This window comes from Ovis aries, chromosome 20, assembly GCF_016772045.2.
Source record: "Ovis aries strain OAR_USU_Benz2616 breed Rambouillet chromosome 20, ARS-UI_Ramb_v3.0, whole genome shotgun sequence".
NCBI classification, from domain to species: domain Eukaryota; kingdom Metazoa; phylum Chordata; class Mammalia; order Artiodactyla; family Bovidae; genus Ovis; species Ovis aries.
The window spans coordinates 34,988,641-35,060,729 of NC_056073.1; positions in this window are offsets into that span (position 1 = coordinate 34,988,641).

The following is a 72,089-nucleotide window of genomic DNA, read 5'->3' on the forward strand; positions in this document are numbered from 1 at the left end:
TCATTTTATTGCTTTACTACTTAAATATCTCTCCTTGTACAAGGCAGTTAAGGCTTTTTATAATCAAAATCATACAGTGCTTGTTCATTTATGTGTGGTTTCTTCGGTTCAACTTTATGTTTTCTTTTGTTCAGCTTTATGTATTCCATTGATGGTGTTGTTTATAACTGAAGTTCAATCATTTTTGTTCATTCATATATGGCCCATCCTCCCATTGGTGATATTAGCATTATTTTTGCCTTGGGATTGTTTTGAATGAAATTTCTACAAACTTTGTTTTTCTTATCCTCTGTCGCATATATACATGCATTTCTTTAGGACCTATACTTAAAATTGGAACTATTGAATTATATGACCATGCCTATACATACCTTCACTAGAGAATTGAAAACTGCTTTTTAAAGTGGTTTCAACATTTTGAAATTCCACCAGAAATTGATAAGAGTTACTATACTATAGGCAGGCTTTCTAATATTAGCCATTCTCTGGACTGCATTATGGTATTACATTAGATACTACCTTAATTTTCCCTGATGGTCACAGGCCATCTGAACATCTTCATTTGGGACGTTCCTATGCAAATTATCTGCTCATTTTTCTACAGAATTGCCCATTTTTTCTTACTAATTGGTAGTTTAAACAATTTTTATCAAAATCATGTATATAGTAAGTAGCAAAACTACATCTGAAATTCTGATATGAGTTAAATGTTCTTAATTGTCATTCCCTTCATCCCCCTGCCCTCAGATAACTACAGAATAACTTATGGAAAAAGCCAAGTAATTGCATTTATTAATAAGTATATTAAATAATTCTGTTTTTAAATATTTTAAGTTTTCAAGTAAGACACATTAGGAGATATACATACATACATATATATATATGTGTATATATATATATATATATATATACACACACACACACATAGTAAGTAAGTAAGTATTAGTCACTCAGTCATGTCCAACTCTTTTCAGTCCCATGGAATGTATCTTGCCAGGCTCCTCTGGTTTATGGAATTCTCCAGGCAAGAATATTAGAGTTGGTAGCCATTACCTTCTCTGGGGGATCTTTCCAACTCAGGGATCTAACCCAGGTCTCCTACATTGACAGACAGATTCTTTACCATCTGAGCCTCAGTGGTAATGCTTCCTTACTGAAGCATCCCCTTCAGTAAGGGGATGAAGGGAATGACAATTAAGAATATTTGACTCAGATCAGCGTTTCAGATGTATTCTTGTTACTTACTTTATATGTGATTCTTTAACACCATGGCTCAGACAGTAAAGAATAGGTCTGCAGTGCAGGAGACGCAGGAGACAAGGGTTTGATCCCTGGATCAGGAAGATCCCCTCGGGTAGGAAATGGCAACCCACTTCAGTATTTTTGCCTGGAAAATTTCATGGACAGAGAAGCCTGGCGGGCTGCAGTCCTTAAGTCGCAAAGAGTCAGACATGACTAAGAGACTGAGCATTCACATATATATTAAACTAAGGAAACAAATTTTCATTCATGGATTGTGGAAATAACCTCACTTATTAAACAGAGCAAATGAGCAGTTATTGAATGTCCACAGCACACCAAGTATGGCTAGTTGTGTAAATGTGTATTATATGTAACAGCACTAAGTACATGTAAGTTTGTACTTACAAGGAATGGTAGGTAAGAAACATAGTCAGTTGACCCTTTTTGATCTCATTTGAAAATCATAATAGATAACTCAGACTCATTGGTATGAGTAAGTCTTTGATTCCTACAGTTGTACTTATAGACATGATGTTAACACAAAGCTATTGCTTCTAAGGCTTCTAAACTAATAAAACTGAAAGGAAGAAGTATTTGAGCAGAAAAAAGCTCTGAAAACATAGTATAAAAATCGTGAGGAGGTTCTTGAAAGATGGCGGAGGAATAGGACGGGAAGATCACGTTCTCCCTCACAAATTCCTCAAAAGAACATTTCAACACCGAGCAAACTCCACAAAACAACTTCTGTAGGCTGGCAGAGGACATCAGGCAACCAGAAAAGCAGACCATTGTCTTCAAAACAGCATCCCCCCTCCCCACAGCGCGACTGAACTAGTGAGCCTAAAAACCAGCAAACAGAAGAAGTTCAACAGAGGAAACCACCTTGGAAGTGAGCCCACACGGCCCATAACATCAGAGAAGAGCCAGATATATTTTTAATTTTTTAATATTTTTAAAATCATTCTTTTTTTTTTTTTGCCTTTTGCTTTTTTTTTCTTTTTTTCCGAGCTTTTTTTTAATTGTTAAGTCTTCTATTTCTCCTCTAATTTTTTTTTCTATAACCTAGTATTACTTTTTTTTTTTAAAAAAAAAAAAAGACTTTTTTTTTTTTTAAGGCAAACACCATATATACTCTTTGGATGGTTGTTGGTGTTTTGTTTTGTTTTTTTTTTTGTTTGTTTGTTTTTTAATAATTCTTTTTTTTCTTTCTTCCTTTTTCCTTCTGCTTTTCTTTAATATTGTATCTTTGAAAATCCAACCTCTACTCCAGATTTTTAATCTTTGTTGTCAATTTTGTACATTTAAAAACCCAAACTTCACTATCCAAGTTTACCTGAGAGCGAGATTACTGGCTTGTCCACTCTCTCCTCCTCTGGCCTCTCCTTTTTCTCCACCAGGTGGCCTCTGTCTCTTTTCTCCCCATCTCTTCTCTATCCAACTCTGTGAATCTCTGTGTGTTCCAGACGGTAGAGAACACCTAAGGAACTGGTTACTGGCAGGATTTGTCTCTCTCCTACTCATTCCTCTCTCTTATCCTCCTGGTCACCTCTGTCTACTTCCTCCCTCTCCTCTTCCCCGTATAACTCTGTAAATACCTCTGAGCAGTCCAGACTATAGAGCGCACATAAGGAAGTGACTACTGGCTAGCTTGCTCTCTCCTCTCTTGATCTCACCGCATCTCATTCCAGTTACCTCTAACTACCCCCTCCATCTTCTCTTCTCCTTGTAACTCAGTGAACCTCTCTGAGTGTCCCTCAAGGTGGAGAAACTTTTCATCTTTAACCTAGATGTTTTATCATCGGTGCTGTATAGATAGAGAAGTCTAGAGGCTACTGTAAAAATAAAACTGAAAACCAGAAGCAGGAAGCTTAAACCCAAAGCCTGAAAACATTAGAGAACTCTTGAATTCAGGGAACATTAAGCAATAGGAGCGCATCAAATGCCTTCATACCTACACTGAAACCAAGCTCCACCCAAGGGCCAACAAGTTCCAAAACAAGACATACCACGCAAATTCTCCAGCAACACAGGAACACTCCACTGAGCCTCAATATACAGGCAGCTCAAAATTATCCCAAAACCTTTGATGTCTCATAACCCATTACGGGTCACTCCACTGCACTCCAGAGAGAAGAAACCCAGCCCCACCCACCAAAACTCCAACACAAGCCTCCCTAACCAGGAAACCTTGACAAGCCACTGATAGAACCCCACCCAAAGTGAGGAAGCTCCATAATAAAGAGAACTCCACAAATTATCAGAATATAAAAAGGCCACCCCAAACGCAGCAATATAACCAAGATGAAGAGACAGAGGAATACTCAGCAGGTAAAGGAACAGGAGAGTTGCCCACCAAACCAAACAAAAGAGGAAGAAGTAGGGAATCTACCAGAGAAGGAATTCCGAATATTGATAGTGAAAATGATCCAAAATCTTGAAATCAAAATGGAAACACAGATAAATAGCCTAGAGACAAGGATTGAGAAGATGCAAGAAAGGTTTAACAAGGACCTAGAAGAAATAAAAAGAGTCAAAATATAATGAATAACACAATAAATGAGATCAGAAACACTCTGGAGGCAACAAATAGTAGAATAACGGAGGCAGAAGATAGGATTAGTGAAATAGAAGATAGAATGGTAGAAATAAATGAATCAGAGAGGAAACAAGAAAAACGAATTAAAAGAAACGAGGACAATCTCAGAGACCTCCAGGACAATATGAAACGCTCCAACATTCGAATTATAGGAGTCCCAGAAGAAGAAGACAGAAAGAAAGATCATGAGAAAATCCTTGAGGAGATAATAGTTGAAAACTTCCCTAAAATGGGGAAGGAAATAATCACCCAAGTCCAAGAAACACAGAGAGTCCCAAATAGGATAAACCCAAGGCGAAACACCCCAAGACACATATTAATCAAATTAACAAAGATCAAACACAAAGAACAAATATTAAAAGCAGCAAGGGAAAAACAACAAATAACACACAAGGGGATTCCCATAAGGATAACAGCTGATCTTTCAATAGAAACTCTTCAGGCCAGGAGGGAATGGCAAGACATACTTAAAGTGATGAAAGACAATAACCTACAGCCCAGATTACTGTACCCAGCAAGGATCTCATTCAAATACGAAGGAGAAATCAAAAGCTTTACAGACAAGCAAAAGCTGAGAGAATTCAGCACCACCAAACCAGCTCTCCAACAAATTCTAAAGGATATCCTCTAGACAGGAAACACGAAAGGGTGTATAAACCCGAACCCAAAACAATAAAGTAAATGGCAACGGGATCATACTTATCAATAATTACCTTAAACGTAAATGGGTTGAACGCCCCAACCAAAAAGACAAAGACTGGCCGAATGGATACAAAAACAAGACCCCTCTATATGCTGCTTACAAGAGACCCACCTCAAAACAAGGGACACATACAGACTGAAAGTGAAGGGCTGGAAAAAGATATACCACGCGAATAGAGACCAAAAGAAAGCAGGAGTGGCAATACTCATATCCGATAAAATAGACTTTAAAACAAAGGCTGTGAAAAGAGACAAAGAAGGCCACTACATAATGATCAAAGGAACAATCCAAGAAGAAGATATAACAATTATAAATATATATGCACCCAATATAGGAGCACCACAATATGTAAGACAAATGCTAACAAGTATGAAAGGGGAAATCAACAATAACACAATAATAGTGGGAGACTTTAATACCCCACTCACACCTATGGACAGATCAACTAAACAGAAAATTAACAAAGAAACGCAAACTTTAAATGATACATTAGATCAGTTAGACCTAATTGATATCTATAGGACATTTCACCCCAAAACAACGAATTTCACCTTTTTTCAAGTGCTCATGGAACCTTCTCCAGGATAGATCACATCCTGGGCCATAAATCTAAACTTGATAAATTCAAAAAATCGAAATCATTCCAAGCATCTTTTCTGACCATAATGCATTAAGATTAGATCTCAATTACAGGAGAAAATCTATTAAAAATTCCAACATATGGAGGTTGAACAACACACTTCTGAATAACCAACAAATCACAGAAGAAATCAAAAAAGAAATCAAAATATGCATAGAAACGAATGAAAATGAAAACACAACAACCCGAAACCTGTGGGACACTATAAAAGCAGTGCTAAGAGGAAAGTTCATAGCAATACAGGCATACCTCAAGAAGCAAGAAAAAAGTCAAATAAACAACCTAACTCTACAACTGAAGCAACTAGAAAAAGAAGAGTTGGAGAACCCCAGAGTTAGTAGAAGGAAAGAAATCTTAAAAATTAGGGCAGAAATAAATGCAAAAGAAACAAAAGAGACCATAGCAAAAATCAACAAAGCCAAAAGCTGGTTCTTTGAAAGGATAAATAAAATTGACAAACCATTAGCCAGACTCATCAAGAAGCAAAGAGAGAAAAATCAAATCAATAAAATTAGAAATGAAAATGGAGAGATCACAACAGACAACACAGAAATACAAAGGATCATAAGAGACTACTATCAGCAGTTGTATGCCAATAAAATGGACAACATGGAAGAAATGGACAAATTCTTAGAAAAGTACAATTTTCCAAAACTGAACCAGGAAGAAATAGAAAATCTTAACAGACCCATCACAAGCACGGAAATTGATACTGTAATCAGAAATCTTCCAGCAAACAAAAGCCCAGGTCCAGATGGCTTCACAGCTGAATTCTACCAAAATTTCGAGAAGAGCTAACACCTATCCTACTCAAACTCTTCCAGAAATTGCAGAGGAAGGTAAACTTCCAAACTCATTCTATGAGGCCACCATCACCCTAATACCAAAACCTGACAAAGATGTCACAAAAAAAGAAAACTACAGGCCAATATCTCTGATGAACATAGATGCAAAAATCCTCAACAAAATTCTAGCAATCAGAATCCAACAACACATTAAAAAGATCATACACCATGACCAAGTGGGCTTTATCCCAGGGATGCAAGGATTCTTCAATATCTGCAAATCAATCAATGTAATTCACCACATTAACAAATTGAAAAATAAAACCATATGATTATCTCAATAGATGCAGAGAAGGCCTTTGACAAAATTCAACATCCATTTATGATAAAAACTCTCCAGAAAGCAGGAATAGAAGGAACATACCTCAACATAATAAAAGCTATCTATGACAAACCCACAGCAAACATTATCCTCAATGGTGAAAAATTGAAAGCATTTCCCCTAAAGTCAGGAACAAGACAAGGGTGTCCACTTTCACCGCTACTATTCAACATAGTTCTGGAAGTTTTGGCCACAGCAATCAGAGCAGAAAAAGAAATAAAAGGAATCCAAATTGGAAAAGAAGAAGTAAAACTCTCACTGTTTGCAGATGACATGATCCTCTACATGGAAAACACTAAAGACTCCACCAGAAAATTACTAGAGCTCATCAATGAATATAGTAAAGTTGCAGGATATAAAATCAACACACAGAAATCCCTTGCATTCCTATACACGAATAATGAGAAAGTAGAAAAGAAATTAAGGAAACAATTCCATTCACCATTGCAACAAAAAGAATAAAATACTTAGGAATATATCTACCTAAAGAAACTAAAGACCTATATATAGAAAACTATAAAACACTGATGAAAGAAATCAAAGAGGACACTAATAGATGGAGAAATATACCATGTTCATGGATTGGAAGAATCAATATAGTGAAAATGAGTATACTACCCAAAGCAATTTACAAATTCAATGCAATCCCTATCAAGCTACCAGCCACATTTTTCACAGAACTAGAACAAATCATTTCAAGATTTGTATGGAAATACAAAAACCTCGAATAGCCAAAGCAATCTTGAGAAAGAAGAATGGAACTGGAGGAATCAACTTGCCTGACTTCAGGCTCTACTACAAAGCCACAGTCATCAAGACAGTATGGTACTGGCACAAAGACAGACATATAGATCAATGGAACAAAATAGAAAGCCCAGAGATAAATCCACACACATATGGACACCTTATCTTTGACAAAGGAGGCAAGAATATACAATGGAGTAAAGACAATCTCTTTAACAAGTGGTGCTGGGAAAACTGGTCAACCACTTGTAAAAGAATGAAACTAGATCACTTTCTAACACCGCACACAAAAATAAACTCAAAATGGATTAAAGATCTAAATGTAAGATCAGAAACTATAAAACTCCTAGAGGAGAACATAGGCAAAACACTCTCAGACATAAATCACAGCAGGATCCTCTATGATCCACCTCCCAGAATGCTGGAAATAAAAGCAAAAATAAACAAATGGGATCTAATTAAAATTAAAAGCTTCTGCACAACAAAGGAAAATATAAGCAAGGTGAAAAGACAGCCTTCTGAATGGGAGAAAATAATAGCAAATGAAGCAACTGACAAACAACTAATCTCAAAAATATACAAGCAACTTCTGCAGCTCAACTCCAGAAAAATAAACGACCCTATCCAAAAATGGGCCAAAGAACTAAATAGACATTTCTCCAAAGAAGACATACGGATGGCTAACAAACACATGAAAAGATGCTCAACATCACTCATTATTAGAGAAATGCAAATCAAAACCACAATGAGGTACCACTTCACACCAGTCAGAATGGCTGTGATCCAAAAATCTGCAAGCAATAAATGCTGGAGAGGGTGTGGAGAAAAGGGAACCCTCCTACACTGTTGGTGGGAATGCAAACTAGTACAGCCACTATGGAGAACAGTGTGGAGATTCCTTAAAAATTGCAAATAGAACTACCTTATGACCCAGCAATCCCACTTCTGGGCATACACACCGAGGAAACCAGAATTGAAAGAGACACATGTACCCCAATGTTCATCGCAGCACTGTTTATAATAGCCAGGACATGGAAACAACCTAGATGTCCATCATCAGATGAATGGATAAGAAAGCTGTGGTACATATACACAATGGAGTATTACTCAGCTGTTAAAAAGAATTCATTTGAATCAGTTCTGATGAGATGGATGAAACTGGAGCCGATTATACAGAGTGAAGTAAGCCAGAAAGAAAAACACCAATACAGTATACTAACACATATATATGGAATTTAGGAAGATGGCAATGACGACCCTGTATGCAAGACAGGGAAGGAGACACAGATGTGTATAACGGACTTTTGGACTCAGAGGGAGAGGGAGGGGGTGGGATGATTTGGGAGAATGACATTCTAACATGTGTACTATCATGTGGATTGAATCGCCAGTCTATGTCTGACGCAGGATGCAGCATGCTTGGGGCTGGTGCATGGGGATGACCCAGAAAGATGTTATGGGGAGGGAGGTGGGAGGGGGTTCATGTTTGGGAATGCATGTAAGAATTAAAGATTTTAAAATTTAAAAAAAAAAACTAAAAAAAAATAAAAGCAAAAAAAAATAAAATAAAAATCATGAGATTTCATTTAAATGAGTTCTAATATTTGTTCTCTTTTCCTTTCTCCCATCATACTTCTTCCTTTTCTCTCATTATTTTTCTTCCTCCTATCCTCACTCACTCTTTTCTCTTCTCTTTACATTCTGTAGGACTTAGAATTTCAATGTATTAGAGGTAAGGAGATACAAGAGAGTGGCCAAAGGGAAACAGGAATAGAGAAAGAAGAAGAGATTTTTCTTTGGATGCTGACTGGCAGGTCCGTTGCCCTCCTCCAACTGCACATTCTGCGGAGATGGTGACTGCCTCTCAGGACATCGGACACGGGGAATGAGGCCCCATGCTCCTGCTGGTAGAGAAGCAGTACTTTCCAGCTGCAGGTGCAGGCCCTCAATTAGGATGTGTCATTCATCTCTGTCAACACTAATGAAATTCAGAACCCTAAAGTGACAGGTACAGCAACTGGTTTGGGAATTTTAAGTTCATAACTTCATATTTAATTTTCTCATTCCTCCAAGCCTCAGCATCTTCCATTGGGAAGGTGAGCAGAAGGAGCCCCATCTAGCCCACATGTCCATGCCCCGGAGCTGGGGCCAAAATCCAAGTGGCATTGTGGAATCATTTTGAAAAGCAAGGAAGGGGAGGGGACCCGGGGATAAAACTTGAGTGCCCTTTGGAACTCCAACAAAACAAATGAACCCTCTGTCATGCTGTTTCAGACCAGAACTGACAACTTCAGGAGGCACAAATCTGATTGCAAGTGCAGCCTATCTGTAGGAAGGCTATAGAAGTAACAAAAGGAGTAGCAAAAAGAGTAGGAAGAAAGAGTAACCACCAAGAAGAGTAACAAAAGAAAGCTGAGATGTCACCACAGCCCTGTGCAGCATGCTTCTAGACAAAGCAGATGGAGAACTTGTTGTTGTTTAGTCATTAAGTTGTGTTCAGCTCTTTTGTGACCCCATGAAGCCCACTAGGCTCCTCTGTTCATGGGATTTCCCGGGCAAGAATACTGGAGTGGGTAGCCATTTCCTTCTGTGGGGGATATTCCCGAGTCAGGGGTTGAACCCGTGTCTCCTGTATTGACAGGCAGATTCTTCACTGCTGAGTGGGGCTACATAATTTTTTTTTTTTACAAGTGAAACAAACCACTGCATATAAATGACACTGCAAATGAGAGGAACTGAAGACCTCTTTAGGAATGTAATAGTACATGGGCTGATTTTACATATATATATACACACATACATATATATATGTATATATATATGAGAGAGAGGAGATTTTTAAATGATTCTTTTTCCTTTTAAGATTTGAAAACATGCTTTGTCAACTCCTTGTATATGTATGTTCTCTGAGTTAATCTGAAAGTTTCCTATAAATGATGTGAAAAGTTGCCATGAATCAGAACTGAAACACTCAACAGCAAATCCCTTGCTGAAATCTGAGAGCCTACATTGAGCATATTTCTGTAGGATAACTGAAACATCGCCAAAAATTTTTTTAAGAGCTATGATGTCTCGGAGGAAACATACAGTTTCTTGATTCCTTTAACCCATATAGCCGAACTTTGGCTGATGATAGGGCCAGCATACCATTTATGCTCCTTGCTTCTCTTCCCCTTACAGGTTCCCAGCTTCATCCATCTTCGATCTCTGATCCTTGGTTTGTAGCATCTATGCCCCAGTTTGAACTCAGTCTAATTTAGAAACTGCTTCCTTTCCACAGTGAGCAGTAGCTCAGGTCAAGTGCAGGCTAGTTGGTCCCATGCTCTCTTCTTTGAAAGCTGTTTCTCTGGTTTTCCTTAGTCACATACAACTTCCTGCCTTTAGCCCAGTGTGGTGCCTATTATAAATTCATCAACTTCAGCTCATCCTCACGCTTCACTGAACATCATCTAAGGTGGGACCTGCAAACATTGTGAGGCCATCTCAGAGCAAACACATTTCCATCCAAATCACAAAATTCAGCCCGTTAATAAAAGTGCCTGTGGGCTTTTATCATAGGGGAATCTTCAACAACGCATGGTTGAAATATTACAGAGTGTTTCCTTTTAGTTTCTATTTTAAAAAATTCATTTCGACAGGAGGCAGTATAGGTGAAGTAACCATATAATTTATCATCAAAACCAGGACACTTTTGAGACTGAAAGGGAGTAACTCCTCATCATTAATCCAGGACAAAAGGCATAAAATGGAACTGTCTCAGGCAAAACTGGTTGTGTGTCATCTTAAGCGAGGTCAGTTGGCCCACAAAGTGGCTCTAACTAGTAAAAAACAAACAAACAAATAAACAAAAACAGGTAGCTGGCTGGAGGAAAGTCAGCCATTTTACCTCAGTGGTATTTAATCAACACCTTTTCACCTAGGAATTTAAGAAGCTTGTATTTGTTTTCCAGTCACTAAGAACCACACTTAACTTTTTTTTTTTTTTTAACTCAGATGAGAGTGAAAAATTGAGATTAGGAGAAGAAATTTACCGAAGAAGGCATAATTGGATGAGCAAGTTCCAATCTGTAAAATCAGTTAAAATATTCTTAGTAATCACCCAGTATGGTATAGAGCGCTCTCCTAGGCACTGAAGGGTATAAAAAAATAACAAGTATGTAGCAGGCTATAGTCCATAAGGTTGCAAAGAATCAGAAATGACTGAAGCAACTAAGCATTAACATACGTAGATTAAAGTCAAAGTTAAATCTGGATCTTTAGAAGTGATTATATTTAAAGTGATGATCAAAATTGGAAAAAGTAAATGTGATCTCTGTGATTAAGTAGATATTAAACAAGAAAAGTGTGTTTGGAAGGAGAGGCAAGGTGGAATGAGGAAATAACCTTCGAAAGAGGCAAGGAGAGATAAGGTGGTTAGGTGAAGAACTAGAATTTTGTTCTTTTATAAAACCTAGATGAAGAGATCTTAAGAAGAAGAGAGGCAATTTTATTATTAAAAGGCAAAGATAAAACAAAAACGACTTTACAAAAACCTTCAGATTTTGTGGTTAAATTATTGTTGTTAGTGGAGAATTCCATTTAATTGGAATAGCTGAATTTACAAGTGACCAGATACCAAGAAAATAAAAGCATCAGATAGACTAAGCTCATTGAAACATTTTATAGTGTAAACAAAGCAAAACATAGTACAGATGGCAGCAACTGGGGGCATCAATAGATATCAAAATAGAGTTTAAGAAGACACTGGAGATGCTTTAAAAAAAAAGGAAACATTTTTGGAATAATTAATAAGTAGAAGGAGTATGACATGATTGAAAGAAGAAGCCAATTAGAATTTCCTGAAATGGAGACAGGACACATGCCCTCTGCATCTAGAAAGGATGGTAGTAGGTACCATCCGTTAAGTAAGAAAAGATATTTAAATAAGAAAGTGTAGTATAGCACAGTGAGGCTTAACATCACATTAAAGAAGGCTATATCCAGGGGTGTCTCTGCTTCCTTTTTTATAAAGGTTAAAAAGTTCTCTATTTCATATTTTTGAGATAAATTTTAAATCTTCCATACTTCCTTATCCATCATGTTTATTTACTTGCTTATTTGATTCTGCATCTTCTTTGGTGTCCCCATTTGACTAGTGATACATAATATTAAAATACACAGATATACTTTGTATTTATAGTATCACATATATTTTGTGTTTTCTGTTCATGGTTCATAATTTTTCTCTCATGGCTTTCAATTAAAAATAAATTTTTAAACATCTCTCTTCTAGCAAATGTACACATCATATAAGTCATGAAGCTATTTTAGTAAAAGGATTTTAAATATAAAGATCTTTAATTTTTCCATATTTAAAAAGTGACTGATTTAAACTATTCATAATTTTATATTGCAGATTCTTAAAACATAGAAAATAGCATAAAGATTGAACTTCAGATAAAGCTCTATTTTCTCAATAGTGAACTGAGTTACAGTTTAGTTAAACTCATAGCGAATTCAAGGAAAAGTGCATGTGCCAATTATAAAGGGACCTGAGGCTGATTTGTGCACTGAGTACAATTTGAAAATGGTGAAACACTAAATAAATACTTAGATTTTAAATTTTAGATGCATCATATTTATTCTTATATCTTAAAACGTCTTAGTTGGGGTCAAAACAGGAATTATATAACTGCTAGGTAGGCTGTGGGCTATTGACATGGCTCCAAATGTGTGAATAAAAACTAAAAAAAACAGTAAGTTAATTATCTAGACATTTATGAATGCCTAGATTTTTGAAACTATGTAAAAAACATATCTGGATTCAATTTTTATTCAAATATTGGGTTCCTCAGTTCAGTTGCTCAGTCATGTCCGACTCTTTGCGACCCCATGAATCGCAGCACCCCAGGCCTCCCTGTCCATCACCAACTCCTGGAGTTCACTCAGACTCACGTCCATTGAGTCCGTGATGCCATCCAGCCATCTCATCCTCTGTCGTCCCCTTCTCCTCCTGCCCCCAATCCCTCCCAGCATCAGAGTCTTTTCCAATGAGTCAGCTCTTCACATGAGATGGCCAAAGTACTGGAGTTTCAGCTTTAGCATCATTCCTTCCAAAGAAATCCCAGGGCTGATCTCCTTCAGAATGGACTGGTTGGATCTCCTTGCAGTCCAAGGGACTCTCAAGAGTCTTCTCCAACACCACAGTTCAAAAGCAGCAATTCTTCGGTGCTCAGCCTTCTTCACAGTCCAACTCTCACATCCATACATGACCACAGGAAATACCATAGCCTTGACTAGATGGACCTTAGTCGGCAAAGTAATGTCTCTGCTTTTGAATATACTATCTAGGTTTTTCATAACTTTTCTTCCAAGCAGTAAGCGTCTTTTAATTTCATGGCTGCAATCACCATCTGCAGTGATTTTGGAGCCCAGAAAAATAAAGTCTGACACTGTTTCCACTGTTTCCCCATCTATTTCCCATGAAGTGATGGGACCGGATGCCATGACCTTCATTTTCTGAATATTGAGCTTTAAGCCAACTTTTTCAGTCTCCTCTTGCACTTTCATCAAGAGGCTTTTTAGTTCCTCTTCACTCCTACAGTTCCTGAAATACAATCTTCTGTACTTCAAAAGTAGAGTCAATTATCAAGTAATCTTCATTCTATTTTTCACATAGAAGCATCATATACCCCTAACTTTCACTCCCCATGCCCACCAGTCTAACATTTGGTCAGCAATAATTATGTACCAGGAACTGCAAAGGTGTTTCCATATACTATCTGCAGTCCTCCCAACAACCCTGCAAAGTAGACTCACAAAAGTATAATAAGTTATCACTGAAGCTCCTAGTCAGCATAGGTTTGTGTGATTCAAAGTCTATAGTCTTTTCCGCTACACTAAGCTGCCTTTTCCCCTTCACATCAAGTATAAATCCCTCTTTACCTGTAATTGAATTAATTCAATAGTTCTCTAAATATGTCTTTCTGCTTCAGATCTTACCATTGGTCAATCCAGTATCATACTGTTAATCTCCTTTAGTTACATACCTTACAATAACTTTCAATTATCCGTCTTCCACAAGAAACAAGAGCCTCACAAGATAGCTTATTCAGTAAAGGATAGAAAGATAAAGAAAAAATTCTACTGTGAAATGTACACCATTAGACTGCATGTTACCTGTTCATTGAAACTTGTCAAGATATTCTTTGTGATTCATTATGGGATCAATATTTGCAAATGTTCCATGTGTACTATAAAAGTATAACCAAGACATGGAAGCAACCTAAATGTCCATCAGTGGATGAATGGATAAAAAATATGTGGTGTATATATATGTATATATATGTATGTATGTATATACTGAGTAATAATTACTCAGCCATAAAAAAAAATGAAATAATGCCATCTGGAGCAACATCGATACACACAGAGATAATCATACTCAGTGAACTAAGTCAGACAGAGAAAGACAAATATCATATGATATCACTTATATGTGAAATATAAAAAAATGATAGAAGTGAACTTATTTACAAAACAGAAATAGACTCATAGACATAGAACATAAAGATGGTTACCAAAGGGGAAAAGTGGATGAGGGATAAATTTAGAAGTTTGGGATTAAAATATACACACTACCACACATAACCAGCAAGCAGTCACTGTGTTACCCAGGGAACTATATTCAATATCTTGTAACTATAATGGAAGATAATGTTAAAAAAAAAAGAGCATATATATGAGTATATCACTTTGCAGTACACCTGAAGCTAACACAACATTGTAAATCGACTATGTTTCAATAAAAAGTTAGAAAAAAAACCAAAAAATTATTTTATATTCTTAAATGGAAGTGACTGTGTATCATATATCTATCAGATCAAGCTTATAAGATTAAGACTTCCAGTTCTTTAGTCCCATTCTTTTATACCCTTATTTTATTTTTATTTCTCTTCTTGCTGAATTCTTGGTTTTATTGATGTTGCTATTTTTAAATTATCTCTGTTCAGCCACATCTCTTTGCCCTCATTCCAGAAGCAGGTTTTAGAACCGTGGATTAAAGTCTTTGCTTTGCAGTGAGACTGAGGACATTTCAGGACCCACTGTTGAACCACTGTTGACCTGTTTTAGTTCCTGGTCACATAGATCAGCTATGTTATCTAGAACCAAAAACAGTGATTTGGCAGCAGTTTCCTTGCTTGCTTGCTCAGTCATGTCTGACTCTTTGTGACCCCATGGACTATACCCTGCCAGGCTCTTCTATCCATGGGATTTCCTAGGCAAAAATACTGGAGTGGGTTGCCATGTCCTCCTCCATGAGGGGATCGAACCTGCATCTCCCACATCTCCTGCCCTGCAGGAGAATTCTTATCTGCTGAGCCATCTGGGAAGCCCTTGGTGGCAGTTTACGTGGTAGCCTTTTGTATATCTTTAGGGAGGGGATAAGGTGCTCTTTGAGGACCAGAGTCTCTGTTAGGTCCTAACTTCTACCTGTGGAACTCTTTCTTCTGAGCGCTTTCAGGCCCCTTGTGAACAGAACTTCTCAAGTCTACCACCTACCTTGGAACTCAGATTCCAGCAAACTCTTCTCTTCACTCCTCTCTCTTTACATTTCTATTTCACTTCTGGGCCTTTTAGTTACTATCACATCTTCTCAGCCTTGACTTTAACTGCTTAATTTTCTCCTTTCATATTTTATCTACTCTTGGTACCAGTTTGGAGAAAAAGAGCAGCATGAATACGCATACAACCTTGACCAAAAGTTGGAAAATCACATTTACAACCCTGTGCAATTTCTGATACATATGAATCTCAATATGTATTATAATTTACCTGCATAAGGGTGCCAATAACTGGCAGAGCCTCCTTTCATGGTGAACGGAGAGGAGCTTCATTCCTATGGAAGAAGAAAGAAACCCACCTTTAAGCCCAGGGAACAGATGTGAACCACAGAAATCCAGCCAGGTTTTCTCTGAACACCTTTCTGTGACTTCCAGACAGAAAGCCCCTCTTCAGCTGGGTAGAGTTACATTGGAATTCACATTGAAAAGAGTCCTTTCTCTTTTCAGACCAGAGTGAGGTAAGGACTAAGGGTAAGTCTCAGAGAGCTCCCAGCACATTGCAGACTCTAAGACTTCCTCCAGCTCTATGATTTTATGGGTCTGTCATTAAGGAACAAGATCCAGGTGGTGAGCTTGGTGTATCCATTCCTCACAGGACTAGATATGATAGTGTAGGGAAAATGATGTGCTCTTAAAGATGTTAAAACTGAAAATACTGTCAGAAATAAGAACAGTATGTTAAGATCACACTCAAACTTATGAAATCTCGAACTGCTGCCAGGGCACGGAGAATGGCTCAAACTATGTCCAAGTTGGTAAAAATGAATACATCAAATAAATAAATTGAAATATAGATGGTGTCCTTACAAATTTTAAGTCTACATTTCAATTCCACAATGCCACAATTTTCAAATTAACCTACGTTTTCAAAAGTGAAATGAAGGTCAATAATCTTGGAAATGCTAAGATACGTTTTCTAAAAGCATACCTTCAATTTAATTAAGCACAGTTTGAAGAAGAATTCTGTAATTAAACAACACATATTTCCCCAATATTTAATGAACATAATGAACAGATAAAGTCTCAAGTAAGAAATGTTTAAGATATTCTGTAAAATTAACTTTTTAATGTGGACTGAAAAAAACCTCATAAATAGAATTATGGAAAGAAACAATAAAGGAAAATGTATGTAAGGAAAAAAGCCAAAGGAAATGAAGTTGTAATGAAATTTTTATGTGTGTGTATATCTTTCTATTTTCTGGCACCATAAAAATACTGATAGGAAAAATCTTCCCATTCCTAACATGTACATCTTAGGAAAGAACTGTATATGCTTGACCATCCTTAGAAAAATTGGCCACAGAGCTGTCAAATTATTTTAAAGTTTTTATTTTAATAATATACATATTAATTATTAATAGATTTTAGCTAATTCAATATAGAGGACACATAGGAGATTTTCATCTTGATCTTCTGGCTAGACATTCAATTTCTGTTTTACTCAAAGAAAGCCTCCAACTGCCCTTTTCTTGGGAGGGTAAATTCATTTAATTTAAAAAAAAAAAACAACAACAATTGTCATTGTCTGCCTTGAATATCTCTTGTATAAAGTTAGTCTTTCTGAGCTGAGTGTTTCCTTTCAGTCTTTCAGTGAATTTTCTTTTCCATTTTTTTTTCCTTTGAGGACATAAGGATCAAGGCCTGGCAGAGCCAATCAACACAAAACTGTTCTGTAATTTGTACAGGATCATAAATTGCTGTTGTTCAGTTGCTAAGTCATTCTGCCTCTCTGTGACCCCCATGGACTGTAGCATGCAGGGCTTCCCTGTCCTTCACCATCTCCCAGAGTTTGTTCAAACTCATGTCCATTAAGTCAGTAATACCATCCAACTATCTCATCTTCTGTCACCCTCTTCTCCTCCTGCTCTCAATCTTTCCCAGCATCAGGGTCTTTTCCAATGAGTCAGCTCTTCACATCAGGTGGTCAGAGTATTGGACCTTAACGCCTATTTATGTCAGTCACATATTCTTTTTACGAAATTATTTTTATCAATTCACACTGACAATTGAAAAAGTAAGCTTTTTAGAAACACCGAAGCTATTAACAATTCTCAAATGTTTAACAATGTTACATCTCAGATATACTTTCAGAATTAACTTGGACCCTATGCAGGACAAAAATGGACTTCTACTTCATTTAAAAACAGAGCATTTTTCAACTGTCCAGGTCTTTTTCTCTAAAGATGAGTCATGTAAATTTAGTCCAAGAATATATCAACTGCCTCCAGTGTGAAATGTTTCATTCATTGAACTTTTATTAAAGACTCTGTCTTTGTCAGTAAGATACTTTAAAAGTGCAAAACTATCTATATCTGTATTTTTAACACAAGGCCCAGAAATTTAATAAATGAATAAGAAAGGTTTAAATTTGTCTCTTTAACTTTCAAATCAATTGAGGCTTTCTATCACAGGATGTTCAGCTGGATTTAGTATTCTCAAGTTACTTCTTTTCAGATTATTGTCCAATGCCTTGATCTTTCTATTTGATGCCAAGTGTGCTCCAGTGAATTCTATTGACTTAGATTCTGTGCTTTCTTCAGGGCATTTGTGAGAAGTTCACTCCTTCATACAATTTGAAGGATTTCAAAACAAGGAGTTTTCTTTCTTTCTTTCCTTCTGTGTTTCCTTCTTTCTGTTGGTGTAAATTCAACAGCTGTTTCTAAATCTTAAATTCTGTGAAAATGTTTATTAAGGCTAAAAGCAGTGCTGAAGAGCTAATGAAAATCAAATGTATTTTGTCTTCTAACTCCTTCTTTGGAGGAAATGAAGGATGAAACTGAGCTTCTTTAGAAAATTAACAGAATAAGTAAGTTTAAACGGGCCTTCAAAGTCATCTTTTTTGGAGATTCTCTTCTTTGGTTTCAGAGTTGAAACCAAATCGGTAAAATGAGGACTCATTCAATCCATATTGGGATTTACCCAGTCATCAGAGGATCACTGCCTAATCCATGAAGAGATAAAAGGGAACTCCATGCCTTGTTACACAAACAGATTAAATTTTTGTCCTTATCTGCCTTCTTAGAACAGAAAGTAACACAAGAATTCCACAGTTAGTGTTGCTTAGACTGAGTTGAAAGGAAAGCGTTCTGTGACCAAAGAAAGAAAAATTTAGGCCAAAACTTTATAGACAGAAAAACTCAGATTTCTGAATTCATGGTGATTACCCTAGAGTTCAGAAGGCACTGTGATAAAAATCTTGACCAGGAAACCATAAATAAGGTGAATATGATAAGTTTTCAGTTCAGAGAATTCAAGCTATGGATTCCTAAAGGAATTGGCTAGAGAAAACCCAAGAAAGAAGTTACTAATTTAATTACTCAAATTAAGACAACCAAGTTATTCACTGCCCAAGAGACAAAAGTCAAATATTGAATGACGATGTGGGCTTAATTCTGTCTCTGATGTACTGGTGCCATTTAGATATTATCTTTGAGTTCAGTTCAGTCGCTCAGTCGTGTCCGACTCTTTGCAACCCCATGGACTGCAGCACGCCAGGCTTCCCTGTCCTTCACCAACTTCTGGAGCTTGCTCAAACTCATGCCCCTTGAGTTGTGATGCCATCCAAGCCTTCTACATAGCAAGTACCTAGCAACCACTGGGTTTGACAAAGCTATGTGTTCTTAATTCAGTGATGGCATTTAGACATTTAAAATAAAAATGAATGGGAATAAAATATCAAACAAGAAATTTGAGGTGATGTAGAGTTGCAGACTTTCCTGAAAACTGCCAGGTACTATTAAAAAAGTAACTCAGGCTGTCACACAACTTTCATATTAGTGGTAACCGAACACCATTTACGTGGCTATCTAATAAATCATTAATGCTATAGGGAATTCTCAGGGTGATGAGGAAGATGTGTCAGTGGCTCAGTAATTTTAACACGCAAAACCTAAAAAATGCCTTTGTTATTATTTCAGCATAAACTATGTAAATAATTCATTTAAAGGAAATTTTTCATCATAAATTCAGTAATAATTTTATCAATTGGGCACTGAGAATAATGAATCAATCAACAAAACAGTTTGCTTTTGCTAATCTCTGACAGAATGACATATTGGGCTGTTTTTAAAGCACAGCATACCATTTATAAAATAGGATTTATGTATAATTTGTTATGTTCTGACAAAACAAATGCCAGTAGAATACATAAGAAAATAATTCCTGCCCCACTCCGGGATCAGTTATCTCAAAAAAAAAAAAAAATACTATTCATGCTGGCATGCATGCAGCCATCTTACTGTGATTATGTCTTTCAAATGTCACTGAATCAGAGATGTGTCCAACTGCTTTGACCTACAAGCTAGTTACACTGCATTTGCCACTACCAAACCCTGTTTTTAAAAAGTCCTTCATTTTGCTAGCATAGTGCCTCCTTATTCTTCTTATACCAATTGAAAGCTGTGTTGTCCATTATTGTTGCTCAGTTGTGTTTGACTCTTTGCAACCCCATGGACTGCAACATGCCAGGCTTCCCTGTCCTTCATTATTTCCCAGAGTTTGCTCAAACTCATGTCTATTGACTCAGTGATGCCATCCAACTATCTCATCCTCTACTGCCCCCTTCTCCTCCTGCCCTCAATCTTTCCCAGCATCAGGGTCTTTTCCAATGAGTTGGCTTTTCACATAAGGTAACCAAAGTATTTGAGCTTCAGTTTCAGCATCCATTCTTGCAGTGAATATTCAGGACTGATTTCCTTTAAGATTGCTTTAAGTCTCCTCGCTGCCCAAGGGACTTTCAAGAGTCTTCTCCAGCAACACAGTTTGAACACATCAATTCTTTGGTGTTCAAGTCTTATTTATGGTCCAACATATCCATACATCCATACATGACTACAGGAGAAACCATAGCTTTGACTATACGAACCTTTGTCAGCAAAGTGAGGTCTCTGCTTCTTATAGCTGCATTAAAAAAAAACATGAAAGTAATTAAAAAATGAAAATATCAATCCATCATTTGTGAGGTAGGGGTTGTAAGAGGGCAGTTGGACTTCTCATGACAACAGGAGAAACTAAGGAGTGAGAAGGAGAAAAGATCAGGCACAAAACCCATCCTAAAATAGAAGTCTGTCTATTTTGTCTACACCAAAGACAAATGACAAGGTCAAAGTTTCAAAACGTTAACAGATGTAGCACAACAAATATGACCACTAACCAAGAAGAATGGACACCAGTTATAGAGGAAATAGTATGCCATATGTTTCCTGGTATGCCAGGGTCCCACCCTTCAGCTGCTGAATAATAAACTCCAGTCTGGGAGTCCTGCAAGAGAGGCTGTAATAGCTGAGGGAACTGAGGAACACTTGGGGGTGAGAGGAGGTCCTGGCATCTAGAGCTCATTACCAACTGCTGGGAAGCATCTCATTCCTTGAGCAACTGATACGTCCTCACTGCTTCATACTCTCTGAATAGCAATCATAAGACAAACCCTGGTCTTACAGTCAGACCAGGAGTTCCAGACCAGAAAACAGCAGGTTCTAAGGAGCTAGAAGAATGTTTTGGTAACATATCTCTGGAGAGTGGTATGTGAGTAACATGTTAGTAAGAAGTTATCATCACTGGGTCTGAATACAGGACAGAACCTTATCCCTGGGCTGAAATTTATAAGCACAGTCCCCGTCCCAATCAAGATCTCCAGGGTAAGAAGGTCTCTAACAGGGAAGCAGGAAACACTGAGTTAGACAACATTACAGGATGCCAGAAGGTTTGCATTGGGATCCCCAAATTCCAGAGAGCAGAGCATGACTAATGTGAAGTCTCAATAGACAACTGGTCTAGAATGAATTAAATATGCCTTGTCCAGGTGGTTCAGGCATCCCAGGTAAGGCTGAAGCCTCAGATATGGAGGTCAGTGTACACAGCCAGAACAGATATGGTTTGATCAATTTTTCCTCAGCCTGTGGAAGTTATCAGCAAGTTTTTGTAAAAGCATATATGTCTGCCTTACCCCAGCAGGTTTACAAATATTTATTTCATAACAGAAATTACCCAAAAGAATAAATATAGCAATACAAACATGAAAGGATTATTCTGAGCCTCAAATGATACTGTTATATAATTTCAATGCTGACAGGTATCATATATCTTGTAATTGTTATATAATATACATAATTGATATATAATATGTAATATACTTGACATATATGTATGTCTAGACATATAATAATTAGATTGCAAGTGTATGTGTATGTATTTCTCAGAATGCTCATTTTTACCATACGAAAGTTCTAAACATGTAGTTGGTTGACCTAAATTTTAAAACATTGCTTTGATGATAACATACTTGATGAACTTGCACATATTAGTAACACAATAATCCCTAAGTAAGTAATTCCTAGGTTCCATGCCTTTGCATCATGCTGCCTACATACTTCAAACATGGCAAAACTGTCAGTATCACTAATTCTGGAGATAATGTGTGCAGTGTTGCATGTCATTCAACTGACAAACAATTGGCAGGTACCTTTTTAACAGCAAGATGGATTCTTGTATGGGCTGTGTTGATTGCTTATGTCAGTCCCTTTGAAATTTAACAGCAGTTGTAATTAGAGCTGTAAATCTCCTCTAACTATAATTAGATTAATATTTACACCCATTGTCATTTTTTAAAACAGTCTGAGATGCTACTAGGGAGTAAGAAAGGTAAAGGTATTTCTTTGAGGGGGACGGGAAGGAGCACTGTGGTGTCTGGTGGGCAATATGGTTTCTTTAAAACAATAACCATTATTAAGAATTATCTGCATGCAGCTTTGTGAGTTTAAATACTGGGTCCCAAGGACAATCTTTCAGAGAAATGGCTCCATGAATCCTCAGTCTCTACAAAGCAAGTGTAGTCCCCAAAGAAACAGATCTAGTCTTTTCATGGGTTTCTTGAAAATGGACCATATTAATCGATGAGACTAGAGAATGTCTGTCTCATAGAAAACTGAGTTCTGCAATCCCCATCTCACTAAATCTCAGTCCCCTCTGCAAGCATCCTTTGGCTGACTTGGTGGTCCAGAAAGACTACAGAATGACACAGGGAACAACATTCTGCTGATTTAGGATACTGTGATATTGCTGAAGGCAGTTAATGGATTCTCAGCTCTTTACTCAGAGAAGGCAATGGCAACCAACCCCAGTAATCTTGCCTGGAAAATCCCATGGATGGAGGAGCCTGGTAGGCTGCAGTCCATGGGGTCACTAAGCGTTGGACACGACTGAGTGACTTCACTTTGACTTTTCACTTTCATGCGTTGGAGAAGGAAATGGCAACCCACTCCAGTGTTCTTGCCTGGAGAATCCCAGGGATGGGGGAGCCTGGTGGGCTGCCATCTATGGGGTCGCACAGAGTCGGACATGACTGAAGCAACTTCGCAGCAGCAGCAACTCTTCACTCTCCTCTTCTCAACCTTCTTACAAGTGCTAAATAAAATCAGATTTGTTTCACATAGACTTCATAATAACCAGTGACAATATTCTAAATCTGAACAAGAAGTAAAATATGTGCAATTTGACACTTGAGATGTACTAGGTTCCCAAGCCTCTCCTCCAAAAAGCTTACCTGGAGTACATTTTATCCTCTTAAACTGAACAAACTGATCAATAAATGTGGCCAACTAAAATCATGTGATGCCCAGATCATGATTTGCTCATTAAATGCTGGCAAAGTGGAGGAATGAATGCAATAAGAAGCCACCTCGTGAGCATGGAAAGAGATCTTCCTTTTGGCACCTGACACTGCAGGCCCCTAAGTAAGCTATTTTACTCTGCTGGCATTCTTTACATTCATTTCCCTTTCCCCACCTTGAAAAGGAGAACATCTGACTAGATGATCTTCACAGCCTATTCTTCCTCTAAAACCTAATTATTATCTCTGTAGTCTGCAAATTCTTGTTTCCAGATTTAATATATGGTAAAATTCCTCAAGCTATTTTCAGCAAATTAGCTAGCTGTGATAGGATTTCTCCACAGCTCAACTGGGGCACAAGTGCCAAGTACTGACATTAAAAAAAAGTAAACCATGAAAGTACTAGAAGAAAACATGCATTATTTCTAAAAATAGAATCCTGGAAAAGCAAAAACATTTCTATGTGTGGCATACAACTCAAAAGACATAAAAGGAAAGTGGTCAAAATTTATAACACGAACAAATCTGCTTCCTAAGATTGGACTGTGGAAAGCTCAGGCTTAGTGTTGGTTTAATTCTGAAGAGGGATGTCACACTTAGATCATTAAAGGGTTTAGATTTGCCATACTTAGAATCTCAGAACCGCTCATCAGTACATCCATTAGCTCTCAGATGTGCTCAATACAATTATTAATAACTGAATCAGAATGTGGATGATTACAGGTTTGAATACAAATTAGTGCAATGATGAGAGTATCTGTATATTTTTATTATCATAAACTTGCATTCTTATATGCATAACTTTTTTGAACAGGAAAAATGTGGGAGAGTTTCAGCTACAACACTGGGAACTTCACATCAATAAGTGTTACCTAATGAATACCATTCAATTTGTGTATCATGATGGGGAAAAAAAAAAAGAGTGCTGTTGTTTCGATACATTATCCTGCATTAACTTCTTTAACAGGAGAAAGGTTTTATATATAACAAGATATGCTCAGGCTCATTCTATGAGGCAGATGCTTACCAGGTGTGCTTACTTTGGATTTGGTATTCACTCAATTCGGAATATACACATACAAATCAGCACCTCGTTTTGCATGAGGCATATGTTTCTGGAAATGGCATCACTAACTGGCCCAGCTCTATGTGGTGACATGATAGTATATTCCCTAAAAGAACACACTTTGTCCAGGCATAGATATTCCCAGATATAGTTCATATAACTCCAGGCAAATTTTTCTATGCTGCAGTGATATGAATGAAGCACATTGGAATGTCAGTGAAGTTCTAGCAGTCCCTTATTGGCTACTGATTGTTCCCTCTGCATAATGGGCCATTTCTTAAAGGTATATCAAGGTACTAAGTAAATTGCATATTAGCAACTACAATGCTAATAATCTCTTTGTTGTAGGTTCAGCACTGTTGCTTTTATCCAGTTAATGGATCAAAACTGCCAGAGCACAAATCATTGGCAGAAAGAGAGATCACAGCAGGAAAACTTTTTTTTCTACAAAATATACTTAATTCAGAAAATCCTGTTAAGTATTGACTGGCTGAGAATATACAAACAAAACTTAGAGATTTTTTTTTTTGGCGAGGAGCAATAGCTATGATGTAATACATACATATCTAAACATAAATGTGTTTATACATGTATATTTATGCTATATATAAAATTTATATTTTACATATAAATGTACATGTAAGGGTTTTAGAACAAATACCATTGTAATAAATCCATCTGGTGTGTGGTAATGTTAAAGAGAGACTTATCTTCAGTAACACCCAGAGAACTTTCTATAACAAAAGGATTAACTGAATATGGGATTTTAGAATGAGTTAATGCAAACAGCAAATGGTTAATCTAAGTGAAAGAAAGTGAATGTGAAATCACTCAGTCGTATCTGACACTTTGCAACCCCATGGATTATAGCCTACCACGCTCCTCCATCCATGGCATTTTCCATGTAAGAGTACTGAAGTGGGTTGCCATTTCCTTCCCCAGAGGATCTTCCCGACCCAGGGTTTGAACCTGGGTCTCCCACATTGTAGGCAGACACTTTACTGTCTGAGCCACCAGGGAAGTCACCAGGTTAATTTAAGTATAAAATAATTAACAGTACTCCATAAATAATATACACCAGGTAGATGATTTTAATTCTTCTCCTAGGTTTAGGAAAATACTTAAGTAGATGTATTTTAAAGAAATGTTCAAATAGGATTACCCATGTTGACCACTTTGACATCCTGCTTTTCATTAAAACAATCTGAAAAGTCCATGTAGAGAGTACAGGTAGGAATACTTTTATCTAAGAACCTTTTGACAGCAATCATATTTAGTGAGAATACCTAGTATACATTATCACTACCTACACTTTGCCTGGCATTTTAATAGGCCACATAGTAACCTAGTTCAGTTCAGTTCAGTCACTCAGCCGTGTCCGGCTCTTTGCAACCCCATGATTTGCAGCACACCAGGCCTCCCTGTTCATCACCAACTCCCGGAGTTTACCCAAACTCATGTCCATCGAGTCAGTGATGCCATCCAGCCATCTCATCCTCTGTCGTCCCCTTCTCCTCCTGCCCCCAACCCCTCCCAGCATCAGAGTATTTTCCGATGAGTCAACTCTTCACATGAGGTGGCCAAAGTATTGGAGTTTCAGCTTTAGCATCAGTCCTTCCAATGAACACCCAGGACTGGTCTCCTTCAGAATGGACTGGTTGGATCTCCTTGCAGTCCAAGGGATGCTCAGGATTCTTCACCACAGTTCAAAAGTATCAATTCTTCAGCACTCAGCTTTCTTTACAGTCCAATCTCACATCCATACATGACCACTGGAAAACCATAGCCTTGACGAGATGGACCTTTGTTGGCAAAGTAATGTCTCTGCTTTTTAATAAGCAAAACCAAAACAAATGACCCCTGTGAGCACACCCGTTTCTCCAGAATATGACACCACCATATTCCAAGTTGCTAAAGGCAGACAAGGAGTCACCTGGCTGTATTGTTTCTCCACCATGAAGTCTGTCACCAGGTCCAGTGGGTTCTGTCTTCAGAACACAATAAGAATCTGTTCATTTTTCTTTTCCTTAACTTAGCTCCTAGCACCATTGGCCAAATCACCACCATCTCTTTCTAAACTTCTCCAGGAACCACCTAACTGGTCTTACTTTTTATGCCATTGCTTTTCTGTGATCCATTCTCCATAGAGAAACCCAAGTGATCTTGGAAGCATCAATTGAGTGCTTCACTCCTCTGCCTAAAATCCATAAGTAGTTTCCCATCACAGTTAAACCAAATCTAAACTTCTTCTCACAGCCTAAAGTGGACAGCATGGACTGATTCCTGCCTACCTTCTTGATTTCATGGTAGATATTCCCTTTCCCTTTTGCTTAATAACATGTTCCCCCCACTCCTTTTGAGTAACAACAGTAAAATCTGAATTTTGCTATCATAAAAGTTTCCATCTCTGCAGAAAAGGCAAAATTCTTCCACCTATCTATAATTTTCCAACCTCATAAAAATAAAAATCCTAAAAATGGAGAATTTACTTGTGAACCAGAAAGCTACACAGATATCTTTTTTCTCTGAGTCAAGTACTTTAAAAGCACTTGTTTTTCCCTAGAGAATGCTCTTGGCCGACACTATATTTTACATATTCCTTGAGTTTTTATCACTCTAAGTAGAGTAATAATGTCTGTTGCTTTATCAAGCCTCCTTTTTAAAAAAGTCTGTTTCTTGTTCCCTATTTTTCTTTTCTTGTCCAGTTTTATTAAAAATAAGTAACAGATAACACTATATAAGTTTAAAGTGTATGAGGTGATGATATACATATATTGTGGAATGATTAACACAGTAAGTTTAATTAACACATGGACCACCTCACAAAATATTTTGTTTGTTTGGTTTTTGATGAGAACAATTCAAATCTACACTCTTGGAAAATTTCAAGTATACAACATAGTATTATTAACTATAGTCGCCATACTGAACTACTTCTTTTATGTCACCATACTAGACTATTTTTAAAACATTTTTGTTAAAAGCAAAGGAAATATTACTTTTAATGATCAAGTCTCACTACTATGTTCTTTAATCACTGCCACTCAACACATGAAGTATTAGTCATTCTGTAGTAACCTAATTGTTTTAACACTAAAAGTTCACTTCTTAGAAGTTGATTTCTTTTATCATGCCCATCTTAAAAGAGTAATTGCTTAATACGAGAGATCAGGTATCTTACGGCTTTAAATCTACTGTATCTTTTATATTTTCAAGTTTAGCTACCAGCCACATTTTTCACAGAACTAGAACAAATAATTTCAAGATTTGTATGGAAATACAAAAAACCTCGAATAGCCAAAGCAATCTTGAGAAAGAAGAATGGAACTGGAGGAATCAACTTGCCTGACTTCAGGCTCTACTACAAAGCCACAGTCATCAAGACAGTATGGTACTGGCACAAAGACAGACATATAGATCAATGGAACAAAATAGAAAGCCCAGAGATAAATCCACACACATATGGACACCTTATCTTTGACAAAGGAGGCAAGAATATACAATGGAGTAAAGACAATCTCTTTAACAAGTGGTGCTGGGAAAACTGGTCAACCACTTGTAAAAGAATGAAACTAGATCACTTTCTAACACCGCACACAAAAATAAACTCAAAATGGATTAAAGATCTAAATGTAAGATCAGAAACTATAAAACTCCTAGAGGAGAACATAGGCAAAACACTCTCAGACATAAATCACAGCAGGATCCTCTATGATCCACCTCCCAGAATTCTGGAAATAAAAGCAAAAATAAACAAATGGGATCTAATTAAAATTAAAAGCTTCTGCACAACAAAGGAAACTATAAGCAAGGTGAAAAGACAGCCTTCTGAATGGGAGAAAATAATAGCAAATGAAGCAACTGACAAACAACTAATCTCAAAAATATACAAGCAACTTATGCAGCTCAATTCCAGAAAAATAAACGACCCAATCAAAAAATGGGCCAAAGAACTAAATAGACATTTCTCCAAAGAAGACATACGGATGGCTAACAAACACATGAAAAGATGCTCAACATCACTCATTATTAGAGAAATGCAAATCAAAACCACAATGAGGTACCACTTCACACCAGTCAGAATGGCTGCGATCCAAAAATCTGCAAGCAATAAATGCTGGAGAGGGTGTGGAGAAAAGGGAACCCTCCTACACTGTTGGTGGGAATGCAAACTAGTACAGCCACTATGGAGAACGGTGTGGAGATTCCTTAAAAATTGCAAATAGAACTACCTTATGACCCAGCAATCCCACTTCTGGGCATACACACCGAGGAAACCAGAATTGAAAGAGACACATGTACCCCAATGTTCATCACAGCACTGTTTATAATAGCCAGGACATGGAAACAACCTAGATGTCCATCAGCAGATGAATGGATAAGAAAGCTGTGGTACATATACACAATGGAGTATTACTCAGCCGTTAAAAAGAATTCATTTGAATCAGTTCTGATGAGATGGATGAAACTGGAGCCGATTATACAGAGTGAAGTAAGCCAGAAAGAAAAACACCAATACAGTATACTAACACATATATATGGAATTTAGGAAGATGGCAATGACGACCCTGTATGCAAGACAGGGAAAGAGACACAGATGTGTATAACGGACTTTTGGACTCAGAGGGAGAGGGAGAGGGTGGGATGATTTGGGAGAATGACATTCTAACATGTATACTATCATGTGAATTGAATCGCCAGTCTATGTCTGACGCAGGATGCAGCATGCTTGGGGCTGGTGCATGGGGATGACCCAGAAAGTTGTTATGGGGAGGGAGGTGGGAGGGGGGTTCATGTTTGGGAATGCATGTAAGAATTAAAGATTTTAAAATTTTAAAAATAAAAAACTAAAATTAAAAAAATAAAAAAATTAAAAAAAAAAGAAAATTTTAAAAAAGCAAAAATTCAAGTGGTTTGACCAAAAGCATCTTCCTGGTTCTAAGGAGTAAAAAAAACTTTAAAAATAAATCCACATAGATTAAGAAGCCTGTTGGATACCCAATAGCACTTAGCAAACATTATTTTGATGAGTTAAGTGTAAATGAATCACAAACACACCGGACTAAATTTCCCTCAAAGAATGGAAGGAGCAAGGCTTTTGGAAAAATATATTATGCTTTCTACCACAACCCAAACATTTACATAATAGCCTGAGCTGTTTCACAATCTCAAAGTACATCTGGATTCATCCAACTCTATGAAATTTTTTCCCCAATAAATAAGTGCCTCAGCATCACTTAGATTAATCCAATACACAAAATCTCTCATTTTCTCATCAGAAGAAATTCTCAGGTTCTCAAGTATACAAATGATCTTCACTATTTATAGGATATAAACTACTATATATTTATTAACATATGATCAAGGATGCCTGTTCATTTATCCTTAAGAAAAAGTAATATACACACACATATGCAAACCCTTGACAGAGATAGAGATTAACCTTTAAAGGAGATGAACAGACATGTACTATTTTAGAACACTGGGCAGTGAAAAAAATCATACAGAGAAAAATTAAAAGATAATTTGACAAACTACCATATTTCAGAATCTGGACAATTTTGTTTGAATTTGTAGTAAGTGTAAAGGTTGCCTGTGTATACCAAGCTTAGAAAAAAAGTAACATTTTAGTGAGCTTAAGTAATGAAATGGAAAAATTTGCCAGAAAGAATTTATTTGCCATAAATAAATCTGCCATAGTCCTTTTGAAAGCTAAACTGAAGTTTTTCTTTGTCGCAGTGCTAAGGCTTCCCAGAGTTCCTAGAGAAAGGCTTGGTCACCTTACAGGCCTGTAGCCCATCTCATTCTATTAAAATAGACTTGGTGAGTCTTGGACACTATGAGCTTCCAGCTTCCTTTGGGATAACCTCAAGAAGGGTAGATAATTTCATCTTCTCTCACTTATTCAAACATGGATCCTTTTCATGCAGTATTTGCTTTTTTCCCCATTTTTTTCCAAAACTGTTTTTTTCCATCTTTGTGTTCTTCTTCATAAAAAATGTTTTATCTTGAAATATGAGAACTGTGGAAAATAAAATTATTATTTTAGGTCTATTGATCTCCCAACCTACTGAAATGCCAGGAAGGCAGGAAACCATTTTTTATTGTTTGTCTCATTTCCCACTCTACCATGCCCATGGTAGGAAAATAATGAGACTTTTGAAGGTAACCTCAAATCAGCAAGCCATGGTAAGTGAAATTAATTTTCTTTTTGGAAATAGAGTTATGCAGGAAAGGAGAAAGAGCCACCATTTTCTCTTTCCTGTACTTCTTTCTTCCCTTCCTTTCTTTCTTTGTCTTCCAACATCAAAGATAGAAATTGCCTTCTTGTGCTGTGCCTTCTTGTAAATCTCTGAACTTTATAAAGAAATACATTCACGAATCTATTATAGCTTAAGGCCTTGACTGCTGATCTAATTCTACTCTCATTTGTCAGGCAAGGAGTTTGAAGTATTTATTTTAATGAATTCCTTGCCTTATGTCCATGGAGAAACTTGAAGTTAATCCTACTTAGACTGTTATCTAGTAGGGGTTTATTCAAAAGATCTGCATATTTGTCAAATTAAAGACCATGCTTCAGACCATTTTTACTACTTAGATGTTAGCCCACAAATCAGAAGCAAGTCTAATTTCTGTATGAAAGAAAGTAGATTTAATGTCATAATAAAAACTGATTTTCCCAGCAATTCTAATGCTGCTAAACTTCAAACCATAAGTGGAATGGTGTCTAAAGTTTGTAAATCTGCTTTCATTAAAAAAAAAAAAAAAAGGCTGAACTTGAGAAATGATAAGTTGTGGGGGGATCAGCAATTTGTAATGTTAGGGAATATATACCCTTGGCAATTTCATGCTGAAAATTTAGCAATTGCCAATGGAAATTGATTCCATTGTACAAAAACCAACACAGAGCTTCCACACACAAATGTCAATTAGTTGATTGTGAATATATTTCTGTGTCTGCTTAACTTAGGTAACATACACCCTGAACTGACTCTCTCAGTGTGTACACACAGAGAATTAGGGTAACAAATAATGGATGCCATATTTCTAACAGCTTTATTATCAGAGAATGTGAAGGTTAATGCTTAATTCTAATCAATCTTATTTCTCTAATCATAATAGCATGTTTTAGGTGAAAAATTAATTTAAAATGTCAATAGGTTAATTAGTTAAGTAGGAAATTTTCTCTGGGAAAACTTCAAGAAATAAAAAAGACAAAAATTGGTTAAAATCAAAGAAATGGATCATTTTGGGGCCAAAATTCTAATTCATTTATTGATATAAACACCTATCTTTTTCACTTTATTAATTAACTATTATCAATAGAATTAAAACAAGCATGCCAAATAGTTACACCCATAGGTATTAACTCAAAGCAAAATATAACGTAAAGAAATGAAAACTAAATTAGACTTAGAAGGAAGAAATATTGAAATAGGGTTAATGACCATAATGTTCCATATAGATACAAATGTAAGTAGCTTACTGTTAAAACTGTTGAGAGTTCCTCCTCAATCTGGTTCTTAAAAGGCTTATACATATGCACACATACACAAATATGGAACTGCTACACATTAAAAATTAAAACTATGCTTAGAAATTTGGAATTAAATTCTCCCCAGATTCTTTTTATTTTCGCTTTTTTTTCTTTTTTTATCTAAATTAAAATTTATACACGTGTTCCCCATCCTGAACCCCCCTCCCTCCTCCTGATTAAGCAAATCCTTAGAGTTGGGTAACCAGCTGCCCCACTGCAGACAAACTAGACTCCATGACAAAAAAGCCTCTGCCAGGGGTTTTCAATCTTGAATATAATCAGTCCTGCTGATTTCTCCTGGGATATACTAATTTGATCCAGGCATCTAAGATCTAAGCAAAGCCAGGTATAAGGCTTGGAAAGACAGCAAACCTCTCCCACAACACATATTCCTTGATTTTTCTAAACATAACATATTTTTGTGATTATCTCAGGCAGTACATGTTTTTCCTTTAGTTACATTGCACACCAACTATTTTGCAACTTCTTTCAGACATTTTAAGAAATGGACGTTAAGAGATATTTGTTCTGTGTTAGTAAATTTTTTTAAAAAATCAGCAGTTTTACAGTACAGTAGGGGCCTATAATTGGAAATGTCACCATATGTTAGCACCCAAGCTCCTTATGAACCTATCTGTTCAGTTAAAATGTCAGCTGTCTATTGGCTATGAAGATGCCACACAAATAATCGTGTCCATTTTTGCGTTTATAATGCTCATGCATATGGGAGAAATAAAACTTTCCAACTGAATCCATTGTTCTTGTTACCCAGTTATTCTGGCAGTGAGAAGCATAAAGGAACTTATCAAGTTACTGATATGTAATTCTGAGGCTCTGCTGGGTCTAGCTTCTTTTAATACATCTCAAAATAACATGCATAGTATATCATTGGAAGGATTTCTCACACTGGATTTTAGTTTCTATATGGCCTCTAGAGGATGCTAAGATAAGTTAAACCAAGTGTAATTCGGCAGAGTATTACATCAGAAAGGTCTTGGCATCAACTTAAAAATGTTGGGTAGCTTTGAAGTATCAGTCATAGCTATTAGCTTAAAAAACCCTCATCATTGAACAACTTCTTTATTCGAAATATCTGCTGGCCACAGAATATTAAAGTAGAATTTTTTTTTTTCCATCCTGAAGATGATTAATTCATTACAGCCCACCACTAAAATGCGATTTCTCAGACTATAAAATTTAGTAGTTGTTCCAGAGTCGAAATTAGAGGCATGTGATCCTCTTTTACCCCTCAAGGGGAAGAATTACAATTCTGCTTTCATTAGTGATAATCCAATAAAAAGAGGTGATGGCGCAGTTGTGTATAATACAGAAACATGAGTAAGTATCTCTCCTACGACAAAAGTCAGTTGAGAAAAGGAGGCACAGTGCTATTCGTGCCAGCACAAACTACTCACCCTTTTTAAAAGCTCATGAAACTAAGTAAGGATGCCTACATATATTAATTATTGATATACAGTCATTGGAAAAGAGCATGGCAACTCACTTCTGTACTCTTGCCTGGAGAATCCCATGGACAGAGGAGCCTGGTGGGCTATAGTCCATAGCGTCGAAAAGAGTTGGACATGACTAAAGTGACTTAGCACACACACACATAGTCATAGGCCATTGGAAGTGAACATTGTACACTATTGTTTTCATTACTGTATTGAAGTAAATCTTAGTTAAGAAGTGCCCTTTTCTTCTACTTAGCATGAAACATTTGTACATGAGTAAACAAGCATACAATCACTTATAATCCATAAGGCATATTTATAGTAACTCCAACTCCAGTTTTAGAATATTTAATGAATAATAGCTTAGGCAAGAAAATAACAAGTTGGGCTTCCCTGGTGGGTCAGATGGTAAAGAATCTGCCTGCAATGTGGGAGACCCAGGTACGATCCCTGGGTCAGGAAGATGCCCTGGAGAAGGGAATGGCAACCCACTCCAGTATTCTTGCCTGGAGAATTTCATGGACAGATGAGCCTGGCAGGCTATATAGTCCATGGGGTCACAAAGAGTTGAACACTACTAAGCGACTAACAGTTTGTTTGTTTGTTTTCAAGACAGTTCTGATCCTCAAAAACCTAGAGTAGTCTCCAAAATAAAATACAAGATTCTGAATACTTTGGCTCTCCTACTTTGGCAAAAGCCAGTGTAAATCAACTTGTTAGATGTTGCATTGGACAAATACAGATAAAAAGACTAGCTTTGCCTCCATCCTACAATACCATGAATTATATTTTGCATCTTGAAGAAAAAATAAGAGACAAATGTAATTTGGGGCCTATGTTGTATCTGTATCTGTTTAAAAACAAAACAAAAACAAAAATTCATGCTTCATGGAAATGCAGCACCTAAAGTAAAAGTATTGGAGAGAACTAAGTGACTTAAGACTTGCAAAACATTTAGAACAAAGCTTGGCTTGTTCATAGTCAGATCTCAATAAATATAAGCTGATTTTATTATAATTACAAGACAGAGGCTACAAAATCATTTTACCTAAAGCAGTTCAGATCTCCAGTAAAGACTAAAATGGCACCACGGTACAAAGAAATGTCCATTTGAAATGTTGAAACATTTTTAATATACATTTCTCACTCAGGAGACTAACAATAAATAAGGGGACAACAGTCTGGCTCTTAACTCCATCAAAGTCTATCATGAGACATTACTTTCACATCACTCGTGACAGTTCACCAGTGTATAAAAACTCTGGTCCCCAAAGGACAGCAGGCTGATAGTGTAGTGAAAAAGAACGCAAACCCCATTGACCTGCTATAAAACAATTCAGCGTGGGTCAGGAAAAAAGGCACAGAATTTTCATGCAGACTTTATGGAGTGAACTTATCTTGAACCCATGGAAATTTTTGAATTTCATTTCAAGAATCACAGCATAACAGCATCACTTTAAGAATTTTCATTAACCATTCAGCCTGTATCCTCCTTTTAAAGCAGTTATTGGTGTATTATTTATGATGATCAGCTGGCATCAAAAACTGCCCTCCATTGGAGCTGGTTGACCTTGATTTAAAAAGCTAAAACCAAAATGCTAGGGAGAAAGTCCCCAGAGTTCAATTCAGCAATACAATTGATATGACTTAGAGTTCAGAGATTGTGGCCAAAGCAGAGACACAGTTATGTTAGCACGTTTTAAATAAAGGATCCCTATTTGACTCTGGACCCAGACCTTCACTCCCAAGATGGTTCAATAAACCTCACTTACTATTCTCTTCAACCTTACAGATTACATTCTAAAACTCAAAATGGAAACATAGAAAGCCAAATTTTCTAGTCATGGGCACTAAGGAGATAAGAGAACAGGACTACATGATACAGTAACAAAAGGAAGAAACCATAAAGTAGCTTTCTAACATCTAATATCTGCAGAAACACAGACAGGTATATACAAATGTTACCATATGAAACTCTCTAAAATAACCTCTTAAAGATAGATATCATAACCTTGTTTTAGAAATTAAGAAAACTGAGGCTCAAAGAAATTGAGTAACATGGATAATTTCACAGAACCAGATTCTGGCTCAAGTACTGGCTTGAAATTAAAGGGTGGAGCATCTACTCTTAGTTCTTCAACCAAGCAGCTATATCTTCGGAAAGCCAAGTCATCCCTCTGGGCCTGTTTCTTCATCCTTAAAATAAGGAGGTTTGGCAAACAGACTCTGGAGTTGCCCCATGATCAAGCTCTCGTGTGATCCTCTGCCCTAGAGTGTGGGCAGGATCTGAGACTTACTTCTAACCAACAGAACACAGCACAGGTAACAAGGAGGACATGATACATTACATAGGACCATAACAGCCATCTTTGAAGAGACTCTTTCTTGATGGTTTTGAAGAAGCAAACTGAAATGTGGGCTGACACATAGAAAAGGCCATGTAGTGAGGAGCTGAGTACAGCCTCTGGCCAAGAGATAGCAAAAAAGTGAAGACCCTAGGTAGTCTATAAAGAACTGAATGCCACCAACAATCATGAGTATGGAATTGGATCCTTCCTCAGGGGCTTCAGCTCAGAACCCAGCCTCAGCTTACCCCTTGATTATAGCTTTGCAGAGGACCCAGTCAAGCCATGTGAAACTCCTAATTTGGTTGGCTTTAAAACTAAGCAAATGTGGACTTCCCTGGTGGTCCATTAGTTAGGAAGCCACCTGCCAATGGAGGGGACACAGGTTCATTCCCCCAGTCTGGGAAGATTCCATGTGCCAGGGAGCAATTAAGCCCATGTGCCTAGAGTCCATGCTCCTCAACAAGAGAAGCCACCACAATGAGAAGCCCATGTACCGCAATGAAGAGTAGCCTCTGCTCACCACGACTAGAGAAAGCCCATGTGCACAGTGAAGACCCAGCAGAGCAAAAAAAAAAAAAAAAAGGAAATGTATTATTGCCCATAACCAAAATATGTAGATACGGGGCAGATTTCAGGGTTGGTTGGTTAAGAAGCTCAACATCAAAGACTATATATCTGTCCCAACTCTCTACCCTCAGTGTTTCCAAAATGGCTATAGAAACTCTAGACTTCATATCCAGACACAGGAATCAGTTCAGTTCAGTCGCTCAGTCGTGTCCGAGTCTGTGAGCCCATGGGCTGCAGAATGCCAGGCCTCCCTGTCCATCGCCAACTCCTGGAGTTTACTCAAACTTAGGTCCATTGAGCCAGTGATGCCATCCAACATCTCATCCTCTGACATCCCCTTCTCCTCCTGCCTTCAACCTTTCCCGGCATCAGGGTCTTTTCAAATGAGTCAGTTCTTCGCATCAGGTGGCCAAAGTATTGGAGTTTCAGCTTCAGCATCAGTCCTTCCAAAGAATATTCAGGACTGATTTCCTTTAGGATGGACTAGTTGGATCTCCTTGCAGTCCAAGGGACATAGGAATAACTTGAAGTAAAAAGATAGGCCAACTGTTTCTTATATCCCTTTTAAGAGTCAAGCTTTCCTCAGAAAATTCCTGGAAGAAAACGCACACAAATTACTGATCAGATCTAGGTTACATGTTCACCCTTGAATGGATTATTGCCAAGGGAATTGAACCAGACAGGCATGACTTGTTTATATCAATCAGGATTTACCCATAGATTTGGGAAGAAAGGGCCACATTTCACTGAGTAATGGTGACAAGGCATGAACACCCTGATATCACTGGCTTTTGCCAGCCAGAGTTAAGAGCTAAAAAAATGATTTAGGGTAGGCAACAGGCGGATGCTACAGTAACAAAAACACTTTTGGCTTTGGTATTTTTTCACCCTGTAGATAATCCATATGGAAAACTGTTTTTCAACAGACATTTTTCAAGTACTTGATAAGAAATTGTAGTCTGTACTCCGTACATACTGGTGCATAAGAGAAATCAACCCCTCTTCCCTTTTCCCCCAGAGTATACAGTTAAGTGGGGAATATGTAAACAAATAGGTAATTTAAATGCCAAGTGGGGATAAGCATTGGGTTGGCCAAAACGTTTCTTTGGGTTTTCTGTAAGATGTTAGGGAGCCCAGCCTGGTGCTCTGTGAAAACCTAGAAGGGTGGGATAGAGGAGAGGGAGGGAGGCAACATATATATAATTATGATTTATTCGCATTGAATTTGCATTGATGTACAGCAGGGACCACATTATTGTAAAGTAATTATCATCCAATTTGAAAGAAAAAAAAGGAAAAACCTGAACAAACTTTCTATGAAAGCATTCAGTTGTAGGAAGATTTCCTAAAGGGAAGATAAGTTTCATGCCTAAAGGCTTCTCACTGATGACCTTGGTGATGCTAGTGTGTTTAATTTGGTTTGCATATTGCAGGAAATGAGATGCAAACATGGGCTACTGAGAATGTTTGATGCAATGGACAGTCTGGAACTGCACTGTCCAATACACAAGCCAATAGTGCGTGTGGTTATTTAAATTTCTGTGTATATTTATTAAAATTTAAAAGGAAAATTTTTAGTTCTTCAATCACACTATACAGATTTCAAATGTTCTCGAAGGTCTAGACCTTTGAGGAAGGTCAAAAAAGCCTCAATAAAACATACACGCATAGCATCTCACATATCACTTTACTCTAGCACTTGTAATACTATGCTGTAATTGCCAATATTTTTCAGCCTCCCTCAAAGAACCGTCAAACCCAATGATGGCTTCCATTATGGATTTTTGTCCTCCTTATACTTGAGGCCCCCCCTCTAGGTACTATCAACTAACAATATTGTATTTCTTCCAGATTAAAAAAAAAAAAAAAAAAGCCAGTCAAGCCCTTTGTTCATTTACTTATTTATTTATTCTTAGTGGCACTGGGTCTTCCTGGCTGCCCGTGGGTCCTCTCTAGATGTGGTGCATGGGCTTCTCATTGCAGTGGCTTCTCTCGTTGCAGACCACAAGCTCTGGGGCACGCAGGCTTCAGTAGCTATGGCACAGGGGTTTAGTTGTCTTGTGGCACGTAGAATCTTCCTAGGCAAGGGACTGAACCGGTGTCCTCTGCATTGGCAGGCAGATTCTTAACCCTTGGACCACCAGGGAAAGTCCCAGTCCTTTTGTTCTTTAAGTGCCCATGGACTGGCACTTTAAAAAAAAAGGCAGGTTATTGTGACAATGTCACAGAAATCCCAAGGAGGGGTAGGGAATAAACAATCCTGAGTTCTTTGGAAGATTTCTCTTACAGATGCATTTTTGGCAACTTCACAGATGAGTTAGTTATATGTAGGGGCCAGTTTGATGGTCCACAGAGGCTCTCCTCCAGCTGGGACCCTAGTTAGTGAAGAAAGGTCATCTATTTGCTGCTCTTCATCCTGAACTCAGAAGGAAAAACCTAACTTACATATGTCCTGACAGTGTTGACCAGTGTCATAGGTGGGAGAAGGGGTACAGGGATGGAATTGTTGCTTCTTATCTAAATTAAGTCATCTAGGTTAAAACAGTGAAAAGGGAGCAAACCAGCCTGAAGGGTCATAGGGAACAAACTGGTTGCTTAACAATGTCTCCATTTACTTTAATTAAAGTTTTTAGATATCATGAGTTTGATTACTTCTTTAGCATTTGGGAAATTTAGAGATTATCAAGTTCTCTAATCATCCCTGTTAGTGACCCAGAGCAGGATATGATAGAATTAAATAATTTCATAAATTTGTCTTCACAGCTGCTTAGCTCAAAAGAATGTTCAAATGAAGATGCAAATGAGAAAGATTAAAAAGTGACAATGCCTTTTGATCAGAGAAGCTAGCAGCTTAAAAACCTGAGCCAGATGACAAGTGTTAAATGAAAGTTATACAAATATCTGCCGGAAATGGGCAAAGGATGAGGAAGCCATGCTGTGGAAAGTGGGACGTAAGACCCGGTGGAAGAGCCTCCATGGAAGTCTCTAGCACATACACATCTGCTAAACTTCTGGCCTACAAGAGTCAGGAAAACAATCAAAGGAGAAAGAGAAAATAACTGAGTAGGCAGACTGCCAGTAGGCAGAAAAAATAAAATGGTCTGTTGGGCACTCTATTTGCCAGTCTCGGGGGTTCAAGTGAATAGCTGATGCAAAGAAGTATCAAAACAAAAATAGGAACGGAAATAAAGAAAAAAAAAAGAAGCCCTATTTATTTTTATTAATTTTCTTGAGTTGTTGGTGACCAAAATTAAAACCAGGTGGAAAAAAAATAACTATTACATTCAGGGTCATGTTGGCACATTTCACACTCAGTGGCTCGTGTGGCCCATATAATCTGAAAAACAACTCTGGCTGCAGGATGCTTGAAAGGTGATCTCGGGGGTCATGAATCCCCTTGTTGGTAAAGAACGCTGCCCCAGGCAGCTTTACACCTCTCTCTGCATTTTCTCCTGTTTCAGTGAACTCAGCTAACCCTTGTCCTATGATGGAACATATATCTTTATTAGATAAAAAGTTTAACCATAAACTGAAACAATAGCACTGATAGAAGTGGAAGCTGCCAGGGCACATATGCAAAAACTACAATCATCTGGAGCTAGGATAACCTGGGGGTGTGTTTGTTTTGGCTCACTGTCCATCTGCAGGCTGCCTGAGGTCGCCAACGACATTTCTGTCAACAGTAAGAAACTACTATAACAAAGTCCGTGTTGAGCAGGAAGTGTGACCACAGTGAGGGACACTAAGGAAGTGCTGTGTTTATAATGCCTTCTGAAAGGGTGTCCCAAGCCCATCAGTGACACCAGGAAAATTCCCACTCCGTCCCTGCATTCCCCTGCACAGCCCAAAGAGGGAGGCTGACCTGCCTGTGGAACTCTTCTTCTCGTAGGCTCATTAACGTTCTCAAAGCACTTTCAGAGTTTGAGTGTGGCCGGCAACCCCTCTTTTGTTGTTGTTGTTCAATGGCTAAGTTGTGTCTGACTCTTAGCAATCCCATGGACCACAGCATGCCAGGCTCCTCTGTCCTCCACTATGTCCCAGAGTCTGCTCAAATTCATGTCTATTGAGTCAGTGATGCTATGTAACCATCTAACCCCCTTTTTGCTGCCTTCTTAATCTTCTCTCTCTTATGTTTAAATTTCTTGATTGCTGACTTATGTTTTCCCTGTTCAGTTCTTACACCGGACAGGCACCTATTTTGCACGGAATGTGTGATGATGTCCATGTGTTAATATAATGCTATCAAATAATATACAAATCAAGCTAAAGGGAGAAAGTCTCCCTGAACACCGGCTGCCTTCTTCCTGCTTCCAGAACATTCCTTGACATCAGAGCTTCCAGGCCTCTGGCCGTCAGGAACATGAGACCCTCAACCACTCCACCCATCCCTTCAACTCCTTTCCACAGTGACAGCACTGCCCTGGAGAAGTCTGTGGATGTAACTAAAAGGATGGAGTGGTCTTTGCCCTCAAGATCACCCTGACACAAAGAGCACAGGGTCAGCCTGACTTGTAAGTGAGCAGAGTCATTTGACAACTTAGAACATGGGCTTTACATGTGTTCCCTATTTTCATCCTCCAACAGACCTGCATTGTTGGTTATTTCTCTCCTTTGCAGATGTGGAAACTTAGGCCCACATATCATGTGACTTGCCTGAGTTTACATAGCCAATATCTGCAATATCTGACAGAGGTGGGATCTGGACTTTGGATTACATTCTAGCAGTATAGACACCCATGCTCTTTTTTATTTTAGTGTAGTCACTTTACAATGTTATGTTAGTTCCTGCTGTATAATAGAGTGAAACAACTATATGTATACACGTATCCCCTCCCTCTCAGACCTACCTCCCACCACCTCCCCCACTCAACCACTTTAGGTCGTGAGAGAGCACTGAGCTGAGCTCCCTGTGCTAAACAGCAGCTTCCCACTGGCTATCTATTGTACACATGGTGTGCATATATGTATCAACGCTACTCTCTCGATCCGTCTCATCCTCTCCTTCCTGCCCTACATCCATATGTCCATTCTCGATGTCTGAGTCTCGATTCCTGCCCTGCAGGTAGACTCATCTGCACTGTCTTCCTAGATGCCATGAAGTGAAGTGTAAATCACTCAGCTGTGTCCAGCTCTTTGCAACCCCATGGACTGCATAGTCCATGGAGTTCTCCAGGCCAGAATACTAGAGTGGATAGCCATTCCCTTCTCCAGGGGATCTTCCCAACCCAGGGATCAAACCCAGGCCTCCCGCATGCAACCAGATTCTTTACCAGCTGAGCCACTAGGGAAACCCCATATACATGTGTTAATATATGATACTTGTTTTTTCTCTTTCTGACTTACTTCACTCTATATGTCAGACCCTAGGTCCATCCATTTCACTACAAATGACTGAGTTTTGATCCTTTTTAACTTATGCTCTTTAAAGCAGAGCTTCTCACTGTGCAGATGAATGGCTGAAGGCTCTGTTAAAACACAGACTCTGGCTCAGTAGGTCTTGGGTGTGGGAGTCAAGAATGTTATTTGGTGGGGTCTCCCAGGTGAAGAGTGGGTGGCACTGGCACCACCTTTTGAATACCAAAGTTTTAAAGAAACAAATTAGGCCTAAGACTGGGTAACCTCCGATTGTGGATTGCTCACTAATAATCTTGGAAACTTTTGTACAAAGATCTGGATGGAGGGACCACTCTTAACTCTCTGGGAAATTTTCTCTCTCTCAGTAGTCCTCTGCCAGGAGGCCACAGAGAGACGAACTTGCCTTCTAGTCATCTTGATGTCAAAACTCAGTCCTAAGATAAAGACTGGGACAGGGATCTAACAGGAGAAGACTTCCAGTGTGTTTCTCCAATATGAATTCTACCACCCAAAGAAGGATACAAAACAACACTATCAGTCATTGAAATAATGTAGATTATTGTAATGTGAAGATCAACAGACAATTCCCTATAAGAAGAAACACACAACCATCACACTTCAGGTTTGCAAAGAAGCAATAGAACCCTAGCCATATTCTCATCTCTAACTCTAAAGTACAATATTTAAGAGTTCTTTTTTAATTCACTGGTCAACTTTGAAGAACCTGAAAGAAATTGAAGAAATTCTTCAGTCTTCTCATCCACAAATGGAGACAATAATGGTATTTGCCATAAGGGTTGTTATTCACATCAATACAGTGACATATTTTAAAGCATCTAAGAGAGTTCATTCAGTTCAGTTCAGTCGCTCAGTCGTGTCTGACTCTTTGCGACCCCGTGAATTGCAGCATGCCAGGCCTCCCTGTCCATCACCAACTCCCGGAGTTCACTCAAACTCATGTCCATTGACTCAGTGATGCCATCCAGCCATCTCATCCTCTGTCGTCCCCTTCTCCTCCTGCCCCCAATCCCTCCCAGCATCAGGGTCTTTTCCAATGAGTCTACTCTTCACATGAGGTGGCCAAAGTTTTGGAGTTTCAGCTTTAGCATCAGTCCTTCCAATGAACACCCAGGACTAATCTCCTTTAGAATGGACTGGTTGGATCTCCTTGCAGTCCAAGGGACTCTCAAGAGTCTTCTCCAACAGCACTGTTCAAAAGCATCAATTCTTCAGCACTCAGCCTTCTTCACAGTCCAACTCTCACATCCATACATGACCACTGGAAAAACCATAGCCTTGACTAGATGGACCTTAGTCAGCAAAGCAATATCTCTGCTTTTCAATATGCTATCTAGGTTGGTCATAACTTTCCTTCCGAGGAGTAAGCATCTTTTAATTTCATGGCTGGAATCACCATCTGCAGTGATTTTGGAGCCCAAAAAAGTAGTCTGACACTGTTTCTACTGTTTCCCCATCTATTTCCCATGAAGTGATGTGACCAGATGGCATGATCTTAGTTTTCTGAATGTTACCTTACAGGGAACTAATTCCTCACCTTGGTCTAAAAACTTTAGGAGCTGAATAGCCATCATGCAAGGAAACTAAGTTGATGTTAAATGCCACTTTCACTATTTCTAAGAACACAGAGATTCACAATGGACTAGAATTTCTCTTCTATGTTGGGTAAGATGAAAACAAAGTAACATCTTTCATGTACAAACAGGATTAACTTCATAATTACAGTAAAAACCAACAGCACTCAAGACTAGATGTATGAAAACTTTGCCTAAAATAATTTCAGTAGCGTATGTATTTTCATCTTATTTCACCTTTTCAAGTTCTCCCATCATGATTCAATTCTCACTTGCCATATTTAGCATATACATAGCTCCTTTTAAGAATACTATAAAAGCAGTTTTGTGATATAGTAAATGTTTAAAACCAAGGAAAGCCTTTAAAATGTGAGCATTTATTTTCTTCATTAAAATCTAAAATACCAAATAGATGCAAACACATACCCATTTAACCCAATTTTTCCCCCCAAGGAAACACTAAGAAAAATGTGTGTAGTTTTACATAAAAATGTTTGCTACAAGGGAAATCTTTAAGCTTAAAAAAAGGCAAGATAAAAGGAATTTATTATTATGCTGCCCAACATTACTATATGAGATTACTACAGTGATGAAAGATGTTGTCATAATACATGCAGCCAAGTAAGCTGAATTCAAGTATTGTTGGGAGTTTTCCATCCCTTCTTCTAATGCACAGTCCTGTCAGTCTGAAGCCTCAAGGGATATACAGAATGTAATTACCAAGGTTCACGATAAGGAATGAACCAAACCAATAGGCAGAGACCAATTTTAAAATGCCAGCCAGTCTTCAATGTCTTTCCTGAAACGTGTCTTCCACACACCACTCTTCATTTTACAATGAAGAAAACCCTGCCATGTCTATGTTCTACCTTCTGGTGGAATTTTCTATCAGGTTTAATGTTGACATGGAAGCTAATTTATTGCAGGGAGTTGACAGGTGTAACGATTCCAGTCCAGTGAAGATCTACACAGGTGCCTCGAATATGGGTTTTGCTGAATTTATCTCAGGCCTGCACTGGACTGTCCCAAACCTGAATTCAGCCTGGGACAGGTATAGCACGTAAGAGCAGGGCTCAGTGCTTCCTCCATCCCCTTTGGATCAATGGCTTTGCCACCAAAGCTGCCAGCTGGCATAGGTCTGCTGGCTTCAGTATCAAGGGTAGTGCTTGTATGATGGACAGTTGGCAGGTGACATGAAGTGCCATGGCATTCCATTGCAACTAAGTCAATAAACTCTGCTCACCAACATTAATTTAGTTTGAATGATTGCATCAGTTATTAAAGAGTTCCAGTTTATAAAAATTTAATATCTCAGAAGGTTTAGTTTTATATATTCATAATTTTTTATCTCAGTTCTGTAATCAAATAGAAAAGTCAGATGACTCCACTGGGCTGAAGTACCACCAACGCTCTTCTTTTTGCTCAGCACTCGCAGCAGCGTCATGGGTTCTCAGTTTCAAGCTCAATTTAACTGAGCCTTTTGGGCTCTAAGTTTCATTTACTCCAGGCCAAACAAAACTTCCTCATGGCAAAAAAAAAAAAAAAAAAAAAAATTTAAGAAGAAAAAAAACTCAGTGAAGGAAGAATATCTACACGAAGATTTCTGAATATTAAGAAGTTTCCAATAAAACAGTGTCTTCATGCAACATATTAATATAACACATATGGGGCTGATTAGAATTGAGAATGGATTTCTAAAACTCTTTGGCCTAAAAACCTTCTATTTAGCCTATAATCGGACTGCCTCCACATTATAACTAATTTTTCTCCATTCTCATTTTCCTCCCATTCTCTTCATATTACCAATCTCTGAACATCTGCTAGGCCCCAAACAATGCCAATTTATCGAGCCCTAACACACTGTCTGATCAGGACCACTTACCAGTTTGAACCACTGAACAAAGTAAAAATGACTAAGGGGTCCCATGGAAGAGGAATGAATAGAATGAGAGGATAATCAAGCCGGAACAACTCTCAAAGGTTTAGTTCAGGAGATTAAAATCCCAACGCAGGTGACTGAAGGCAAAGAAGCACACACAATGAGTCCAGTTCTTTGCTACATGTTGACACAAAGCTCCCATTGACTCTCCTGAAGGGCTCAGAAGAAGGCCCGAGGTGTAATGAGTGTGCTGGTATGGTTGGTATGCACCCACCACCCTTTCCTAAGCACTCAGTCAAACACATTTAAGAGTTTGTGACATGATCAATGGTCTTCTTTAGTTTTTGACCTGAATTTTAGGTAAACAAGGAATCTAAAAGCATTTTTGAAAACAAAGAGCAAATCTTAATTGTTAAGTGGCTTTCTCCTTCATGGTAAGAAAAGCGTCCTAAGATTATTAATGAGCAGGCTGCATTTCTTCCCAAGTCTTCTCTCCCTCAGCCATGTCCCCCACCATCCATGTCCCCTGCTCCATTCAGCAGAAACAAGGAGACAGCTGGGGAAGAAGCAAGACTGTTCTGATGTTCAAATGGTATGCACTGTATGTCTGGATTAAAAAGGTCCCAGAGCTTGGGCAACAGGCTGCATCTTGCCAGGTGGAATTGGCTAATAGCGACCCTATTGTTTCCAGCTATCAGTGCACTACACAAATGCACAATACTCCTTTCAGGTATCAGACGAAGAGTCCACCGGAGTCAGATGTAACCTGGAAACGTAAAATGAGTCTCAATATGGTGTAGCACAGGGAACTCAGCTCGGCGCTCTGTGCTGACTTAGATGGGTAGGATGAGGGGAGGGGTGTCTAAGAAAGAGGGGATAATATGTATACAGATAGCTGATTCAATTTTTGTACAGGAGAAATTAATACAACATTGTAAAACTACTATTACCCACCTAAAAATAATAACAATACTTAAAAATAAAAATAGAGAAACCATCTTTACTGTGAAGGACAAAAAACAAATAAACAAATATGAACAAGAAAAAGACTGGATGGCAAATCCACAAACATAATTTAAATTCAGGAATGTCAAATGAAGAAAGAAAAAAATTGGTATTAAAAAAATAGGCAGAGTGATTTTTCTGAGGCCTGATAGAAATTCTAAAAACAGATCCTGGCTTTTCAGAGGGTTTTTATTTATTAATTTTTTATGTTTTAGCTTTGGCAAAACATATGGAAAAGGTTTAACTAGCAGGGCTGCAAACAAAGATGTGTTGCTCCACTCGGTGAAATGCCAAGTATACAGATAATATGGAGCTCTGCACTTTTTTCATTTATGTTAAACAATTACTCTTCCATTCTTGACTTATTAAATACAAACAATCATTTTCATTTTCTTCAGCTGTCAGAACCGTTTAATAATATTTTATCTACTTTATGTTTTCAGTAGAAAATATTCAGCAAAGCTTAAAGATTATGAGGTGATTATGCAAACCAAGGAAAAAAAAAACCATATTGGGGAAGAGACAACAATGGTAAAAGTTTCACAACTATATACTTTCTGGATTTATAGTCTACTGGAACCTCTATAAAAAGATTTTAAAGCACCTCCAATCTCAAGGTTAAAAACAACATAGGCAATTAACCTTGAGATGGCAGATTTATTACCTGGTTCCCTTGCAATTAGGCTTTCAGACCACTTAGAGTCCATTTGAGCACATTCTAGAACAGTCAGTATCTCCCTAGCCTGCTACCTGTAGGATGAATTACAGGTTGGTGATTATCAAGGTATGGTCTCAGAACCAGGAGCACTAGCCTCACCTGGGAACTTATTACAAATGCAGATTTTCACACACATTTCTCCTCTTTCTGAATCAGACTTTAGAGTTGTTACTCAGTCCTCTGTGTTTCCCAAACCTTCTAAATGACTGTGATGATGTACATTCAAGTTTAAGAACCATATAGACAATGGAATATTACCCAGCCATAAAATAAAATGAATGTGAGTCAGTCGTAGTGAGGCGGATGAACCCAGAGCCTGATGTACAGAGTGAAGCAAGTCAGAAAGAGAAAAACAAATATTATATATATTAAGGCATATATGTATGATCTAGAAAAATAGTCATGATGAACCTATTTTCAGGGAAGGAATAGAGAGAGATGTACAGAAGGGACTTGTGGACACAGCGGGGAAAGGAGAGGCAAGGACAAATGAGAAAACAACATTGACATGTGCACACTATAATGTGTAAAAGAGATAGCTAGTGGGAAGTTACTATATAACACAGGGAGCCCAGCCTGGTGCTCTTGTGATAATCTAGAGGGGTGAGCTGGGAGGGGGCAGGGAGGCTCAAGAAGGCGCCTTACATACGTAATTATGACTGATTCAAGTTGTATGGCAAAAACCAATACATCATTGCAAAGCAGTTATCCTCCAATTAAAAAACAAAGTTATTTTAAAAAAGAAACATTTATTCAAACAGGAAATATGGCAACTTTACAAGCTAGGGAATATGAATGAACAAAGCAAAATGTGAAAAAAAGACATGGATTATGAAAGATGGAAAGAAAAAATAAAGAGTACTATGAAACAGAGAGAACATAAAGATATTTATATCTTATGAAAAAGAAAAAAAACAACAAATCCCTTGTTTTTACTTCCATGACCTCAGTACCCTAGGCTATTTAGCTAGCTTTGAAGAAATAAGACTTGCTTTTTCTTAGAGACCAAACAAAACATCATTTTTTCTGTTAATGCAACCTAAATAACATTGATTCCAAATTGACATGATCAGAGATGTTGTTTTTAAATCAATTGCTATGAATGAGAACACTTCTGTTATTTGATTGTACCTAAGAACCAAATTGTTTATAATAATATACATGTTCTATATTCTTAGAAAATGGATATATCAAGCAATCTTCAGTCTGGTAAAGTGAACTAGGCATAGTCTAGAGAGATCTGAGATTTTCCTATTACTACAGAGCTTTAAAAATGTTATAAAGCTTTTCTTCAGGCCTGGTGTTTATTTATTTGAGAACAATATTCATGGTAAGAGCAGAGAGAGATCATCCCAAATTTTACCTCTAAGTCTGTCTAGCACTCAAAAGCTATCCTGCCATATGTGATGCAGTCACCAGACCAACCAGGTCTCATTGTGAGCAGTGGCGGTTACTATTTACTCACAGACCTGGGATCCCCAGATAATCCATGATACCCCATCACTACATCAATTCAACTCATGTATTGCCTGGCAATTCCCTTATAATTCATTTGGCAAGTTATTCTCTGCCTCATTCAATTTTCTCCTAATTGTTAAGTATACACAAATGAACAAGATATGGTGGCCAAGGCTCAATACATCTAGTCTTGTGATCAACTTCATGTTCATACCATTGTCCATTTCCTTACTACATCTCACTAGAGAGGAAAGCTTTTTGCAGTGCAGTTCTGACCCCTTGGCTTTGGGGTATATCCTGGCACAAATCTGCAAAGCTATGTGGGCTGAAGCATAGAAAGCCAGTAGCCAGACGGTACAGAATTTTGAAGATCTTGATCTTCAGGTTTCCACTTGCTATCTTTACCTCTAAAAAGTCTTCCCTTATCCCATAAATCTGATATCAATAGTCTCTCTACATGGTCCTGTGAGTCATGTGCTCAGCCATGTCTGATTCTTTGTGACCCCAAGGACTTTAGCCCACCAGCCTCCTCTGTCCATGGGATTTCCCAAGCAAGAATACTAGAGCAGGTGGCCATTTCCTCCTCCAGGGGATTATCCCAATCCAGGGATCGAACCCACGTTTCCTGTGTCTTCTGCATTGGCAGGCAGATTCTTTACCACTGCACCATCTGGGAAGCCCCAGAGGGGCAGTTCTGGACATTATATTCCATGAGCCCAATTAACTAAATCAACTAAACTGCAGTTCTTTCAGTACCAAGTTGTGTTTACATTGATGCAGTTACAAGTGGCCTTAATTGCAAGATCTTTGCTCATATAATTAGTTAAGTGAATAAGTGGGTGAGTATATAAATACATAGTGAGCGGCATTGTGGTTCAGAAAGCTTCTTTAAAATTGGGTTTAAACAGTCCATTTAACCTGACAGCAAACTTCCATACTGTTTCCTAAATGGGTATATTATTGAACTTTATCATCAGCTTTGTATATTTCCAGTTGTTCTATATCAACACCAGCACTTAGCATTTGGGGTCTTTTTAATTTTAGTAGTTTCAGAATGTATGTAGAGGTATCACATTGTAGTTTTAATTTACATTTTACTATTAACTAACAATGTTGAACATCTTGTATTTATTAACCATTCATACATATTCATTGGTGGAGTATTTAATTCTTTTGCTTTTCCTTTTTTTTTTCTTTTTTTCTTGTCAGTTGTTGGATTTCTAGTTATTGAGTTATAAATGTTCTTTACCTACTCTGGATTCAAATCCTTTATCAAATACATGTTTTGTAAGTATTTTCTCCCATTCCATGTCTGGCCTTTTTATTTTCTTAATGGTGATTCTTGGAGAGCAAAACTTCTTAATTTGATGAAGTCCAACATACCATTTTTGCTTTTATGTACAAGTTCTTTGAGTAGATCTAAGAAATCTTGTCACCCAAGATGACAAATGTTTCCTTCTAGAAATTTTATAGCTGTGGCTTCTACAAGTAAGTCTGTGAGTCTTCTCTGTGATCTAAGACTTCTTTGTCTAACTCAAGGTCATAAAATTTTTCTCCTGTTTCTTTCTGTAGTTTGTGGCTCGGGCTTATACATTTACGTATATGATCCAAACTGAATTAAACTTTGTATATAGTGTGAGGTAAGATTTGAGGCCCATGTTTCTACTATGGATGATTTGTTCCAGCCTCATCTGATGAAAAGATTCTTCTCCAGTCTACTGAATTACCTTGGAAACTGAACTTCTAGACTCTTTTATTTCATTAATTTATTTATTAACCTTAATACTGTATTTTTGTAAATGCATGGTAATTCTTGAAATCGTCTAATTCAAGTCCTTCAGTTTTGTTTGTTTTTCACTATGTTGGTAATTCTAGGCCCTTTGCATTTAAGTTGTTCTTGTATATTTGAATTTTTGGTAACTTCACTAATGAAACCAATTACAACTATATTTTTTCTTTGTGAGAAGAATTTTGACTATAAATTCAGTGATATAAAGCTATTTCTGTTACTTCTTTCTCTGTGGCTAAGCTTGTATCTGTCTTTCAAGGAATCTATGTCATTACATGTCACAATCAGCATAAACTTGTTATAACACTTCCTCATTTTTTTTAAATCATTTGTAGGGTCTATACTTATGTTCTAAGCTTCATTTCTTATGTTGGTAACTTGAAGTTTTTCCTTTTCTAGATTAATTTTTTTTTTTTTTACTTTATTTTACTTTATAATACTGTATTGGTTTTGCCATACATTGGCATGAATCCACCACGGGTGTACATGCGTTCCCAAACATGAACCCCCCTCCCACCTCCCTCCCCATAACATCTCTCTGGGTCATCACCGTGCACCAGCCCCAAGCATGCTGTATCCTGCGTCAGACATAGACTGGCGTTTCGATTCTTACATGATAGTATACATGTTACAATGCCATTCTCTCAAATCATCCCACCCTCTCCCTCTCCCTCTGAGTCCAAAAGTCCATTATACACATCTGTGTCTTTTTTGCTGTCTTGCATACAGGGTTGTCATTGCCATCTTTCTAAATTTCATATATATGTGTTAGTATACTGTATTGGTGTTTTTCTTTCTGGCTTACTTCACTCTGTATAATCGGCTCCAGTTTCATCCATCTCATCAGAACTGATTCAAATGAATTCTTTTTAACAGCTGAGTAATACTCCATTGTGTATATGTACCACAGCTTTCTTATCCATTCATCTGCTGATGGATATCTAGGTTGTTTCCATGTCCTGGCTATTATAAACAGTGCTGCGATGAACATTGGGGTACATGTGTCTCTTTCAATTCTGGTTTCCTCGGTGTGTATGCCCAGAAGTGGGATTGCTGGGTCATAAGGTAGTTCTATTTGCAATTTTTTAAGGAATCTCCACACTGTTCTCCATAGTGGCTGTACTAGTTTGCATTCCCACCAACAGTGTAGGAGGGTTCCCTTTCTCCACACCCTCTCCAGCATTTATTGCTTGCAGATTTTTGGATCACAGCCATTCTGACTGGTGTGAAGTGGTACCTCATTGTGGTTTTGATTTGCATTTCTCTAATAATGAGTGATGTTGAGCATCTTCTCATGTGTTTGTTAGCCATCCGTATGTCTTCTTTGGAGAAATGTCTATTTAGTTCTTAGGCCCATTTTTTGATTGGGTCATTTATTTTTCTGGAATTGAGCTGCATAAGTTGCTTGTATATTTTTGAGATTAGTTGTTTGTCAGTTGCTTCATTTGCTATTATTTTCTCCCATTCAGAAGGCTGTCTTTTCACTTTGCTTATGTTTTCCTTTGTTGTGCAGAAGCTTTTAATTTTAATTAGATCCCATTTGTTTATTTTTGCTTTTATTTCCAGAATTCTGGGAGGTGGATCATAGAGGATCCTGCTGTGATTTATGTCGGAGAGTGTTTTGCCTATATTCTCCTCTAGGAGTTTTATAGTTTCTGGTCTTACATTTAGATCTTTACTCCATTTTGAGTTTATTTTTGTGTGCGGTGTTAGAAAGTGATCTAGTTTCATTCTTTTACAAGTGGTTGACCAGTTTTCCCAGCACCACTTGTTAAAGAGATTGTCTTTACTCCATTGTATATTCTTGCCTCCTTTGTCAAAGATTCCTTTTCTAGATTAATCCTGTTAAACATTTAGTAATTTTAATAATCTCTGTAAAGAACTTATTCGTTATTTTTAACTTTTTGCTTTTCCATCGTCTATTTCACTGGTGCCTTATCTTTACTGTTTCCTTCTTATTTCTTACTTTGAGCTTAATCTGATATTTTTCCCTTTAAATAGAAGCTTAAATCATTCATTTTAGGCCATTTTCTTTTCTTATTTGAGTATTTAAGTTTCTGATATGAGGCTTTATCATTTTCATCAAATTGGGAAAATTTTTATCATTTGTTCAAGTATTATTTGACTCACCATCTTTGCATCCAATTAAACATGTATTATACCACTGAATATTATCCAGTGGGTCTCTGAGACTTTATTTTTTAATGCACCATACTTTAATTTTGAGTTTTTCCTGTTGCTGTCACTTTAATTCCATTGGCATTTTTATTTCCAGTGTGGAATCTGCTATAATTTCCATTTATGGTATTTTTTAATTTCAGATATTGTGCTTTTTATCTCTACAAGTTATATTTGTATTATTTTTCATATTTTCCATTTCTCTCTTCATCATCTTCATAATGAAGAACATGTTACCTTTTATCTTGTGCATAAGAGGCATATTTTCTTTTCTGTTAATTTCTTCACTCTCTAATTTCTGGATGTTTTATTGAATTATTTCCTGATGATTATGTGTTATAGTTTCTGTTTTTTCAAATTTTTAGTAATTTTCTGGAGACAGTATATTTCATTTTTTCTGCTTTTGAGCAATTAATTTTGTTGTATTTCTTTAAAGAGCACTGGAATTTCTCTAGCAGATAATTAAGTTAATTGTGGGCTAGTTTGATCCATTTGTTAAATGCCTGGAGCAGTTTTATTGAGTGCTAATTTAGCCCCACTTCTTTTTAAAATAATATTTATTTATTTGACTGTGCCAGGTCTTAGTTGCTGCGTGTGGGATCTAGTTCCCTGACCAGGAATTGAACCCAGGCCCCTGTATTGGGAGCACAGAGACTTAATCAGTGGACCATCAGGGAAGTCCTATAGCCCACTTCTAAGTTATAGCTTTGCTAGGATGTCTACTGAATGCCCCAGGTCTCTTTCCTTGGATTCAGTTAGAAGGAACATAATTTCCAGACCTGTGTCACCATTTGTGTTACAGCCCCAAGTAATAGTTAACGTATTTGGAAAGTTGTTTTTATCTGGCCTTGTGGAGTTTCCACCCAGGCACTTGCAAACCATATTCAACAGGTCTCAAGGGGTCTCATGCATATTTCAGGACCTCTTTCTCAAATAGCTCCCTCCTCCCAGTACTGTGCCTTGAAAATTCTAGACATCTTGGACTTCGGAAACCTAGTGTCCATCTCCTCAACTCTGCAAGACTGCTGGATTCCACCTGGATCCCTGCTCCCTGCGCTGTAGGATGAGACATGACTGAGCAACTAAACAATGAAGCAATATGAGTTTTCTCTGGGCAGAAAACACTCATCTCACTTACAGTCAGAAATATTATATGTATAAACACTGATATATGCTCACAAAGACAACTGGTCTTTTTAGTCATAATAAACAGCATGCATAATATTCAGCGGCATCAAAGGTGTTTTTTTGTGGAGGGGGCAGTTTTCTTTGTGTAGGGGAGGTAGAGTAGAGGGCATAGGGATTCTATGAGAACTCTGCCATAACTTTGGAAACCAGCAGATGATTTTCTGAAACTTCATTTCTCAGCTTTCTGATAAACTAAGTTCACAAATAAGCTTCACCTTGCTTCAGTCGCTGTTAAGCAATGCAAACAAAACATTAATAAAGTACTTTTCCTGATGTATCTAGGGCAGTGAGTATTAAGTTTCTTCCAGTGATAGGGAATCTGTGGCACAGAGCATTAAAAGACTTGTCAAAAGTCACACAGCCAATACATTATCTGAGACAAGAACAATCCCAGACATTAATTTTTATCCAAGCATTTAACTTATGGGCTATAATCCACAAGTGGAAAAAAATTCAGAATATATTATTTCGCTGGAAGGCTTCTTTTTCATTTAAAAAAAAATCAGGATTTTTTTATTAATATATCTTCTTGATGCCAATGACTCTGTGTCTAAAATTCAGCCTTCAGAATATGATACTTATATAGAATTCTGAATTACTAAAATACTCATTATCTTAATTGTTAAAGTAAAACAATGTTGCCCAAAGCTTTTCTGGTCTCACAAGCTTGTGAGAAAAATGAAATGTTGACCTTACCATCTGGATTTCCTTGATTTACCTCTGACAATTGATTATAGGATCTCAGACCACCGCTGAGGTGTCTCCAAGTATCCTGGGAGTCCCTAGAGGCTCCTCACATGCGAGTGTCAGAATCAGAATCAGCTCTGAGTACAGGAGAGAAAGCAGACACTGTCTGTCCTCCAGTTCCCTATCTTTCCTGTCACTTGGAGAGGGTAAGAGCACCTCCCTCTCTCCAAACTTCTTCCATGAGTGCACACACGCAGACACACACACATTACATATCAGATCGTGAAAAAAGCCCTTTGGGGAGAGAGAGATCTTTGCATTCACTTAAACGGACCACTCAGCTACAAATACTTTAAGTCAATGGCTTCAAGTCCATCACTTTCTCCTAGCATGATCCCATTAGTGACAGAGTTTCACCATAGAATCACTTCTCAAGTAGGCAAGCATGTTTTTTTGAATCCCAGCACTCAATTCAAGCCTCCTTCCCAGAGATTCTGATCTACCATTTCTTCTACTTCACTAGGGCTTCCCATGTGGCTACTTTGATCCATGTGTTAAATGGTTTTAAACCATTTGGCATAAGGCCTAGAGTAGTTTTATCTGAGTGCTAATTTAGCCCCACTTCTTTTTAAAATAATATTTATTTATTTGGCTGTGCTAGTGTCTTATAGTAGCTGCATGTGGGATCTAGTTCCATGACCAAGGATTGAACCAGGGCCCCTGTACTGAGAGCACAGAGACTTAACTGGACCAGTGGCTCAGTGGAAAGGAATCTTCCTGCCAATGCTGGAGACGCAGGAGATGCAGGTTGGATCCCTGGGTCGGGAAGATCCCCTGGAGGAGGAAATGGCAACCCACTCCAGTATTCTTGCCTGGAACTTCCCATGGACAGAGAGGCCTGGTGGGCTACAGCCCATGGGGTTGCAGAATTGGACATGACGTAGTGACTGAGCACGCATGTTACTTCACCCTGTATCCCCATCCTTGATAACTGCTGCTCTGAATGAATGCCACGGCTAAGGACTAAACGTAAAAAGCTGTCGATGGCGGGGAGAGCAATTAAAAGCTTTCACTCAGTTATTATAATTCCATATATTCTTCTACTATTTAGACTATAAAGTATAAAATGATTCCAGTACAGAGTTGAACTGAAAAAGAACGGTTTAATTCAACCTTTGGCTTCGATGCTCAAATCAGGAACAAAACCCATGTTCGACACACAGAAGTCTTTTGGTTTCATGTGGCTCAAGCTCAGGAAGGAAACACACTTGGATTTATAGTATAGCCCTTTGGCGGGATTACCCAGCAAAACGCCAGTGAGTGCCAGAATCCAGCATAAACTAACAGATTCTGGATTACTAAAATGTCACCCCCACCTAGTCAGGTTTTAATGGCTCTGGAGACATTAGATTGGGTTAATAATCTCTTAAGTAATCAAACTATGGATCATTTTACAATGAAGTAAGAGGTTATATGACTTACTAAATGATTATAAGAACTTTGTTCAAAAACACAATAACTATCTTTCTTGTGAGAGATAATTTGCCTAGAAATCTCTGATTACTTGTAATTATTAATAATTTTTAAAAGTCAATAATACATTTTAATCATTATAAGTTTTCTTAATATCCATCTGTGATTATAAATATTTAAATTTTCATAGCGTTTGGATTTCATGCATCACATATTTTTAAGTAGATTCAGTCGATGTTTTCAAATGCTGATGCCTGTAATCAACTTAAAGTCTTAGAATAGCACTTGATTATCCTTCAAAATTAAACTATACATTAATCTTTAACTTTCAAATCAACAAATAGGTAGATGCATTTTTATGAATTACTAGTATTCTGTCTTTAGCTGCAATATATGCTCATGAAAATATATTAATATATATTTTTATTATATATGTTATAATATATTATTAAATAAATGCTCTTTCTATCAAACCCTAAACCTAATTTTACTGGAATTCTAATAATAGATCAGATAATCTCTAGCAGCCCATTATGACATTTGATTCTACCAGTTCAGTGTGAACTTTATTACTGTAAAAGAGCAATGCTTCCATACATTATGTATAATGATGGTAGTTCATTTAAAAGAAAAACTATAGAATTAGTCACTGCTAATTAAGGAAAGTATGTTCTCAAAGACATCAGGTTGTTTAAAAAAAAAAAAAAAAAAAACCTCTCAGCTTTTTTTTTAACTATTCAAATCCTAGAATTACTCAGTGTACCTCCACAGTGTCCAAAGACTGCTGCTCCAAGCTAGATTTTATAGAAGAATGTGCAGCATGTCAAGTGATTCAGAATGTACACAGACTTAGGAAGAGTAAATACACAGAATCCAGAAGCAACACAATAGACTGACCCTCTCACCAACCTTTTCCCCACCCCTTTCCTTAATCATGCAAAGTCAAAAAGTAAAAGCATCAGAAGAAATAATAAGTGAAAAACGACCCTCCGTAATTGTGGTTTCTCAGTGCCTGATTACCCTCCTATCCCCTCGCACACATCAAAGAGCAAAGGGCAGGACAGACAGAGTAGAGGAGAAGAAAGAAAGAAAGAAAAACGAGAGATTATTTACTGGCCGTTTGAGATCTGGTTACCAGCCTGAAAAACAAGAACAGATGTATTTGCATGATTATAAAATAAAATGCCTTTCAAATAACTTAATCTCTGGGAATATTATGGTATATACATTTGTTTTTAATTCCCCAGGGATAGGCAACAGACCATGCTCTCCTTTGTTTACCCACGGGTATAAGGACGGAAGATTCTTACATACATCTCTGAATGCGGGCTAGTGAATAACATGTGTGAGAACCAAGAGGATTACGGTATTATCCTGCTATTGTTTTCTGCACCGCATCCACTTCAATCTTCAGGAAAATGAAAACAGAAACAGGCCCAGGAGATTATAAACAGGCTGCTGCCACTGAAGTCTGCCCCTGGAAGGTCGATGTAGCTCAGGAAGCAGGTTTGTTTCTTTAGGTTTTATCAAAACCCCCTCTATGAATATGAAAAGAATTAGTGGAGGTGAAATCACCCAAAAGGCAATTACTGTCTTCTCTCCCAGAGGAGGAGATTTCAGCCAAGCAGACATAACATCTCAAGTTTCCATCATAGGTGATGAGTTCAAAGCCATGAGGCAGAGTCCATGGGCTTTGGAAATGTTTGCGGTTAGTGGTAGGTAATAAAGGATTTAAGTGTAGCAGCTCAGACCAAATGTGAGTTTGGGGGAAAGAGAAGAGAGTGCACCGCTGCCCGTGCCGTGTTTGCCCAGGCCGAGTTTCCATCTGGCATGAAAAGAACCTGGATCTGTCCCAGCCGAATCATTCAAAGAACCCTCAAAGTGTTGGGTCCACAGGGCCCATTTTTGCTCTGAACTGGATGACCCTGGGCCAGCTGTCAAAAGCCTGAGCCTCATCAGATAGCACGAGGCCCTCAGGGTCAGATGGAAAAGAAAGCTGACTGGCTCACAGGGTTGTGATCACGTCAGGCAAGGTCGGCTCACTTTTTCCATTCCAAGCCTAGGGCTGGCCTGTAATGGTGATCCAGTAATATTAATAACAACAGGGACAACCAACACCTTTCAGGGAATGCTTTCAAAAGGCTTTGCAAGGTAAGGCCGGTTCTTAATTCCCCAAATGACAGATAAGAAAACTCAAGCAGAAAGAAGGAACATGATTAGGCCAGGAGCGGACATGTGATTTGGGGCAAGGCTGAAAGAAAGAGCTGAGGCCTGCCTTCCTGGATGATGTTCTGTCCTCCAGAATTATCTGACCCTCCAGACCTGCTCTCTGCACAGACTGACTGCTCTGCCCAGGAGCTGCCCAGATGGGGCAGACTCTCTGCACTGCACATACCATTTCCAAATCTTCTTATCCCATCAACTCACCTCCTTATTTAAACAGGTACAGATGTTGTCTGCACTGTTATTTTTTTGTAATATGAGTTGAGAAAGTGCTGTATATGCAAAATAAGAATCAGAACAAAATCAGAGTGAAGAAAATGCACAGGCATGTTTACTTCCCCTAATAGCACAGAAATATACTCATCCCCAAGGTGCAACGACTCACGTTCCCCTGAGTAAGGCAAACAATAATTATTCATTTGCTTGTGATTTATCATTTAAAGTGAGATCAGTTTTTCAAACTTTTCTATCAAACTTGTCAGATATAACGACTCTTCTCCATTTTCAGTCTGTGATGGTTCTGGAATCACAAAAATATCACGGGCTTCTTTTTGATTGATCAGTGAACACTGACTAGGCACCTTAGTATTAATATTATAGAAGAGCAGACAAGGGTAATTAGAGCAGCAAAGCTCTACTCTTCATGAGTCATATGACTTTGGCAAGGGCCTTAACTTCTCTCCCAGTTTTCTTGTCGGTAAAATGGGAACAAGGACTATCTGGTTTTGATGGCTGTCAAGAGGATGGCTAAGAAGAGGGCTTAAGACAGGGCCCAGCACATAGTTAGCAATTGCATGGATTTTCCTCCACCGCAGAGCTTTCACTTTACAGTAAAAATGAAAAGTTCTATGCAGTAATTCCTGCCCAGGGAGCACTACCAAAATGAGTAGGTGTAGGCATTTGGCATAGCTTTGGCTAAATGACAGTAGGTAATGAAGGTAGTTGGGCTTCCCTGGTGGCTCAGACAATGAAGAATCCGCCTGCAATGCAGGAGACCTGTCGCTTCCCGGGTTGGGAAGATCCCCTGGAGGAGGGCATGGCAACCCACTCCAGTATTCTTGTCTGGAGAACCCTATGGACAGAGGAGCCTGGTGGGCTATAGTTCATAGGGTCACAAAGAGTCAGACACAACTGAGCAACTAAGCACAGCACAGTGAAGGCAATTAAGCAGAACAGTAGTTGCAGTAATCAAGAAAGACTTCCTGGAGGAAAGGAATGAAGTTTTCATCAATGTGAAACTGCTTCCTTTATTTTCTTTGTCATTTACAGTCTCTCTCACATCACATAGTGTTACTCCAGGGAAACACTGCATTCAGAAATAATTACACTTCCATAACAACAGGAACAAAAGGACACAAAGCAATTAAGAAACAATCCAAAGGTTATCAACTGAATAAAAAAATAATAGTTCCTAGATCTCACAAAGCTCTTGGTATTCTACCATAAGGATGATAGTAACTATTTTTTTTTTTTTAATTCCTGCTTCCTAGGTGGCGCTAGTGGCAAAGAATTTTCCTGCCAATGCAGGAGATATAAGAGACAGGGGTTTGATCCCTGGGTTGCAAAGATCCCCTAGAGAAGGAAATGGCAACCCACTCCAGTTTTCTTGACTGGAAAAATCCCATGGACAGAGAAGCCTGGTGGGCTACAGTGCATTGGCCACAAAGAGACACAACTGAGCACTCCTGTGACTATTTTTTTTTTAATATATTTGCTTCACAAGGTTGTGTTAGTTTCTGCTATATAACGAAGTGAATCGGTTATATGTATATATACATCCCCTCCCTCTCCCATCCCACCCACCTAGGTCATCACTGAGCCCTGTGCTCAGCTCCCTATGCTATATAACAGCTTCCGACTAGCTATGTATTTTACACAGGGTAGTACTCTTGCCTGGAAAATCCCACGGACGGAGGAGCCTGGTGGGCTGCAGTTCATGGGTCGCTAAGAGTCAGACATGACTGAGCCACTTCACTTTCACTTTTCACTTTCATACATTGGAGAAGGAAATGGCAACCCACTCCAGTGTTCTTGCCTGGAGAATCCCAGGGATGGGGAAGCCTTGTGGGCTGCCGTCTCTGGGGTCGTACAGAGTCAGACACGACTGAAGCGACTTAGCAGCAGCAGCAGCAGTGTATTTATATCAAACCTAATCTCTCAATTCATCCCATTCTCTCCTTCCCCCACCTGTGTCTATACATCTGTTCTCTACATCTGTGTCTCTATTCCTGCCCTGGAACTAGGTTCATCTGTACCATTTTTCTAGATTCCACATATATGCATTAATGTTAAAGAAACAGAATCTCTGCGTTCTTATAACTGTACCTTAAAATAGCCTTGGTGTTCTGCTTTATTAACCAAGGCCCTATTCTGCGTACTGGACCCTGGTCTAAGGTCTCCTTTTTTCTGTTTCCCCCCTACAACATTCCAAGCACTAGGTGCTAGTTCGGTTCAGTTCAGTCGCTCAGTCGTGTCCGACTCTTTGTGACCCCATGGACTACAGCATGCCAGGCTTTCCTGTCCATCACCAACTCCTGGAGCTTGCTCAAACTCATGTCCATCGAGTCAGTGATGCCATCCAACCATCTCATCCTCTGTCACCCCCTTTTCCTCCTGCATTCAATCGTCCCCACAATCAGGGTCTTTTCACATCAAGTGGCCAAAGTATTGGAGCTTCAGCTTCAGCATCAGTCATTCCAATGAATATTCAGGGCTGATTTCCTTTAGGATTGACTGGTTTGATCTCCTTGCTGTTCAAGGGACTCTCTCGGGACTAGGTGCCATAGTACTAGAATATGGAGGAAAAAAAGACACATCCTTTGTCTTTCAAAGTGCTCCTAAACCAGCATATTTTAATTAATACATTAATTTCTCTAATCATAAATGTCATATCATCATTTTTTAATTGAAAAATAAAAATGTATGACAGAGATTAAAAATAATCATAAATCCATCACATAGAGATAATCATTCTGCTGTATTTCCTTCTGGCATTTTTCATATTATAAATAGATAAATACAGATGTACATAATTATGACTATATTGCATGCCCAGTTTTAAAATTGGCCTTTTTCTTCTACATATAGAGCATTTTTTAAGCCATTAACATTTTCTTTAAATGTATCATTTTTAGTATTGTATAATATTTCATTTTATGGATAGCCAATATAATAATCATTTCAACATTATCTAAAGATGAAAGTAAATCTACAACTAATGGAAATCGCTATGGAAATCACATCCATAGAGATGGTGTGCTAGCTAAAGGAATGAAACTTCTGAAAAACATGTCAAGCATGACAGCTGGCTTCATGCAGTCAACTGTCATGACCTACACAGTATGAGCTATGTTAAAATAAAGCAGTCCTTTTTAGGGCTGGGTAATATTCCATCATATATATGTATCACACTCCTTTATTCATTCATCTGTTGAAGGACATTTATTAATAGGTGTCCTGGATCATATAAATAGTGCTTCTATGAACACTGAGGCCCATGTGTCTTTTGGAGTTACAGTTTTCTCAGCAGATATGCCCTGTAGTGGGATTGCTGGGTCATGGAACCTCCATGCGCTTCTCCACAGTGATTGTATCTATTTATATTCCTGTTAACAGTGTAGGAGGGTTCCTTTTCTCCACACCCTCTCTAGCATGTATTGTCAGTAGCTTCTTGATGATGGCTGTTCTGACTGGCCGTATGAGATGATACCTCATTGAAGTTTCAATTTACATTTCTCTAATAACTAGTGATACTGAGCATCTTTTCATGTGTGTCTTGGCCATCTGTATGTCTTTTTTGGAGCAATGTCTATTTAGGTCTTCTGCCCAGTTTTTGATTGGGTTGTTTCTTCTGTCGCATACTGATTTCCACAACTGATTTACGTTGTTGTACAGCAGAAACTAACACAACATTGTCAAGCAATTATACTTCAATTTAAAAAACGACATAATAAACAAAGCCTTCCCCAGAGCAGGCCAGGACCTCTCATGGGCCCTATGGCCTTCTTCCACAATATTCCCGTTCTGTATCCTTTTCCCCAAGACTGGAAAGCTTCATTGGTTAGATAGTTTTCCCATCTTCTGAACTTTTGGCAGGAAGAAGGCAAGAGTAGCTGGGAAAAAAACAGTCCAAATCCAACCTAAGTTACTTTTAATAACCTCACAACTTCCTCGAATATAAACTACCTAGAAATATACATAATCCTTTGTGTGTATCTCTACAACTATATACAACACCCTAACTTACATATCTCAAGGTCTTCCCATTTGTTTGCTTTTCAAATCAGCAGTGAAACTTGGCAGTGCAGTCACATTTCCACGCCTAAGAAGGCACGCACATTTCTAAGGAGTAGGGATGGAAGAAAGTTTCTTTGCAACTAATAAAATTAACATGAGTTTATATACAGTAGAACTCCAAAGCAGCATAGTTTTATGCATCTCTCATAATAAAATGAATGGCCATGATCTTCATACACACTTTGGTTACTAGACCATAGTCATGTGGTGACCTGAATTTCTTCATAGATAAAGAAAATAAATGTTATTTGGACAAATTGACTGCATATTTCATAATATTTATAGAAAAAAAAGTTTTCCCCCCTATACTTCTAGTATCTAACTAAAGGCATACCCCACTTCACAGAATACAAATCTTCCTGAAAGGTTGCGCTTGCATGCTAAGTCACTTCAGTCGTGTTCAACTCTGTATGACCCTATGAACTATAGCCTGCCAGGCTCCTCTGTCCATAGGAATCTCCAGGCAAGAATAATGGAGTAAGTTCAGTTCAGTTCAGTTCAGTCGCTTAGTCATGTCCGACTCTTTGCAACCCCATGAATCACAGCATGCCAGGCCTCCCCTGTCCATCCCGGAGTTTACCCAGACTCATGTCCATCGAGTTGGTGATGCCATCCAGCCATCTTATCCTGTCATCCCCTTCTCCTCCTTCCCCCAATCCCTCCCAGCATCAGAGTCTTTTCCAATGACTCAACTCTTCGCATGAGGTGGCCAAAGTATTAGAGTTTCAGCTTTAGCATCAGTCCTTCCAAAGAAGACCCAGGATGGACTGGTTGGATCTCCTCACAGTCCAAGGGACTCTCAAGAGTCTACTCCAACACCACAGTTCAAAAGCATCAATTCTTTGGCACTCAGCTTTCTTCACAGTCCAACTCTCACATCCATACATGACCACTGGAAAAACCATAGCCTTGACTAGATGGACCTTTGTTGCAAAGTGATGTCTCTGTTTTCAATATGCTATCCAGGTTGGTCATAACTTTTCTTCCAAGGAGTAAGCGTCTTTTAATTTCATGGCTACAATCACCATCTGCAGTAAGTTATTTATAGCCAAATATCTATTTTATAATTGTCTTATTGGCTTCCATTAGAAAATCAAATATGGGTCAATGAAGTAATCTACAAAGAAATAATAAAGTTACAAATGAGAGTTTCTTTGTGTATCAGTTTTCTACTGCCACAGAAACATGGCATGATAAACCACCCCAAACTCAGTGGCTTAAAACAAAACGCATCTGTTTTGTTCGTAAGTCCCCAGGTCAGTGACTCTGGTGGCTCAGCCGGGCTTGGCTGGACTGTTCTGGTCTGGGCTCACCCAGCTCTTGCTGATGAGGACGGCATCAGCCATGACAACAGAGATGATCTGGCTTCCCTCCACCTGTCTGTCTCATCTTCCAGGAGGCTTGCCAGGGCACATTCTCAAGACAATTTCAGAAGAGCCAAGGCAAGCAGAAGCACACAAAGGCTTTTTCCAGCCTCTGCTTGTGCTATCTCTGCTGACAGCTCATTAATGGAAGCAAGTTCCAAGCTCCACTCAGATCCAAAAGGACAGGGCAGCAGACTCTACTGCATTAGTAAGAAAAGCTGTGAAGTCATACAACCAAATGCATCTCAATGGAGAAGGTTGAAGAATTAGAATCTTTAATTCACCCAGTGTACCACAACCTTGATTTTTAAAGGACAACAACAATAATAAACAAGATAATTCAGGTTTGGGGAAGGTAACTGGGTTTAATATAATCAAGTACTGCAGAAAAGCAAAAGAAGACCATAAATGAATAGAGCAAATCAGATGCGGAAAAATCAAGAGGCTTGTCTTCAAAACTTTTCTTCAATTCCTATGGCAGGATGGCACACTTCTTAATTTCTTAACTCCTTTTTCCTAATGGCTAAAGGTAGAAGCTCTAGGTGAGTGATCATACCATCGTGATTATCTTGGATGTGAAGATCTTTTTTGTACAGTTCTTCTGTGTATTCTTGCCACCTCTTCTTAATATCTTCTGCTTCGGTTAGGTCCATACCATTTCTGTCCTTTACCGAGCCCATCTTTGCATGAAATATTCCCTCGGTATCTCTAATTTTCTTGAAGAGATCTCTAGTCTTTCCCATTCTGTTGTTTTCCTCTATTTCTTTGCATTGATCGCTGAAGAAGTCTTTCTTATCTCTTCTTGCTATTCTTTGAGAAATCTATATGCAGGTCAGGAAGCAACAGTTAGAACTGGACATGGAACAACAGACTGGTTCCAAATAGGAAAAGGAGGACGTCAAGGCCGTATATTGTCACCCTGCTTATTTAACTTATATGCAGAGTACATCATGAGAAACACTGGTCTGGAAGAAGCATAAACTGGAATCAAGATTGCTGGGAGAAATATCAATAACCTCAGATATGCAGATGACACCACCATTATGGCAGAAAGTGAAGAGGAGCTAAAAAGCCTCTTGATGAAAGTGAAAGAGGAGAGTGAAAAAGTTGGCTTAAAGCTCAACATTCAGAAAACTAAGATCATGGCATCTGGTCCCATCACTTCATGGGAAATAGATGGAGAAACAGTGGAAACAGTGTCAGACTTTATTTTGGGGGGCTCCAAAATCACTGCAGATGGTGATTGCAGCCATGAAATTAAAAGATGCTTACTCCTTGGAAGGAAAGTTATAACCAACCTAGATAGCATTTTGAAAAGCAGAGATACTACTTTGCCAACAAAGGTCCGTCTAGTCAAGGCTATGGTTTTTCCAGTAGACATGTATGGATGTGAGATTTGGACTGTGCAGAAAGCTGACTTCCGAAGAATTGATGCTTTTGAACTGTAGTGTTGGAGAAGACTCTTGAGAGTCCCATGGACTGCAAGGAGATCCAAGCAGCCCATTCTAAAGGAGATCAGTCCTAGGATTTCTTTGGAAGGAATGATGCTAAAGCTGAAACTCCAGTACTTTAGCCACCTCATGTGAAGAGTTGACTCATTGGAAAAGACTCTGATGCTGGGAGGGATTGGAGGCAGGAGGAAAAGGGGAAGACAGAGGATAAGATGGCTGGATGGCATCATCGACTCGATGGACATGAGTTTGAGTGAACTCTGGGAGTTGGTGATGGACAGGGAGGCCTGGTGTGCTGCAATTTGTGGGGTCGCCAAGAGTCGGACATGACTGAGCGACTGAACTGAACTGAACTGAAAGCTAGAGGCTTACATTTAGAACAGGTGATAGAAATAAAGCAGGTAAGACAAAAAAAGGCAAAGAAATAAAACAAATTTTAGTTAAAAAATAAATATTTTTAACTAAATAATATTTTAAAACTAGTCACATTAATTTCATTATTATCTTTACAGAAAGCCACAGGGGTATGTTTTATCTCTGGGTACAAAATTAAACCAAGGCCACCCAGGTGGAATAAACATTGAAATTTAAATGTAGGACTAATTTTCAGGGGATGTTATATACAGTATGGTGACTAGAGTTATCAATACTATATTGCATATTTGAAAGCTATTAAGAGAGTAGATCACCTTAAGAGTTCTCCCCACAAGAAAAAAACATTGTAACTATGTGCTGAAGGATAAATAAACTTGCTGTGATGTTCATTTATATATATATAATATATAATATATATATGATGATGCTATACATGTAAAACTAATACAATTTATATGTCAAATATATCTTAATTTTAAAAAGAAAAAAACTTAGGCCTAACAAACACAAATGTTTCCATGTTATATCAGAAACAACTTTTGAAACAATAAATTCTGTTCCTTATGACTAAAACACTTTTCCCTCTCTCACCACCTAGTTGATTCTCTTCAGTTAAAAATTCACTTATTTGTAGATATCATCTTGATCTTCCTGAACAGGTGGAACTCTTCTCATATACTTTTATTTGAGCCATTTATTTCTTCCAACAGAAGCATGGTTTTACATTTGTTCAAGAGATATTTGATTGCATCTCTCTCTCACTAGACTGTCAGATCCATGAAGGCAAATACTTTTTTTCTGGTTTGGCTCAGTTCCATCTGTGGACCCAGGATAGTTGCTGCCGTATGATAGCTCTTAATACATAAACAACAAATGAAGGAATAAATGACACATAATCAATGGGGGAGCATGTTTATTGAAAAGATGCAATCGTCATATAGATTACAGAGCACACACATACATGACTGATGAGTCCTAAAATGTTCTTCACAGTGAAATTCAAGGTAATCCATTTCTAAAAGAAGGAACTACATCTAAAATACATATTTTGACATTGCTATGTTGAACGTTCAATACATGAATGTTTCAGCACAAACAACTGCATTTCATGTTTTTCTTAGTAAGAACCAGAGAAAGTCAATGTCAGAAACTTATCAAGCAAATGCAGCTCTTCCCATAGGATAAGCTTTTTTTTCCATCATTTTCAGTAAGCAAGGAAGATAAAAGGGAGGATGTATATTTCATATGTGATTCTGAGTTCGCTGATACAAAACCAAAGGCTTTACTAAGATGCTTTGCAAGTGTGTAATATCACCTGGAGATAATTTAGAATTGTCTGTATTGTCTAACCACTTACTTGCTGGTGTTATAGTACCTCCTGTACAGGACAGGACTCACCTACTGCCACCTTGCTTGCCAAGGAATATAACTTCTTCTGGTTGCAAACCAGAAGATTTGAAGCATGGAAGTAATATAATATTATTTTCATTAAAAATACAAACTACCAACAATATAGAAGACAGACATGGAGAAATCATAGAGAGAAAGATCGATCAGGAAATCCTTAAAACAGTCCACAAGAGACAGCTGATGAAGAGCTGAAATAGGGCATTAGCACTGGGGTTAGAGAAGTGTTGACTGATTGAGAGATGTTAAGTAAGGAGAACATATAATATCGAGTAACTAGATGAATATGAGAGATTAGGGATTGGCGGAAAGGGAGAAGTTTGTAATTATGTCCAGATTTTTGGTATATACACAACATCAGAGCAAGTCAAGGGAGAAAGATTACAATTTTGGTTTTAAATATGTTGGATTTTTCTTGTAGGATATCCTGTTAGTAATTAATAGCAGGGAGTTAATGGAAAAAAAGAGAGAGAGAAGAGAAGAGAGCTAAAGAAAATCAAGAGTGGAGATACTGATTCACAGTCATCAGAATCCAGGTAGCATTAGATGCAGTGAGCACTGGAAAGGTTGCTGCAGGGTGCACAGAATTGAAAAGCGAGACTGGCTAAACCCAAGGAAATGCCACCATGACTGGATAAATAAATGAAGAGGAGATTATGAAAGGAAGAAAGAGGGGAAACAGGAGAGAATGGTGTCAGATAAGACAGTGCAGGAAAGACTTTTGTGGATAAGGTAGTAGTCACTAATGAAGCCACAGAATTTAGGCAGTTAGCTTTATCTAGTGTGGACATCATATGCTGTTTGAGTTTTTATTACAAACTGAATTTAGAGACTACTTTGGAACCAAAGTTTTTGGCCATTATAGTCCCTTTGGGTTAAACCGAATTAAGTACTCTAGGAACCAGGACAGTTTCCTATTGAGGTTTCCACACCAAGCAGAATCTGCCAACAAAACATTCATCAAAACTAAGCACATGATGCTTGAATGTGAATATTGCTGAAGAAAGGAATTCATAGATTCTCAGGTTTTAGTGAACTTGTATCTCCATTCTGACAGTGGATATGTTTTTCAGTTGTTTAAAACCTTAATATGTAAATGACTCTGAGAGAAAGACAGAGGGACAGAGAGAGTACCCAGGTTTGAAGACAATCATTCATTCACCCTGTGTGAATCATTCTATCATGTCTAGCAGGAAAATGTACTTCCGACAGTTAGGTTCAGTTCAGTTCAGTCGCTCAGTCATGTCCGACTCTTTGCGACCCCATGAATCGCATCGCACCAGGCCTCCCTGTTCATCACCATCTCCCGGAGTTCACTCAGACTCACGTCCATTGAGTCTGTGATGCCATCCAGCCATCTCATCCTCTGTCGTCCCCTTCTCCTCCTGCCCCCAATCCCTCCCAGCATCAGAGTTTTTTCCAATGAGTCAACTCTTCTCATGAGGTGGCCAAAGTACTGGAGTTTCAGCTTTAGCATCATTCCTTCCAAAGAAATCCCAGGGTTGATCTTCAGAATGGACTGGTTGGATCTCCTTGCAGTCCAAGGGACTCTCAAGAGTCTTCTTCAACACCACAGTTCAAAAGCAGCAATTCTTCGGTGCTCAGCCTTCTTCACAGTCCAACTCTCACATCCATACATGACCGCAGGAAAAACCATAGCCTTGACTAGACGGATGTTAGTCGGCAAAGTAATGTCTCTGCTTTTGAATATGCTATCTAGGTTGGTCATAACTTTTCTTCCAAGGAGTAAGCATCTTTTAATTTCATGGCTACAGTCACCATCTGCAGTGATTTTGGAGCCCCCCAAAATAAAGTCTGACACTGTTTCCACTGTTTCCCCATCTATTTCCCATGAAGTGATGGGACCCGATGCCATGATCTTCATTTTCTGAATGTTGAGCTTTAGGCCAACTTTTTCGCTCTCCTCTTTCACTTTCATCAAGAGGCTTTTTAGCTCCTCTTCACTTTCTGCCATAAGGATGGTGTCATCTGCATATCTGAGGTTATTGATATTTCTCCCGGCAATCTTGATTCCAGCTTGTGTTTCCTCCAGCCCAGCATTTCTCATGATGTACTCTGCATATAAGTTAAATAAGCAGGGTGACAATATACAGCCTTGACGTACTCCTTTTCCTATTTGGAACCAGTCTGTTGTTCCATGTCCAGTTCTAACTGTTGCTTCCTGACCTGCATACAGATTTCTCAAGAGGCAGGTCGGGTGGTCTGGTATTCCCATCTCTTTCAGAATTTTCCACAGTTTATTGTGATCCACACAGTCAAAGGCTTTGGCATAGTCAATAAAGCAGAAAGAGATGTTTTTCTGGAACTCTCTTGCTTTTTCCATGATCCAGCAGATGTTGGCAATTTGATCTCTGGTTCCTCTGCCTTTTTGAAAACCAGCTTGAACGTCAGGGAGTTCACAGTTCATGTATTGCTGAAGCCTGGCTTGGAGAATTTTGAGCATTACTTTACTAGCATGTGAGATGAGCGCAACTGTGCGGGAGTTTGAGCATTCTTTTGCATAGCCTTTCTTTGGAATTGGAATAAAAACTGACCTTTTCCAGTCCTGTGGCCACTGCTGAGTTTTCCAAATTTGCTGGCATATTGAGTGCAGCACTTTCATAGCATCATCTTTCAGGATTTGAAACAGCTCAATTGGAATTCCATCACCTCCACTAGCTTTGTTTGTAGTGATGCTTTCTAAGGCCCACTTGACTTCACATTCCAAGATGTCTGGTTCTAGATTAGTGATCACATCATCATGACTATCTGGGGCGTGAAGATCTTTTTTGTACAGTTTTTCCTTGTATTCTTGCCACCTCTTCTTAATATCTTCTGCTTCTGTTAGGTCCATACCATTTCTGTCCTTTATTGAGCCCATCTTTGCATGAAATGTTCCCTTGGTATCTCTAATTTTCTTGAAGAGATCTCTCGTCTTGGGCAACCCAAGATGGGCAGGTCATGGTGGAGAGGTCTGACAGAATGTGGTCCGCTGGAGAAGGGAATGGCAAGCCACTTCAGTATTCTTGCCTTGAGAACCCCATGAACAGTACGAAAAGGCAAAATGATAGGATACCAAAGAGGAACTCCCCAGGTCAGTAGGTGCCCAATATGCTACTGGAGATTAGTGGAGAAATAACTACAGAAAGAATGAAGGGATGGAGCCAAAGCAAAAGCAATACCCAGTTGTGGATGTGACTGGTGATAGAAGCCAGATCCGATGCTGTAAAGAGCAATATTGCATAGGAACCTGGAATGTCAGGTCCATGAATCAAGGCAAATTGGAAGTGGTCAAACAAGAGATGGCAAGGGTGAACGTCGACATTCTAGGAATCAGCAAACTAAAATGGACTGGAATGGGTGAATTTAACTCACATGACCATTATATCTACTACTGTGGGCAGGAATCCCTCAGAAGAAATGGAGTAGCCATCATGGTCAACAAAAGAATCCAAAATGCAGTACTTAGATGCAGTCTCAAAAATGACAGAATTATCTCTGTTCATCTCCAAGGCAAACCATTCAATATCACAGTTATCCAAGTCTATGCCCCAACCAGTAATGCTGAAGAAGCTGAAGTTGAACAGTTTTATGATGACCTTCAAGACCTTTTAGAACTAATACCTAAAAAGATGTCCTTTTCATTATAGGGGACTGGAATGCAAAAGTAGGAAGTCAAGAAAACAGGCAAATTTGGCCTTGGAATGCGGAAAGAAGCAGGGCAAAGACTAATAGAGTTTTGCCAAGAAAATGCACTGGTCATAGCAAACACCCTCTTCCAACAACACAAGAGAAGACTCTACACATGGACATCACCAGGTGGTCAACACCAAAATCAGATTGATTATACTCTATGCAGCCGAAGATGGAGAAGCTCTACACAGTCAACAAAAACAAGACCAGGAGCTGACTGTGGCTCAGATCATGAGCTCCTTATTGCCAAATTCAGGCTTAAATTGAAGAAAGTAGGGAAAACCGCTAGACCATTCAGGTATGACCTAAATCAAATCCCTTATGATTATACAGTGGAAGTGAGAAATAGATTTAAGGGACTAGATCTGACAGATAGAGTGCCTGATGAACTATGGAATGAAGTTCATGACATTGTACAAGAGACAGGGATCAAGACCATCCCCATGGAAAAGAAATGCAAAAAAGCAAAATGGCTGTCTGGGGAGGCCTTACAAATAGCTGTGAAAAGAAGAGAGGCGAAAAGCAAAGGAGAAAAGGAAAGATATAAGCATCTGAATGCAGAGTTCCAAAGAATAGCAAGAAGAGATAAGAAAGCTTTCCTCAGCGATCAATGCAAAGAAATAGAGGAAAACAACAGATTGGGAAAGACTAGAGATCTCTTCAAGAAAATTAGAGATACCAAGGGAACATTTCATACAAAGATGGGCTCGATAAAGGGCAGAAATGGTATGGACCTAACAGAAGCAGAAGATATTAAGAAGAGGTGGCAAGAATACACGAAAAAACTGTACAAAAACTTCCGACAGGTCTGAGCAAGTTGAATTTGCCTAGCTTCCTCTCTTCCAATCTTGCTTCGACGGATCTGTATTTTTGCCATTTGATGTCTACCTCCATCTTTCATCAGATTTTGCTGTATTTCCAGCCTTCAATTTGCTACTTCGGCAGAGTGAAAGAGATTCCAAGCTCGGTATTGACACATTTTTTATTCCTTGAAATAACAGAGGCTCATTTCTCTTACCATTCATATCATGTGAAAATAAAAAACCAATTGCACTGGTCACCCACCTACCTAAGCTAAGTGGACATGAATTTCAGTGTCAGTAGATGGGACTGAGATGTTGTTTGTTCAACTGGACATCCCTCAACCTGTGGCAGGTTAAGACTTACTGATAATATGAAGGATCCGTTACTACCAATGGATAGTTAAATCATATGGTGGTCAGTTCTCAGCCTCTCAGCCGCTCCAAAAGGAAGCACAGGAACCAACAGTAAACTACACCATCTCCCTCCCTCCATTCTCAATAAAGCCCGTCACATGCAAAGTTTGGAAATACACCCCCTCGAGAATTATTGTGGGGATCAAGGCATGTTAATAAGCTTATAAATGACAACAATATAAAATGTCATTCATGGCTTGCTTGCCCAAATCCATCGTAACTCCAAGTGCTGTGTAGAACAAGAGCATGGAGATGGGGTTGGGAGGAGGGGAAGGTCCCAGGAGCTGAACGTACAAGTGGAGTAACACAAGCTAATGGGATAAACAGAGAGGCTGATGTTCAGAAGACCAAAGGGGTATGATCACCAACACTGAAAACAGAGGTGAGCTGCTGGTGATAAGAAACCCAGTAGTTTCTGACAGGCACGGCCCTGTGGAGATTCAGGAACATCCTAGTCAGTGTAAGAAT